Raw genomic sequence first — 72,089 nt, 5'->3', positions numbered from 1 at the left:
TAAGACATACGGTCACTTTTTTAAAAATATTAAACACTACTGAACAGTGACCAAAATTTTACGAAGTCGTAACAAATGCAAGTTACATTTATTCAATTTTTAGTGCAAGGCTGACATATCTGAGTTTGTGTAAATATACGGAATGAGAAGAGCAATCTTCTATTCTGCTCTTACTAATTTATCATTCGTTTCTGTTAATAATTTATCAATCCGTAACCCCTTCTTTAGCGAATAGCGAGTATTAGTATTATCAACGTTGACCATCTTATAGGTTTCTTCTTTATGTATAATGCAGCTTTATATGCTAGTGCAATGCAAGAACGTATATATTTCTTTACAAAAAACAGTAATATTCACCAGGAAAATATACATTGTACATACCTACAAGATGTGGTCCTTTTTAGACGAGCGGATAGGGACAGTATTAACACCTTGGGTAATACATGCTAACAAGACCAAACATGGCCTGCCTAACCTATCCACGTATGTATATAATAGCTTAAATAAACAAATTATAATTTGCCAAACCTATTTACATGCTTATTTATGTTATTATATGCCTACGTGGATAGGTTAGGCAGGCCAGGTTTGGTGTTGTTAGCATGTATTTCCCAAGGTGCTAATGCTGCCCCTAGCCGCTCGTCTTTTTAGGCCAGTTATTTTGAAAAATCAAATACAAGATCATGTGTATTGCATATGAAAATTAAAAAAAAAACAGAAAAACTTGAGTGCACGTTTTATGCATCTTCAGGCATGTAGATTCGTGCAAGGTTTATTACAATGGTGCATTTTCTTTGTATCTACGAAACGTAACACCATTCGGAAATTGTTCCTTGTATATACGTATCAACGCCGTAAAGATACTGCTGTACCTGTCTCTATTATTATTATTCTTTGCCAGTTTTAAAGTTAAAGTACAAAATCTCGCACAATGTAATTAAAAATATGTCACTTCGCATAAAACGTTTCCTCTAAGTAGTAAATACCGATAAAAAACTTTGGCATTTACGTCTTATGCTCTCCCATGAATATTAGGGTAGGGTTGGTTAGGTTAGGTACAAAACCAGTAGGAAATTGTTCCTTGTACATGCATGTCAACATCGTAAGGATGCTTGTTAACAGTAAACTTTTTTTTGCCAATTTTGGAAGTTAACATACAAAATCACACATATACAATGTATACGTTTCTTAAAAGATTGGTTTTACGTCTTATGTACTACTAGGTATGTAGTTTCTTGCAAGGTGTTTGTAAAAAACACACCACCATTCGGAAATTGTTCCTTGTACGTACATATGTATGAACTGGACGGTAAGAGTAGCTACTGCTAAATATTATACGTGCATTCTTTGCCAGTTGTTATTCGGAAACAACACATTACTTGTTTATTTGCAATGTTACATTCACACCAATGGCGACGGAAGTGACTCTAATAATATTACACGTGTTTTAATCTTAAAGATTACAAATTACCAGGATTGCGAAAAAGCAACTGATGCATGGTGTACATTTCGTGTATTGCGTTTGGTTGAAAAAAAATTGTTACAGCAAACACACATTCATTTATTTGGAACGGCATTTTAATACAATTTTGCAAGCATCAAACGCATTACTTTATTTTCTGTACCCGCATGCACTCAAATCCTACATACGAAATTACAGTGAAACTACTAATGCTAATATCAATATACAACATTTTCGGAACACACACGAAAATGACCATCTAATATTCATTTCTACACATATATTTACAAACGTTGCTTTATTTATTGCCGTTCCTGGGATAATTAACAAATCCGCCTTTTTTTGCTGTTATTTGGTAATGCAAAACATGGAGCAAACTTTCGCAATTTGCAACAGCTGATCGAGACTTTGCCATTTTATCAACTATAAAAGTGTAAACACAGATTATACTAGGTGCTGCACGTATCTGTTGGCTGCACAGTGTACTGCTTTTCCATGTTTACCTGGCACTTAACGCGTTAGGCGGAACTCCGACCGCCACTTACGTTACACGGGACTTTAAGTGCTAGGTAACGTTAGGCGGACATTGAACAACCGCAAAATTGTGTTAAGTGGGGGATAAGACGTTAAGCGGAGATGGTGCAACCGGCCCTTAGTCAGAGAATCCTCTCCATCTTCGGATGAGAGATAGCCTCACTCCATCTTCGGATGAGAGAAGTTACGCTCTGTCTTATGACAAGAGAAGTAAACTTTGCACTGTCAAGAACACACTCCACCCTCGGGTGAGAGAAGTGACTAATCAGCTTTCCTTTCCCCCCATGTCCCACTTCATTCATTCTTTTAGAACCCCATCTCTTTAATCAGACTCGAATGTTTACCTCCAGCTTATGAAATTTAGGAAACCTTAATTGAAATATTATTTTAAGAGATAGTAAAGGGTTGGTTTTCAAATGTATTATGGTAATTTGAGTATGGACGAAGTTTATCAATTGTATTGTACTTTTCTTTTGTAACCGTACTTCATAATTTTTCTGTTTGTTTTTAAACCTTGTTGATGAATAAAATTTGATATGTTAAAGCAAACCCTGGTGTACTCACTGTATAGCTCTGGCTTAATCTTTGGTAGGCTTTACAACGAGCAACATACACCCGAACCCTGAGAGCAATTTAGAGTCTCATGCCCCGACTAGTTAAAAGGTTAGCATTATGGGTAATCTTGAGACGAGGTAGTGAGAGAGAGTATACTATGCCTGCCTTCCTAGTGCGGCTGCCTGTTTCAAGAATTTAACGCTTACAACGTGGGGTACGATAGTGCAAAAACTGTTTCCTGCCTGCCGGCGACACCGTTTCAAGTATTTGGCACCCAACGTGGGGCCCGAAAGTGCAAAACCCCGAGAGACATGGACTGTTTCAAGTTATTTGGCCCAATAAGTGCAATAACTGTGTCAGAACGTGGGGCCCGACAGAACTAAACCAGTGTGGACACTTTCCAGGGGCGTGCCATGACCTTTTGTGATAGGCAAGCGATGGGTTAATTTTTCGTCTCAGTTAATTATAACAATTTCAAATATAATATAGGCCTACAAACATATCCCTACTTACAATAATGTGCATAATGGTGAAGTATCAGGCTTGAGTGTGTGAAGTGCATACATATCGTAAAATCAAATCTTTACTGCACGGTTTATAAAGAATAAAAACAGCCTCCCGATATAAACTTGTAAATTTCAACCATGAAAACAATAATGGTTTACTTGATATTTAAGGGCAACTGTAAATTAAATTACATTCTTTTTTAACCCTGAAAATAATAAACATCCTATTAGCATAAAGTTTCAATCTTAAATAAACGGACGGGTTTCGGTTTCTTACTTGGCTAGAATTATGAATCATGACTTGTCTTCAGTTGGATGCAAGCGCAGATGTGATTCTGGGAATGTTCATGTCTTTGCACTGCATTATAAAAATTGCTCAAGTCACTGTAGCTTGTATAGTTACATGTTCCTAAATTTGATTGAACAAAACACATGGCCAACAACATAATTTATTAAGATCATTGCTGCCACATAACCACATAATATTATTGTACTGAGATGTTTTAAACTGCCTAGTTAAAACTTTCCCATCTTTCTTAGTTGGTTTGGTTATGCACAGTTCAGGACACAGTCGCTCATGATTCACAATCACAAGCTCCAACTTTACACCATATGTTCTCGAACTGAATGGTTTTGAAAGAAGGTCCCTAATCAAGGCCTTACTTGCAGCACTGCAAATCGATGGCTCTTCTTGTATGTCAACCATGGCGGAAATTTTCAATGTAGAATCATACTTTTACACTAGGTACAAAAACATGACACAAAGAACAGAAAACAAACAGCACAATATCACAGTAAAAAACAACACGCATCCGCAGCACACACGTTTCTAAATTAACCTTCCTTTTCCCCCTGCCTGCAGTGTTACATACCCTCCATATTTCCGAGTAACTGACCACATGACGAATATGTTCAAGTACCGGCTGTGATTTCATTTCTTATAAATAGCATACGACTGGTGATCACTGGCTAACTTCATAATGTAATTTGTTGATTACTATAGAGTTTCAAACATGAAAATCGTACCGCGTTAGATGGTGCTAAGGATGCACAGAAAATTCTGGAAGTTAGCAACACTTGTGGCCAGTGTGGATTATTTCTTTCCAACACCCTTGCCAAAGACAGATGCGATCTTGGTGTTGCTTGCCCTCAGCCTTTTTTCTTCGTAAACGGGTATGGACAGTGGCCTTGCAAGAACTGCATAAGTCACTCGAAAAGTGGGGAGAAAGGCAAGCAGTCCTCTTCTTCTAACGCGGTCAGTCATGCTGCATCGCCCAGCGTCGTCAAGGGTGTAGCCGGTTTATGTTTCAAGCCAAAAGAACAGAAAATAGAGGAAATGAAAATTCTGCAATGTAAATATCTTATAGTAAATAAATTTCATTCTAATGTGTATAAAGGCATTGAAAAACACGAACTTAAGATATCAAAAGTGTTTTAAAAAACAACGCAAGCGGCGCTTGCCCTGCCTTTACTTACTGCACGCTTCTGACACTTTCAGAGTTTAATGGCTCGATCGACCAAAAGTGCAACGACATGGAAGCCGACAGAACTGTGCATTGTGAATCTTAGAGGGACTGTCCAGTGAAAGTGAATAGTTTATGGCATTTTGCCTTGTAATGAACTTATGGTGTTGAAGGACTGTGAATTTTAGTGCACTCTTATACAGCATAGTTAAGAAAATAGAAAAAGCGAATATACTCATTCTACTGATCTATGAAGAATGGAAAAGAAGAAGCATGGAGGATGAAGTTAAAGAAGAGTAATACTCATGCAGGAAATAAATATTAAGTAAACCTGACCCCGCAAAAAGACTATTGCTATATTTAAAGTATATTGTTGCACCTTAAAGTGGAGAAAGTCGAATTTGTTAACAAAACTTCTGGAAAGTTATTGAACAAAGATACCGACGAAAGGCTTGTGAGCAGTGAGATTACTAGAAAAATGTCTTTAAGTAAGACTTGAGTTAGTGCAGTGGTCTAAGTACCTTCAAGTGCAGTAAGGCCAGAAAGGTCATGCCAGAGCGATAGTCTCCAAAGAAGAAATGAAGCCAAAGATGCTTCCTGGGTATTTAATCCCCAATGTAAGACTTGGGTAGCTTATGAGAAGCCATTAAGAAGTGATGAGTAGCTTATGCTCAACTCGCCAAATATGAATTTCCTTTTTAAAGATGGAAGAGTTATAAACAATAATTAAAAAAGGTAGTTTTGTTAAAATTGTTCTAACTTCAGAGGTGCAATGGCCACACTGTGAAATAAGTGAGTATTACTTTTTCCAGGGATATATATGAAGTTCTAAATAAGATGCCTATAGGTTGTGATAGTGTACTTCACTAGTATTTAGTAAACTACAAGACTGGGTAAGGATCAGTTGAGAGCCGGATTGTGACGTGTTAACTCCGTGGGGCCTGATCAAAAGATGGAAAAAGCTTTGAAGAAATTTCCCGACGTTCAGAAGATGAAAGACAGACTTAAGACAATCCTAGGATCAAATGGTGGAGTCAAACCATACCGAAACCCCAGTGTCACCTCGTCCGAAAAGAGCAACAACCTAGGCAGATCCGGATTATACCTCCTCCCGCCAAGGATCCGGAGACTACCCAAAGAGGAATGAATTGGATGTCACGTCTGAAGGGATCGCTAATCCAGAGCATCGCCATTGAAGATGTCAATCGTGGATACAGTGTCTTACCCTACTCCCCTTCCCATCCAGGAGTAATGGACGTAACCAAAGTAGTGCCTATAGCAAGTAAACCAGTGCAACCCTGTGCAAAATTAGTTGACACCAGTATGCCAGTTCAAGCAAAACCAATGGCACATGTTGGACTGAAACCTAAGGTTGTTGTGGTTCCCAGACTGTTGAGTGTACTTGAAGATACTTCCCCAGCTGAAACAAGAAGCCAGGATAAAAGAACTGAAGAACCAGGAGCCGGTTCGAGTGCTGAACTTCTATTGTGGATCGATAAAGTTCGACAGTTAGAAGCTGAAAACAGAAAACTGCAGTCTACCATGCTAGACCTGACTCATGGGATACCCTGAAACCAATTGCCAAGGAGGGAGAGCTGTCAGTCGTCCCACCCATGAAGGTCACTAAGAAGAAAGACGTCGTACCCCAGATTTATCAAGAAGCCCGAACTGAAACAAACAAATTTAAACCTTCCTATAAGCTGAACTGGAAGGGAGACGAAGCATTGTTGGCAACTCAGTTGAAGACCATTTTAAAAGGCAAACCGAGGCCTTATGTACAAACTATTTCCATCCTCAGGAAGCAGAATATCGGAGTGCCTAGGAGGTTTGCATTCATTAAATTTTTAAAGCAAGATGGAATTTTATTATGAACATTTGAATTAATGTAGAATGAGTCCTTCCAGGTCCCCCTGCAGATGGTTTTGTTTGATGGTGCAGTTGTCCTGTAACATTTGTGAAAGTCCTTGAAAGGATAATTTTCACTCTTCAAAAACTAGATCTGCAGTTTCTTCCATTTTCACTATACTCTTGTCTCAGGAATCTGCGGAGCAATGCTGCACATAACAGAAGATGGAGAAAGCTAGTTGCCAGAGCAAACCAAGCGACTGGTGTATGCCAGGCCCGTAGCCAGGATTTCTTACTAGGGGGGCAAAATCAATCCTAGAGGGGGCAAATTTTTAATATATTGCATTGCATTGGCAGATATAGCAGGGTACAGAGGGGCGCTTGCCCCCCTCCTCCAAAAGTGATAAGTAACAGCATAGACTAGTTAGGTTAGGTTAGGTTAGGTTAGGTTATAACTATTCTATGGTAACAGGAAAGGGATGATATCTTGAAAATCCAACGAACAAGAAAAGTTCGAGCAACATCAAATAACAATATTTCGATAATGACCTTTCGGACTAACAAAGAATACAAAGATGAAGTTTAACATATATAGGCTAATTGGGATTTTATCTACTTATATTTACATGTCAATAATGTTAATAGACGATTAATATGTAACTTTGGGCTTCTCTGCAGAACTGATTAAGGAAGTCCTTTATAAATTGTGCTTCATAATGTACTCTAATTTCCAGTATGCAATATTTTTACACACAAAGGAATCTAACGAGAATCCAACACCACCATTATGTTGTGTTATGCAAGAAAAATCGAATTAATTAAATAATAATGGTTACATGTTATCTATACTTTGATGAATTGTGTAAAAATTTGTAAAATTTTTTGTAGGCCTACTTGCTAAAACATGGCTCCTATTTGCTTCAAAGGGGAGAGACTTGCATCACTACAGACAATGTTTGTCTACTGGTTACGTTAACCATTTTGCAAAATATTGTGTCATTGAAATACATGTTTTGACACCCGACAAACAAATAAGAATCCTTTGATTGATCAATGACTTCTTGGATTACAGTGTCATCATTCATATTTCATATCAAGTTTTATAGAGGGAAATGTTGTATCCTCTTTACGTTATGAAAAAATACCTTCCTTAATGACTATGGTGCGAAACCAAATGATCTAAGGAGCCTCCTTCGCCTTACCCCATTTCCGAAAAAGCAAGGTCTCTGGGCCACTTATCGCCACCACTTTTTGAGCAGAAGCATACAAACCCAAAATATCAGGGTTTTTTATGCTGATACTGATTTCTGCCAGTCACAGAATGGCTTAAGATATATGAACAAAATTAGGAGAATCCACTCCATAGCAGAAGAGTTGACATAATTATTTGTCAAAAAATTAGGTTGTGCATGAGGTACTTTAACAGACAACGTCTACTACAGACACAATGTAATATTATAAATATAAGAAAATAAATAGAAAATAATTTGAGAGATTTTCAATCGTATTTATTTCACTGCAGCTTTTTTCTACTTGTCATTTTCTTGACCCTATATTCATAGGGTGCCGCCTGATAACATCGAAAATTTTCACAGTGTGTACAGGACATCAAGGAAGGCAACTTTTATCAATTACTATTTACTCATCTAATTCTTATTTCGATGTTACGAGCAATCGAAATATGGCATCTTATGACCTTAATGTATGCAATCCCATTGTAAGCTTCGCAGTTGCAAATGTAATTTATTTTTACTGCCGTTTAAAATTCTTGAGAGCAATATATATAACATGCTATGGAAACGATATCATGCAAACAGTCAGGGTTAAAACTTAACTTTCCCTTTATAAAATGGATATCATGACACACACCTATGTTGCTTATCATATTTAATGCGTTTGCATAGAGAAATGATTCATAAGATTTGAAATTCACATTTATATTTCATAAGATGCTTAGTGTAACCCGTTTCACACTTCAAATTTTATCGCTTTCTAACCGAAATAATAAATGTGAAACACTATCACATTTTCATCGTGTTTGATAATAATTTGAACCATTAAGCTGTCCTACATCTTTCACTAGCCGACCTCCATGGTGGGATGGTTACATAACACACTACGAAGCCAGGGGTTCCAGGTTAGAGCCTGGGCATGAATGTTCTTTGTGAGCAGAGGCAAAACCACAAATCTTTATATGGAGAGGGGTCAAGTACCAGGACAAACATGCCAATTATAATAATAGTAATATAGTGGTGGTAGTGGTAGTAACAATAGTAGCATTAAAAGGACGTTATTATTGTCGTAAATCATGCAAAAGGGGGTACAAGTCGATGCTAAAGCATTTGTGTTTGAATAAATAATTTGAAATATTAACTAATAATGGAAAACAAGCACACAAACTGTATTTTTGAAAGACAGAATATGCATGACGAACATTATTCTTTTTGCACATATGACACGTATAACTTTCATGTACAACATATTTTTTACACATATGCAACATGGAGCGACATAAAATAAGAAAATACATATGCAACATGTTAACTCTAAATTGTGTACGTATTCAAAGTTTCTTTAATATATATATATATATATGTATATATATATATATATGTATATATATATATATATATATTATTTAAATACATTACATGATCAATTCATCCACCAAATTGTCTCTCAAATGTGCGACAACTATCTGAAGTATATATCTGGCCTTACTTCTCTCTCAGGTAATTTAGAATGTATTACAGAAAATAATCATATTGGGATCGAAGAAAGCAGGAAAATCTTTAGATCCAAATATTTGCAAACTGAAAACAATATTGATTTAATTGGGCGCAAATAATTTCACTGGGCGCCATGGGAATCTCTCTAACATTTTTTTTTCATTTAGATCGTTTTGGCCCAGGGTTGACTCCTGCTGACCCCTAGCTGCGGCTCTGCACTACGGACTATAAGAATAGTAGATATTATGCTTGCGAGCGAAGCGATCAAGAAAATTTTACGAAATGTACTTTTATTTGTATAAAATTTGAAATTGGGGGGGCAATTGCCACTCCGTGCCCCCTGTAAGTGCCCTTAGCCATCTGGAAGAAAAATGCAAGAAACACTTGAAAACTTATTCCATCTTGAGTTTCCATTTGTCCTGTTATTCTTAGATCCTGCTAGTCATGTTTCTTTACTTCAATGTTTGCCCCCTTAGATTGGACTTCCCTCCAAGATTGGGGGGGGAGGGACAATGCCCCTGCCCCCTTGTGGTTGCAGCACTGTTTGTGAGTGTCTCTTCATCAATTTCACGTCATCACTCATCTCCACGATTAGCTGGATGTGGCAGAAAAGCAATGCTAAGTAACAAAAATCAAATATCCACGCCCTCTCTCTCGCTATTACCAAAAGATAGACTTGGGAAACAAAAAAATATGAAATTATGCAGTTCAAACTTCAAAGCAACACATTCGAGAAAAAAAAACAACATCCAAATACATTAGACACTTTTAATACAAGACTATTCAAAGTGTCACAACTGTTCTAGATACTGAAAATTGCGAAATCATTTTCCGAAATCTGAATCTGGAAGGGAATCCCCCCCAATCCTGATACGACATTATACGGAATCCGACACACCTTCGTGTTGCTAGAGTAATACAGGATATAATTGTAAAGATTAGTGAGAATTCCAGGTAGGAATGTGTTCTGTATTTTTCACAGGGGGGGGGGAAAGCATGCCCCCCCTGCCCCCCCTCTAGCTACGGGCCTGGTGTATGCACTCGCTTCCCCTCTTGAGTCGCTACTTGCACAGATACTTGTTTTCGCTTGCTCGCTCCAGAGATTCCAGGGACAGAGTATACCTAGGTAGTTGACCTCTTCCATCACAAATAAAAATGTTCTAATCAGGGTCTCTCTCACAAAGGATGAAATGACAGAGCTCCCTAGACATGAAATGTATTCCCAAATAGCAAATAAGTTCTTCAGTGGAATAAATGTGATCTTCAACATGTGACATCGATATCTCTAAAATGGCAAATTTTTCCTTTGATTCTTAGGTACTATTTTTATGTCTGTATACTTTTGCTCTCTGCATTAACAAGATGATACCTGGGTTATGTTAGTTAAAATTTTATTAATAGGAACATGGTGGGGTGGTAGTACTGTTATTTTAGAATAGAGAAGCAGCCCCTCTCATCTTCAATAGTCAGCTCTGCACCATAACCCAAATCTAGTGTGAACAATTAACATCAAAGTGTTTGGAAAAAATAAAAATAAAACACTAGTCCCAGTACACAAGATTCTTTTTTAAGAAAATATTTCGTAAAGTTCTTTTTTAAGAAAATATTTCGTAAAGTTCATAAAAGAACTGAAATGTCTGTAGTGTTGTGTTGTCAACAACAACACAACTAAACACCTGGCTAAACAACAACAAGCTTTCCCTGAATGTTAATAAAACATTTCTAATAAATTTTAATCCAGCAAAACAAATAAAGAACTTAAATGTGATTATTAACAATGTAGTTGTCAAAGAATGCAATGCAATAAAATTCTTAGGAGTATGGATAGACACAAACCTGTCTTGGGACATGCATATTACTAATTTAACTCAAAAGTTAAGCAGGCTCTGCTACATGATGAGAATTTTGAGAAATGTTTTAACTTTGAATGATTTAAGGACAGTATATTTTGGACAGATTCAACCTGTACTCACATATGGTATCTCTTTCTGGGGCAGTTCACCCAAAATGCAGAAAATTTTTATTTGGCAAAAACGCATATTAAAAATTATGAAGAATGTATCCCTCTCAAACCCAACAAAACAAATTTTCAATGAATTTCAAATATTACCTCTTCCATATTTGTACATATTAGAAACGTTGTACTTTATTCATACAAATTCTAAAATCTTCTCAAAAAATCTGGACATACACAAGTACAGCACTCGTATGCATAACTCCCTTCACCTTTCTACTGTCCGCACATCCAAAACACATAGTGGTCTAGGATTTCAAGGTGTAAAACTCTATAACAAGCTGCCAGAGGAATTCAAGAATCATAATCCAACCAAATTTAAAATAACAGTAGAAAGCTTGCTTATGAAGTATTTGTTTTATAGCACAGAGGAGTACTTAGATCATATTTTTCATTAATAGACATAACCTTTGACTTTTCTTGTATTTTTATGTTCACTAATAGTCATAACCTTTGATTTTTCTTCTATTTTCTATGTTATTCCATACTCTCTTATACTTTTTAATATGCATAAGTATGTGTTAATTCCTTTGTACTCAAAATCATACATGTAATTTTATTTTATACTCTTTATACTTTTTAATATGCTTAAGTATGTGTTAATTCCTTTGTACTCAAAATTATACATGTAATTGACGTATCTCATATCATAGTGCTATTTGTACTCATATGATCAAGTGGATGGAAATAAATCTTATCTTATCTTATCTAAATGAGATTTTACTTGCTCTCAAATAGAACAGCAGGATATATGAGTATTACCGTGCAAATTGTCCATTAGCATGTTCGTGTACTTTATTTGACCCAATAACAGCTTCAAGAATTAAGAGCTCAAAACAAGCTGTTGACAACTTCTGCACCAGTATATATTAAAATTCATCGCTGAAAAATAAATAGGATGTAAGAGAAAAATTAATGAAAATAGTCTATACCAGTATATGTATATGTATTGGCCATCCACTAAAGGTTAGTGTAAAAGACACATAACTGACAAATTGTAACCTCTGACCTCTGTCTGTGAGCAACCATGTAATTTACAGCTGCTAATTTTCCACTTGTTTTTTTGGTAATTATGCAATATTGCCCAAACACCTCTCACTCTTTTATTTAGTTAATTTTAGCATTGATACTTACCTATTCTGCATTGCGGAAGATTCTTTAAGGTGAAGTTATGCCTTTTTCCATAAAATAGTGTCTACTTTTCATATTACGAGTCATTACTTGTATTCCTTGTTCACTTGGGTAACAGACTATATGGCGTGCACTCGTCATGGATCATCGCGTGTCGTGCTTGTGTTCTGTTGATTTGGAGTGGGTATGCAGTGTTTCAACCTTCTTCACCGAAAAATACCTACTTTCGTGTTCATTATGTCATCACAAACCATTGACGGATAGCCCCAAAAAAACCATTCACGATAGCCCCACAAACCATCGACAGATAGCCCCAAAAATTATTCACGATAGCCCCACGAACCATTGATGGATAGCCCGAAAACCATTCACGATAACCCCAAAAACCATTCATGATAGCCCCACGAACCATTGACGGATAGCCCCAAAAACCATTCATGACAGCCGCATGGACCATTTCCAGCAAGGTTAGGTTAGGTTGGGTTAGGTTAAGTAAGCATAATTAAAAAAGAGAAAAAAATTCTCGTAAAAAAAAGGCACGTTTGGAAACACTGGCGAGACCGCGTGACTTTTGATGCTCGCGCCATCTGCAGGTACATAATGGAAACAACAGCATAATGTCGCTTTACACAAAAAGGAAGTTCCTTACATAAAAAGTGATTATTTCTTGTTCTGCAGCATTCTATGGTGAAGTTTTCAGTTTCCGTGAAAGAAAATACCGCGAAGAACTTCGACAATGCTACAGAAACTGATTTCAGTAAGTAGTTTCTCCTGTAAATTTGAAGAAATCCATTCGGGCGATATCGCATATTTACCGAAGTTAAAAACAGATTGTAAATTAGAGTAAAATATAATAAAAGGGTAAAAAGAATGGTAAATATGCGATATCGCCCGAACGGATTTCTTCAAATTTACAGGAGAAACTACTTACTGAAATCAGTTTCTATCGCATAATTACCTTAATTTCTTTTCCCACTCCTGAGGGAAGAAACATAGCTTTTGAACATTTGAGGCTACAATTTATTAGGTGTGTGTCTGTTTAGTTCAAGAATGGATGGATGATACTCAACTTGATGTCATCATGCAGTGCAATGTGGGAAGAAGTATGCATGATATTCAGCAGATTCACAGAGAGAAATTTGCAATATTTTATACGTGCACGGTCCTCATATGATCATGATAATCATACCTTCAGTCACTTCTGCAAAGACCACATCTTTGCATCATTAGAGGATTTAGTGCACATTCTATCCTTTTGTTCTTATATAATTATGTTTAATACGATATTTTTTTTTTGCTAAACCTTGAATTAAATATACCTTGTCTAAGTATTATGAGAATGATTAACATAGACATGTAAAATTCTTTGGAGCTAAAAATGTATTTTGGATTTAGGTAGAAATCCTTTGTTTCTTCCATTTACAGGAGCAATGTGCCTTTTGAAAAGAGGTTATAGTTATCCATCACAAAAAACACATGTGGCAACCTGTCCTCATGTCCCAAGGATGATTTTCATTTAGTAACCAAGGACTATAAGTAAGCATTCAGTTGCCTTGCATTCTAATTGCAAATATCATTATTTGAGGTCAACTGTTTAAAGTTATGTAATGGTTGTTTGATAAATAAGTGGACTGGGCCTGTGGTTTCGGTGTATGTAGAAATAAGGAAAAAAACTATTGTGTTTATTCCGCATGTTACATGCACATTGTTAGTCATCCGTTTTATTCAAAGGTAGACATTCGACCCTCAAACATGAATGAGTGCAAGGATGGATTCCTCCAGATATACGGTGCGTGATTCAGTTACTGTGTGCTGAAGGTGTGTATGGAGATGAAGCTTTGCTCTGTTACAGGCCAACCATACTGGAACACTCCTACATAAACTAGCTGACACTTCTGTAGATGCAAAGATGAAAGAATAGGTAAGGTTTGATTTGAAAATCAAACATACGGTGAGTCACATAATGATTCAGTCAGATAAGATTTCTGCATATTTACTGACGTAGTCGTGATATAATACGATGATAAATGTTTAATATTTATTTAACAAACAAAACATAATATGAGCACACTGTTAATTATCTTCAATTATGTTTAATATAATATATTAGTAAAATATTTTTTATATATATATATATTATTTTTGATAATATTATTACATAACAAATCTTTTGTCACACTGACATTCTGTGCATCTGCTTGAGAAGTAAAATAATATTTTTGCCTTTTTGAATTTTCCGTATGTGGATTGTGCTCATTGGATTTGACACTTCTTTATTATGTGAGTATTTTCTATATTTATATTTAATACACAAAATGTTGGTTTTGTTCCCAGTATTGTCTTCATATTTTAGCTCTAATATTGTTTTCCTCTGTCCCCACAAATTTCTCTATCCAGTCCTGAGTATCGAAAAAATCTCGATAAAACAATTTAAAAAGAGAAAAGAATGAATATTTAATAACAAATACATGAAACATATCTAAAAATAATCAGACAGGAGGGTTGGACCCTGTAATGTCATTTTAAGTGTTCAACATATTCTTCTTAAATGTGCATATTTCGCTTTCCTCAGGCAGACTTTTAACCTTTCCAACTGTTTATCATCCCTGTTGGGAGGTGACATTGTTTTAGCAAATGTTTTTTTTTTTTAGCTTTTTTAGAAGGGCTGATCTCTTCCACTGTCTGTGAGGCAGTTTTTAGTGAATTCTTATCTTTTTAATGTGTAGTGTTTGTCTTGCGCAGGTCCCTTTATATCCTTGCACTTTTAACTCTTTCCAAGGGGCTTTTTACACCCCTTTTTTAATTCTTAGGTAAGAATTTTAGATAAGGGGCCATTTCCACATATACATGAAGGCTGCAAAATGGCCATATATGCTGACGCATCCAAAAATTTGAACTCATTCATTCAGTAGTCCCACAGTGAAATTTTATTCCTTGTGGCCATTTTCTATTACAGCACAAATTGAATTTTCCATCTTTCCTTGTAAATTTTTAAAAAATATACAGGGTGTGGCTACTGAACCTGACAGTTTTTACAGAAGGTTGTTCGGGATCTCTGGTGACGATTTTGAAAGCCGCTGGCGGCACTGTTATCAACGTCAGTCTGTCCAAACGGTGCATGCTTAGTCACGTCAGTACCGAGAACGCGTGTGCAGAGTGTTGTGCCATTTACCTACAACGATGCCGAAGAAAATTGAACCATACTGGGAAGGCTACATAACAGCCCTTTCCGATGCTAAATATAGCTATTCGGCAATCAAAGGAATGTGCAAGAAGCATGGTTTTGTGATTTCGAAGAACGGGATTGGTGCGGTATTGAACAAAAAAGGCAAAGGCCGACTGGGCCTAATTCCACAGGGGAAGAAACAGGCAAATCCACGAGCAGCTACGAGTTGTTCACCGGACATAGTGAGAAAAGTGAAGGCCCTTGTGTCAGGTGGTAACCCTGCCCCCCAAAGGAGTATCGCACGTAAGTTGGGAATGTCTGTGTCAACAGTGAACACCATAATCAAGAAGGACCTGCAACTAGAAATGCGGCATAAGCGGCGAGTTCACAAGCTGTTGCCTCGTCACATTGCGGAACGTCGCACGAACGCTAGAAAGCTCTATGAGACATATCTTGCAGGGGAGAGATGGAAAAATGTGATGACATTAGACGAAGCATATGTCTACCTTAGTGACTGTCACAAAGCCCGCGCAATTTACTACCGCCCTTACGACAAAAACAATTATCAAACATTGTATCGAGAATGACAGGAAAGTTTTCCACGGGGTTTCATGATCATCGCTGGATACTGCTATAATGGCAAGCTAGCAATTCGCTGTGTAGCTAATAATGTGAAGGTGAACTCCACGTACTATCAGGATGAGGTTTTAACACCCATTTATAACATAGATATCCCGGCACTGTATGGGGGGGCCAAAAACCAGGTCTGGGTGCACCAAGATAAAGCATCCAGCCATACCTCCCGTTCGATTCGTCTGTTCTTACAGCGAATGGAGGTGGAAACTGGCATCCGTGCAATTCCTTACAGCGACATTCTGGTCAAGGCGCCAGATGGGTCAGCCATGGACTTCTGTGCATTTGGACTCCTAAAATGGGCCTTAGGAAAGAGACGTCCACGCACTCTCAATGGCCTCTGGAAAGCCTGTCAGGAGGAGTGGGAAAAGTTGGACATGATAACTCTTCGGAAAAGTCTGTTGCAATGGAAATTACGTTGTCGGGCTATAGCGCGGTATGCTGGTTTTCCAATTGAGCATGATCGTTGGTGGCGACATGGGTTTTCATGAACTTATCACTCTTCCAACATTGTCCTCAGAGATCCCGAACGACCTTCTGTAATTACAAATAAAAACAAGACACTTTTGTGCAACAAAGTCAACTTAATACATGTGGTACTACATCACAAAGCATTTTAGGAAAATAGCATGAGTGGCAGTTTATTAACAAAGGACAGTTCATTATTTGAATAGCACACCTGTGAGTGTGGTAAATGAATCTGATGGTCAAAGAGCCATCAAACTGTCCTTGGAACATCAACATTGGCACGTTGATGAACAACATCCAGATTGCAGCAGCTTGGATGCCTCAGGCAACTCTGGGTCGAATTATGCTAAACTTGTCTGTGGCCCCCTCTGGAAAGTGGATGTTACCGTACACTTATATATTACACACATACATATTTCATTTCAGTCACAGTAATTAATGTCCATTATTGGAAGAGTGTTGCAGGGACATGATAACTTTAATCTGAAGAAGTGTTCTTTGAGGGGGCAATAGTATTACTCCCTCCTCCCTGGAAAAAAAATACCTTGCTTGCTCCTTCCTGGAAAAAATCCTGCGTATGTCCATGCGTCTACATAAATATGTTCTCAATAATGGCAGCCACCTCACAGGTGTGCTATTCAAAGAATGAACTGTCCTTGTCAAGAAAATGCATGAAACTGCCATTCATGCTATTTTCCTAAAATGCTTTGAGATGTAGTACAACATGTAATAAGTTGATTTCATTCCACAAAAGAGTCTTGTTTTCATTTGTAATTAAAAACTGTTAGGTTCAGATGCTGCACCCTGTGTCATTCATACATGTATTTAAATTTCAGATGCAGTGGTGTATGCAAGGGTGGGGTCCCGGGTTAAAACCCCCGTTGAGCTTTTGAAATATTATGAAAAATGCTGTTGAAAAAAAATTAAAATGGCCAATTTATCACAGCCAAAGATCTCCAACAATACTACTACTACTACTAATAATAATCATTTGAATTATTATTCCCATGCAACACAGAGAAAAGCACAGCATTCCAAACACACTCGCCTTTAAGAGTGAATGCCTTGAAAATAAACAAGAATTGCTGAAAATAAAATATGAAGGCAACTAGGATTTAAAAGAAAAATAATAAGTTTTGTACCTCAGCTGCAACAATGTTCAATAAGCATGTTTTTTTTTTTTCGAACAATGAGAATTAAATAAAGAAAATTCTTTTTTGGAACATTTGAATTCCTGAATTCAAACGACAATAAGCTGAACTATTGTAAAATGTTTTGTTGGTAAGAACAGCAAGAAAAATCCAGATGTGAATTATCGTGCATATGCATGGTAGATTTTGAGGGCGGTATTGGCGTGTTTCTCATAAATCTATACAGTGTCGTTTGGGATTCGTCGATATGTCAAAACAATCTAAGCGACCGCAAAGTTCGATTTTGCAAATTTTTTGGCAAAAATTCCCGCTGTGACTCTCTCGAGAATTGTGAAAATTCCTTGCTTTGTCGCTGTGTGTCGACGTTATTGTGATATATTGATTTCGCATCCCCTTGTGAACTCTTCTAGTGATGCTGAATCTACATCCACATCACAAAATAATGTGGAAGGGCTTTGTGAATCACTTAGAAGTGATAAATGTGTTGGAATGTCTTTTAACTTACTTTTGTATGCAAGAATAGACTCAGTGGAATTTAGCAACATGTATTCTCGTACATCGTGCCTCATCATCATCCTGGGTCAGTTCCATAGGTAAAGGTAATGTAAATTTCCTCCTGCATATAGCACCGTGCCATGAAGGCACATGTAGAGCCACGCATTCTCAATCTCGGCCATTTTGGAGGTAATGTGATCAGCACCACACTCTGGCAGCCTTTAACCCCCAGGGTTGCTAACAGGTACTCATTGATATGAGGCTGGGTGAGCCCTGGAGCCCCAGAAAAAATCCAATCAATTCCGGGAATCGAAGCCGGATCTCCTGCGTGGTTGTCAGATGCCCTATCGACTAGACCACCTCGGCACCTTGGATGAGTTCCATACTTTGATCATTTAAATTTATTTTAACATATTTTCTTGCTTTTATGGATTTTCTTCACACTTAAAATGTCTCACCTCGTTCACTAGACAAGTATTCCGTAACAAAGAAACAAAAAAATACACCTAGCATTTGTTAAAAATCGAATGACTAGAAAGTAATTTTGTTCTATTACTTTCATAAATATATTAATGTAGATCTCTACTACTTAATAGTAGTAGTGGTATTATTAGTAGTAATTAAATTAATTAATTATAAGTAGGCATGTTATTAATTAATTAATTATTAATCAATTAAAGTATAATAAAACAATGGCAATGTGAATTTGGAGAAAGTTTTAGAAATACCCCCCCTCCCCCCCGTGATGAAATCCTTCTTACGCTACTGATCAGATGTGTATGTTTCGTTGATGCACAATGTTCAATAAGTTTTATTTGTATCTATAATAAGTTGTAAAGGGTGATTTATATAAAACTAACACATTTCTTTGCCGTTTTATTGAAACAAGAATACCTCGTAATTCTCCAAGTTCGTTTCACATGACGCAGGACATCTGGGAGATTCATACATCCTCAAGAGAGTATGCAGCTGTGCAGAATTTGGTAGCTTTTGTCGCTTAAACTGGCACAGTCATTGCATGGATACAGTACGTGCTTCATATTTTCATGGTGTTTGTTGAGCAACTGAATGACACAGAGCTGCTTAAAGGCTAGAGCTGAGTTAAGGATATTTTCAACAATATGACACCACATGCCATACATCGAACAAATCCATGGAGTTCAATTAAAGTTATTTTGACGACCGGATAATTTTGAAGAACCTGTGGCCACCGAGATCTCAGGATTTGACAACCTCTGACTTCTTCCTATGGGGTTACTTAAAAGACAGAGTTTACGCCACACACCCCCAGACTTTGGACGATTTGAAGCAGAACATTGTACACGAGATCAATGGTATTGACAACAGCGTTCTCCAACGAGCGGCCAGTAACATGGAACGACGTGTTGCATTTTGCTTGGAGCAGCAGGGAGGACATGTTCAGCATTGTTGAAATAAATTAGGCAAGAATGTGTTAGTTTTCTGTGAATCACCCTTTACAACACATACATAGGGCCTTTCCGGTCGTCACCTTGTAATATAGTGGTCCTGGCTTCGATACCCCATGGAGGCACATGTTGGTTCACATTTCACATTAAACTGTTGGTTCAGTCCCAATTAACCTTCCTGTGCATAACGTGAATGTGAGAGTAAATTTAGAGCCAAAATGACCATAAATTTGCCTTTGCAGTGATGTGGATGGGAATGTTGGGTGTGTGTGTGATAAGCCACTATGTGGTGGAGTTCTTTCTTACTTTGATTTTTACAACTGTGATCTCATTTTCAGTACTATTCTTAGGCAATGAAAACGTTGATTTTAGTAGGGAGGCAAAAATATCCTAATGTGACATTTTGCATGCAGTAAAAACATATACATATAATATTGTGATTTTGAGACGATTTTTAATGTTTATTCTCATTATTTTATGATGTGCTTGTTTGAAATTTATTCAATGATCGTGTCTCTGTTTCAGATTCTTGAGCATGTACCACATATCTCATCAGTTTAGTGCAATTCCAAACAGATAAGAGGCATGCTGAAATGTCTACAACACCATCCTAATGATGGACCAACTCAGGATATCATCTCGGCTGTGACCATCGAGGACAAAAGGAGCAAGCGAGATCATCTTCTTGGATGTCACAGAGGGTTGTTGGGTACTAGAGAAATTAATGCCCAACGCCAGAAGAGATAACAGAAATAGAGAGCTTGCTCCCCCCCCTTCCCCCGTGGAAAACGATAGATAGATTTGGTTTGACTTAATTTTTCTGTCACTTTTGGCTAATTGCGAAGATGAGGATGAGTCATGATATGATGATGAAGGAACACTCACAAAGAACACCTATGCCCAGGCCAGGATTCAAACCTGGAGCCCACCCTGGAAAACGAATGGTGAAAATTTTCATTCTCTTCATTGTGCTTTTTAAGTAAAATAAATGTTATTCCCATTTCAAAATAGAGTGCTGCCCTTCTCATGAAAGTGTTGGTTTCTCCCCATGAAAAAAGTGTGGGTACATCCATGCCTTACACACCTCTAAATATGAACTTATATACCACATGTAGAACCATGGGTGTGTGGTTTGTAGGTGATGAACAGGACATACCTGTGCTTAAATGAAAAAAACAATGATTCAAATCACAATTGTAGTCTTTTTTTAGCATACTGGAAGTGAAATGACAAATGATCTTTGAAAAAAAAAAAAGACAACAGTATCAAGTTTTCACATTCACAATTTTACTATCTCTACTTAGAATATACATCTCTGCTTGAAGTGTGAATATTGATTGATTAGTGATATGCTTTATTTTACTTCTCTGTTTGTGTCACTTTTGGCTAATTTGTGAAGATGGGGGATGAGTGATGGATGATATGATGAAATTGATGAATGGACACTCACAAACATCCATGCCCAGGCCAGAATTCGAACCCACGACCAATGGCCTCATAGCACAATATTCTAACCACTTCACCACAGGGGCCGGCTTCAAGTGTGAACAGTTCAGGCAACACTGCAGTGGTATCTTAGGAATATTGACATTAAAATAGTAAGTTGATTGCATTAACAAATTATCACTATGGTGATATTTTTTTCAGCACAAGAACAAGCTTTTCCCCTATGGGTGCACATAAGCAGAATTAAAAAAATGTAGTTCTCACTATGTGGAATTGACACTATGTAAATAGTATGTATGTACAACTACTCTACTTTGAAACTTTTGTTTATTGATTTTATAAACATTTTTAATGTAAAACTCTTCATGATGTGTATGGTTGGAGCAACAAAGTTACATTCATGGAGGTCTTATATTTGAAATGTTTAGATTTTAATACTCATATCTGTTTCTAAGTTCTGCAGTTTGTGCATAATCCTATTTATATTGATAAGAACAATTCCACATAGTGAGATACTATATATTTTTTTTAGCCATCAGTAATTGGCAACATAAGTAGAAGTTCCGAAATTCTTACATCTGTGCTCTCAAGTAGCTCAGTCAGTTAAGGCGTTGTCCCGGAATGCCAGAGGTCCCAGGTTCAAATCCCGGCGCAGTTGGAGTTTTTGGTTGCTTCCAATAGCTCACCTCTTCAAGCCCATCCTATACCCTTACCTTCTAAGTCCTTTCCAGGTTCTCCGATCAGTGCAGAAGCCAACCACCATTGCCTGTCCTAGGGGGCCGGCGGGAGGTGGATGCAAGATCACAAAGTCCAAAGACCTACATACCTGCACCAAGCAAAGGGCTTGGGCCATGGCCTCAAAAGGCAGGATGATCCCCTTAACTGACTGAGCTACGGGAGAGCCATTTTGCTTTTTGCTCTACTGGAGTTAGTTCAGAGCCCCACCAATAGATGTCAGGCCATCTAGTGGGGAGGCTCTGAATTACAAGCTTTAAACTTCTGTCCATAGATGGCAGTACATGTCTGTACACTAGTTAGTTCAGTTTCACTAATAGGTGTCAGGCCATTAATGGTGGGGTTGTTTATTACAGGCTTCAGACTCTTTCTCATAGATGGCAGCACTATACTTATTTGTGCTGCCATTTGCTGAACTACATTCATTATTACTTTGTATCTTGCATACACCTGATCTTCATATGGTCACATGAACCACACCTATGTGCACTCATATTTAATTTCTTCACAGCATACAAGTCATTACTTGCATGTGGTAGTGACTTGTTTTGTTTAATACTTATTTTTATTATTAACAGTAATATATTAACTAGTACCTGCAATTAGCCATTTGCATGTAATTGATTTTTTCCCCCTTTTTACCACTTTTACATTTTTTTCTAAATATCAGCTTATTTGTTCATTAGAATTCTAAATGAAAAACAGGAAAAGCTTTAAAATCAAATACACACAATACATCATTTATACATTTATTTTTAAATAAATTACAGGAGCAATACAAAAAAACAAACAAATAACCTACCATTCTCTTTGAAACAATTTTTTTTTTTGTGACAAAAACAAGAAATATATGTACAAAAAAGTTTACATTTCAATGTGTAGCGTACAATGCAATCATTATAATAGCTCTAAATGATAATATACCTTTTTTTTTAAAGATATAAAACATTTATATTCACACTGAAGTATTTCTTTTAATTCTTAATATACTTTTTTTTTTAAAATCCTCCAAATAAACATATAGATTTATAAACAATGATCACAACTAAAATTTTGCTGTCTTGTACATTGTCATATCTTACAACTTTTTCTCTGTGTGTATTATACAGTATCGGGTTACAATTACCATGAAAAACCTAAACAAACAATATATAATGAATAAAAATACTTTAAACACTCATTCCTGACTGGTACTGTTGATTTAAAAAAAAATTGCATGCACAAGAAATTTAATATCGACCTGGCAATACATGGCTTGTGCAACAATAACTACTTTTAAAACCACTATTGAGCATGAAGAGATTCAGGATATCAGCTAGGCCAGTTCCGGATAATGCTTCCAAACTTTTGAGAGCTGACGCCACTCTTATCTTCAGTGATTGAAGTGGAGATATGGGTGACATTAGCTCATGGAAGCATATCCGGAACTCACCTAGCAAACATCCCAAGAAAGCTTCAAGAATTATTTCATTATTGATTATATTTTAAGAATGTGGAAGTTGAAGCTAAGACAGTTAAAATGTAACTTATGACTATTAAATGTGCACAATTTATTTCTTTTTACACAAAATTTGGTTTAAAACACATTCATTTAGTAAACACTGCTACTGTAAATAAATATATATCAGAAATTAACCAATATGAAATTGTTATCTATGCCAATAAAGTACCGATATTATACTCATATAACATAAAAGTGTAAATGTTCCTTGAAAACTATGAATGGTTCATTAATCTTCTTGATTTTTATATATGTAACAAAGTAATTACACGTGAGTTTTGTTATATGTAAAAAAAACTGTATTTGGACATTTATTTCATAAAACCAGAGCATGTGAATTACCGGGTGGGCCATAAGTCAGTTGTGAACTTGACTAGTGCGTATTACCCAATATAAGAATGCTGGGTAATACACATTAGTCAAGTTTACAACTGACTTCCACTACACTAGGCAAAACAAAGTCTAACGATTGCTAGTGACAACTGACTTTTGGTCCACCCTGTATATGATTATGAACATAAAAATAACAAAATTGTGAAATTTTGTACTAAATTTCAGGTTGTTTATAGATATATCAGCTTTCTATTATTGGTTGTGCGCTGAGGTAATCTTTCTTCTTCACATCTATCAGAAATGACAGCTGCTACTGGTTTCCACAATTGACAAGCCCCCAGCATTCCAATCACTACCTTACTGCAAAAACATGCAAATGCAAATATGGATCAATGAACAGAATAGTAAGAAAATTGGTACATTTGTATACTAAACTGATGATTATACATACGAGGGGAGAGTAAAAAGTTTTGAGCCTCGCAGGGAAGGGGTGTTTGAGCTACAGTTTCTCATTATGATTTCTCAACATAATCTCTCTAATCACCCCCCAGATCAATGCACTTATGCATTCTGTGCTGCAATTTGTTTACAGTCATCTGGTAGAATGGTTTGTCCTGAGTCTCTCACCACTGAATGACCGCCTTCGTCTGTGTGGAAGTGACGTCCTCGAAGTGAATTCTTCATAGCAGGGAAAAGATGAAAATGTGACCTGGAAGGTTGGGGGAATAAGGTGAATGGGGAAGTTCAGTGAAGCCACACTCGACCAAAGCAGTCTGTGCAGTGAGGCCTTGCCGACAGAGGTACCGAATCACAGCCCTGTCGGTCACTCTCTTCTCTGACACTTTATTCATTTTCAATCTGACAAAAAAATAGACGGAAATGTGTGAATTTCATAAAAGTTCACACAGTGTCTCCTAAAACTCAAACCTTACATCCTCCAAAATATAAACTACCTAGCATCACTCCTTCCATGTGAGGCTCAAAACTTTTCACTCTCCCCTCGTACTTAAACATGAAAGTCTCTGTACTACAGTTGTACTCATATATGATATTTGTATACCAATGTGTAAATACTAGCAACATAAAATTTACGAACACAGGTAAATGTTAGTGTACCGATCCCATGAAATGTGTCAAACTCACAGTGGTGAATCTGAATGAAATATTTATCTTAAAAATATATCTCTGGCCTAGTTCTAAATAGCAGCATGTCATATAACAGTACTTGACTACGTACCATTACAAAAGAATAATAGAATTTGCATAAAGACACTTAGTAAATATCTAGTGTTCAGAGAACATGAAACATAAATTTTAACTTTCTAACTTAGTATAGATAGGTGTACTTTCCTGATTGAATTTTTGTGTACTGTTAAGCATCATAAAAGATGTATTTTCCCAAATGTTCCCGTTCCTCCCCCAGTAGCTCTCCCCCCCTTCCCCCCCCCCCCGCTCCCCTGAACATTCATTATCCAGTGTTTCAGGCATATCTCTGAAACTAAAGCTGCCGCAAAATTAGTTTGGTATTGAGAGCTGAAGGAACACGCATCACGGTGTTGCCATATCGTGCGGTACGGTACGGTACGCAGTGCAGCCGTCTGACGCTGTGTCGAGGAAAACGTGTTATGAAAAGGAACAACAATGATGAAATGTGTTATTGTTTTTCGAGGAAAACGGAATAACAATGATGAATGTGTTATTGTTTTCTCTCTTCATTTCCATCTCCCTTACAACATGAACGAATTAACGAAACGAGCATTGTTTACAGGTTACCTTTTCAATCCATTCTGAAAATACTGAATATATACACTTTCAATAATCATTTCTTTCCGAAGTCGCCGTTAAAGTCTGCCAGTCTTTCAATTAGACCGCAACTGAATTGCACAAAGTCCAGTTGGTGGGGCGTCTGACTTTCACGTGTGAGACCCACGGTGCTTTGTGGAACTTTTTCAAATATCCCGAGCGGCTCCGGGGTCGACTCAGCCCAAGTGAGTACCTGGGGCAAACCTGCGGTAAAGTAGGTTGGTGAACCACATCACCGCATCACCTCCATAATATGGCCTAGGTCGAGAATGTGTGGAGCTCTACCTCCACATCCCCATATGCCTCCATACTTTACTTTATTTTGCGTCCATTAATTTTTTTTTGTATGAGAATCCCAGATATTTTATGACTGTCTTTAAAGATGTTTCCCCGCCTTGAAAAAATGTCGAATCTTTCAACGAAACGTGCAGTTTCCCAACAGTGGGATGATCTTTCCTCCTATAATAAGATTAAATATGGCGATGAATAGGATCTTGCTGAAAAGTATCTAAATTTGTCACGCGTTTACTGATATTCCTCTTCTTTCCTGGGGTTTCCAATTTTGAAGCCTCGCATTTATTTATTTCTACCACATTATATTTTTCTTTTCCTATGGTAACAATAGTGTTCTTAGACACGCCGAAAGCAGCAGCAGTCCTGTCCAGAACTTTATTTACAGAAATGATTGGACCCCCATTGTTTTTCTCTTGCTCACATTATTTGCGCTCAGAACAAACCATCTCCCGCGTTCCTCCTTTGAGAAGAATTCATTTTTCTTTTAGTGCATGGCCTCTTTGGTACATTGTCATCTCGAGTATTGCCTCCTGTGCTTGACATTCTTCACACAAGCTCACGACACACTCAAGCAGAACACAGAAAATTATGTACCAAAAAACACACTAAAACAACACGCTATATACAACAAAGAACTAAACAAACGGACCGGTTAAAATATCACAGCAACGCAACAAACAAACAACACGTCCTCTCCCAACAACATGAAATCTGATCGCAGGAAGTATCACCCGATAAGCGGCAACACCGAGATAAACGTTTTCTGTTGCTAGGTAACCAGGGCTTGGGTGAAGCACTGGGAAGATTTTGATTGGCTCGCATGCCAGCAACCCACCCTCCCGCAGTGACGTAGACCCGATTTCAACACATGCTTCACAAGCGTCAATACCAAACTAATTTTGCGGCAGGTATAGTTAACATATTGCGAGGTGCTATTTTCAATTTCAGTGCTAAAATTACTCTCTACAAATTTGGTCCTCTTTCGGATTTAAATATTATCAATGGTTTTTGAGTAATTTTAAGACAAAGTGAAAAACATTTACATTTTTATATATACTTGTTTTCTTTTTGGCATCATATTTTCGTTACAAATGATAATATTGGAAAATTATCCCAACAAAAGTTGTAGAGTATTAAATTATCTTTCATTAGATATCAATAATGACAAACTTGCTAGTAAAATTTGCCGTGTAGCGAATAAAGTTTGAACATGCGCGTGCGCTTTCACTCACTATGTGTGCTCCCCTACTCTCGCAGCCTCCTGCAAAAAATTGAGTTACTTACTATCTGAATACACACCTTTTGATATATTTTTGTTCATGTGCGCTACATTTAAACAATATTTTTAATATTTTGTAACATTTCAAAGTAGTCCATGTTCTGTAGATAGGTAGAATATACAATTTTAATTGTCTTATTTTGAAAATATTAAAAATGACCTATATGCAAATATTTTTATTACTTATCTCAGAAAATATCATTCTTGTCTGTCAAATTGTTGAACGTTACACATGATTGTTCCAAGTACTTTTTCGTAGCCTAGTTACACTCTGTATCGGGAATCTTTGGAGCAGCACTGTGCACAACGGTGGACAAGGGGAGAGACCAAGTGGACATAAAAAGTGCACGCTGCTGCGAACAGCTGGTAACTGCAGCTGTGATTCCCCTCCACGCACTCACACACTAATTGGTTGAACCCTCTCGAGTCCTACTACTTGCACAGACAGAGGACTTTCTTTTCGTTTCCTTGCTCCAGATCTTCCCGGGACAGAGTGTAGCATATCTAGCCATATTCTTCACATTATGTACAGCCGGATGCATATGTGCATAAGTATTACAAAGCAAATTGTCCATGACCAAGTTTATTCTCTTTGTTTCATTCAATGAGAGCTTCTGGAATTGAAACAAACCACTACACAAGCTCCTTACAACGTCTGCATCAGCATACGTAAAAATCCTTTTCTTAAAAACATGGAGGGTGCAAGAGATGAATTAATGAAAATAGTCACGGACAATTTGCCGAGCAATACTTGTGCATCCCACTGTACACATACGCACACTATTTAGAGGGGTCAATGATATTCTATAATTAACGTTGTAAATTTAGTTAATTTTCGTCAGCAAACACTAGAGAATTGTGGCAGGAAAGTCTGATGCAGTGCTCGCACATAGATCTCCGGCAACCACAGAAGTCTCCACTAGCTGCCCTGCATCAGAAGGTACAGATTGGGTGGTTGTCCTTGGTTTCAAATCTTGGCCAATTTTTTTCCATCCCTAGTCATTATGTTTTAGTTTCTTTCCAAACCATGTCTGGATGTGTAAGTGAGCCCTGAAAATATGTTGAAATGTTGCTGAGGCAGTTCAAGGGAGCTTATCTAAATCAGAATGACCTTTTTAATCTGATTTGCTAGTTTCAATTATGAAGCTAAAGTTACAAACTTCATCTAGATGTTTGGATTTACTCAATCCAAACAAGACAAGCATAAACTTCTTTCCTATTGTAATCAATTCTTCTTGAAAGCATCCTCCATGTCTGAAGAATGCTGCCTCATCTTTTGCATCAGATGATACATTTTACTGCTTTTGTCTTCTTCAACTGCACTTCCCCTTACAAAAGAAGCCCTTTAATGTACTGCAAAAGACAGGGGACTTCGGGGTCAGTGCAATTGCAGGACCAGCAAATCTACATCTGATCATTGTAACATTTAACTAATCCTCAATTGTTGTATGCCCACCTAAATTATGTCAACATCAGCAATCGCTAGTTCAAGAACTACTCCTAAAACAGATTTCTGAGCAGCAGCATTAGCTAGTCTCCTTTTGTTGGATGCATAGCGTGGTTGTTCTTTCAAACCTCTTGGCCATAAAAAAAATAGTGACGGCACAATTGATGTTATTTTTGAAAGAGCCCTGAAGCAATGCTCAAAGTGAGACCGAATGAGATTGGATGTTATCCCTAAGCTAGCAAGATTTTCGAAAGCATCCTCCCAGCTCTCTTAATTGTTACCATATTAAATCATAGAGCACCCCCCACACACACCGTACCAGTTAACCCTATGGCTTGTCCAAACATCCCGCAGATAACGTGCTTACTTTCTTGGATTTGGTTTTAAGACTGCTTATACTCAGAAAGGCTACTTGGGACTGAACCTACAGTTTCAAGTGGAAACCTAACCATTATGTGCCTCCACCAAGTACCAATCCCTAGACCTCTTGGTAATAACTCGATGACATTACCACTACGCCATCCAACCATCCATACAGCCAATGTAATAGAAATGTTGGTGAAATTTTAATTAGTGACTGAAATGACCATTGCCTGACAGCTGATATTATCGCATTTGTATTCCTATTAATCTGTACAGAATCACAACCAATTTTCCTTGCTCTCTTTGTAAAAGCTTTAAGAGTTTCAGCCTCTAGTCCTTCTCCTCCAAGACTTATTTCTAGAGAGAGAGTAGAGGGAAGGACCTGGGAAGATAACCTATGGCCTATGGACCATCTTTTGGACGACTTCGATTATTACTAACAACAGTGGCCGATACAATCCACAACCGTTCTACAGTAGGTCATCCCTTCTATCATTTTATCACTAATGCACTAGTTTGAGTTTTGAGTGACAGACAGACAAAATGAAAACAAGTCCTCTGCGCAAGTAGGACTGAGAGAGGATTTGACCAGTGAGTGCATGGAGGGAAACAGAAGGAATGAGTACTACAATTTTGTGAATATATATATATATATATATATATATATATATATATATATATATATATATATATATATATATATATATATATATATAGACAATTAATGAACTATATGAAATAAAACGGAAATTAGTGACAAACTACGTAGTACACAAACTGTATTGCACATGTAAACAGCATTACAGACATTCGGATTTAGGTTATGACATGTTCGATATGTCTGCCATCTCTGGCGATGATGTGGGGCACACGAACAGCAAAATTCTGCATGACCCGCTGAAGTGTCGAAACATCGATAGCTGTCGATGACCTCCTGAATGGCAGTTTTCAGCTTGGCAATGGTTTTGGGGTTATTTCTGTACACCTTGTCCTTAACATAGCCCCACAAAAATGAGTCACATGTGTTCAGATCCGGGGAATATGGCGGCCAAGTGAGTCCCCTTCCAGTGGCCTCTGGGTACTCCAGAGCCAGAATGCGGTCCCCAAAATACTCCTGACCGTGACATTTACACTTGCAAATGACCGACATCAACACGTTGCGTGTGCATACGTATTCCCATCATGCCCTGTGGTCAGCCACGCAGTTTGGTCGTCATCACGCGAACCGTTCAGAAATTATGACGGTTTTATTTCATATAGTTCATTAATTGTCACCCTGTATATGAATTTAGATGACCTACCTAGTGATTGTAGTTCCTAGATGAAACCCAACGAACTTGCTAGCATACCTGTCAATGAAAAAGATAATATAAAAGTTTGTATGAAAGTAATATAATGTTCATTGTTTTAGCAATACATGCGTAATGCAAAAATAATTTTGGAAAACACTTGCAAGTATTTTTTTTTTTAAAAAAAATCTCATTCATAAGCCTAACAGTTGGAGAAGATATGTTTTATATTTTGATGGAGTAATAACAAACATACTTTTAGTCAACGCCTGGGGCATGTTTGGTCGAGTCTTGGGGATAGCTGGGGGGGATGGTCCTATAGTTTAACATGGTGACAATGAGAACAGGAGTAGGATGTTTTTCGAAAATTTTGCTAGGAGGAGATACCACTCCTCTGCATCCCCCCTCACTTCGAACATTGCTTTTAGTAATTCTAAGGCGGTAATGTTTTATATATTGAGAAAGCTGGAAATAACATTGTGGAAGGTTATAGATTTCTTTTGAATATTTTTGATCACCAATATGTGTAGAATTTTACTAGTAACAGGTTATGAAATACAACTTTCACTTTTACCCCTTAAAAATAAAACAAGTGATAAATAATTTTATCAAGTGAAAACTTACCCCTGAATATCTTTAATACTAAGCAATTTCATATTGCGGCTCAGCAAATTCAGTAATACTTTTTTTTCAGTAAAAAAAAATTTAAAAAGTTTGAAAATATTTTAATCTTTATTTATTATGATTAAATGTTTTGATTGTCATAATTTTTTTAAGTTTTTTCTTCACACTATATTTTCACATTGAAATACATGAGATTTATTATAATTTAGTGAAATTTAAATTAAGCTTAATTTTAAATGGCCATGAGTAAAAAAGAATGATCAGCTTGCAGTACATGCAAATATTGAGTTCTATTTGCGATTAAAATTACCACCTGAGTGCCAGTGTCGTTTCCAATATGGTTGCTGTATGTATGGTATATCCCTTGTTTTCATTCAGTTAGTAGTAGTAGTATGCCACCTGTTGAGATTTTCAGGAACTACCGTATAAAGGATACTATGCCGTGTTGAAGTCATTTACAAGCATGGGGAATGTGCGAAAGAGTATGGAATAAATGTTGAACTTTAGCGATATTTTTAAATACTGCGAAAATGATTTGAATACCAGAAACTATAACAAAGGTGAAGATGTTCTGAGAACAAAGCATTTAATTATGATAGGCAAAAATAACACAGAAAATGCATAAGAAACTAATATGTATGCACTGGTCCTTCAAAGCAGTGCTGTATCACCTGCAACTCATGTTGTAACTAGCGCACTCGGAAATTATTTGAAAATAAAGCAACTGACCTGTACTTGAAAAGATGGGGTAGGAGAAAATTGCAAACACACAGTTGCAGTTCTTCCTCCAAAGAGGGAGGCTGGTTTAATAATAATAGAATTCACAATTTCACGACCAGGCTATATTCACTGAAAATGAGCATTGTACTGAATAAAACAGCAATACGTATTAGCATATCCATCTTCCTTTTCTGGTTACATTTAAGACATTAATTCATTCTCAAACAATTTTCATCTTCACACTTAATTAACTTGCATTGTTTATCTGGATGCATTAGGCAAGACGCTTCATGACTTTTCACAGTGCAATTTAAAACTTTACTTTCATGGTAATCCATAATGATCTTTTGAAAAATAAAGTAAGCAGAGTCATGCGTTCTTCGTAACTTCCTTGATGTATTTCAGTGTTATCCTCCAAGCCAGTCTTCTGTCAATTAATTGTTTTCCCTCATTTATTTACAAATTACATTTTGTTGATGCCACGGGGTGGAACCACACGAAAACTTTTCTGACCCATAAAAATATTTAGAGCCAAAAACTGGACAGTAGACATTACCCTTTCTCACATTCCCCATGCTTGTGAACGACTTCAACACGGCATAGTATCCTACATACAGTTGTTCCTGAAAATCTCACCAGGTGGCATATTGCATAATTTTAATCAGGAACAGGATTTTTTTTGAGGGGGGCCAAGCCGAAACCTTATATCATTAATTTATATTTATATATATATTTTTAAACATATAAAGAAATTAATTTGCTACATTCATAAACTGGCAAATTAATTCCTTTGACGACTCGTTCAAAATGTCAACAAATTAGATGATAAGTGAAATGTTTCTAATAAATGTTAGATATTATTTAACTATTGCATTTTATTAAATATAATTAAATTTTCATACTTTTATTCCGTTATGTTTTATAATGGTGTAAATCTATTAATGGTCTTGAAAGGAAATATTTCCTTATCTGAGTTATAGCTAGAGATATCAGTGCCCAGAACGAGAATGATTTTCGCACCCCCCTACTTAGACATGGTTGAAATTTTATGTACTTATTCTTTTCCGCTGAATCCGATGAAAAGAAGACTTAGCATTCAAGAAATGTGGCTAATAAAAGTACAGTCGGTTGTGCATCCCATGCCATCTTCATTGAAGCAGTGTGTGTTATTGTTCACATCTGCAAAGTCGATTGCAAACTGAAGATAATTAGGTGGAGGGACAAAAAATGAAAAACTTTAAGAAGATATTAGTTTCCTATTAAATTAACATGTAAGTGCTATGTTTTATTCCCGATGAAAGGAGGTGAGAAATGGAGGAGAAATGACATGTCTGTCTAATTTCTATGTTCCAGGGGCCTAGGGTGACAATGACAACCACCTTCGCAGCTATGGCTCCATTTCTTACTAGTCCAATCTGATATAATTTTAAAATCTTATCTATGACTGTAGAAGTACGATTTTACACCATGCTGTTAACAGCCCTAAAGACAGAGGGAGAGAGAGAGAGAACAAGATATGTGTGCAACATTCACACACAGGCTGACATTCTTTGATATTCCTTCTTTGTATATGTTTATGATGTTATTCTTAGTAAAATATGTTTGAGGTCCAAACTAATTACCCTCGGAAAATATTTTAATAGAACAAGATCCTTGGTGGGAAGGTGGGAGATCCCTCTTCCGCCAGGAAATTCGTACCCTGAATGTGACCACCATTGTGTAACCGTACATATTACCACTAATATACATTATTACTAATTATGTTAAGTATGTGTATGCGCATATTCATGTTGTTTATTTTTAAGATGCATATTGCTCATATCCCCATTTAAGGAAACTCTACTTCTTGTGGGAACGAAGCAGATTCTTGTCTCCCAGCTCTGACCTAAATTCCACATCTTCCTTCTAAAAGGGTGAATCTTCTGCCCGTCATCTCCCACCTTTTCAGAACCATAGTAGTGGCCTTTTTCGGCCCAAACTTTCATCACCACCTTCCGTGCTTGGTTTCAGCCGCTTGCTGTTTTTCAGCCAAAATAGATTTCTCTTCTCAGATAACGTAAATCAGGTTGGGTATGTCGGTAGCCGGCAGTTTCTTGAACCTTGGCCAGCATGACCCCGTGGCTCAAATGGAAAGGACCAATCAGAGCTTGCCCAATTATGTGGATATTTTGGGAAGATAGGAAGCCCGCGAGAGGAGAGAATAACAACAGTTTGGTGGACAATAAAGAACAGGATAGTTGTGGACAAGTGTTGGTAGAGAAAAGTTCATTGGAAGAGTTCGGGCACGAAAGTTCATTGGAAATGCTTTACAAGACTTCGTGCATGACAGTTCACAGTGCATTATTTCGGTGCAGCAGTACTCGAACGCTAAGGGATGCTGAGTGTGATCTCAGATTCTCACAAGAGACAATTTTGATTGGAGAAATATTATACGTTGGCCGAGTGATGTTCGAGTTGCCCGGAGGGACAGTGCTAGTCAGTCGTCGTGCGAGACAAGCGACAGTGGACAAGAATACTAGTGTGCCAGGTTCGAGTTCCGGAAGTCGACACCGCAGGTAAGTGGAAGCAACAGACTTGCAACAAACAGTTCATCAGATGTTTTCGAACAGTAGTTGTGTCGTAAGTTGGCCGCAGGTAAGCGGAACAGAACTAAATGTGCGCCATACTCAAAGAGGAGCAGTGAACAATGTAAAAAAAAATGTGAATAAATTGTATATAGTGCATACGTCTCTACATAAGAGCCCCTTGATTCTTTCCCCGAGATCTGTGGGATTTTGTAGTGTTTTTTTGATTCCTGAGTCGGCCACGTCGGTGAGAATTATTGTATGTCAGCAACTTTCTCGCTCGGTGTGGTCTGGCTACATTGTGGCTTCCAAAGGCTTACAAATGTTATGGAATTATTCTTATAATGAAGAACATGTATGAATGTGAATTAACAACAAGAGGAGGACATTTTCTCATCAAGACTGCAGTTCGAAAAGTCAAAACAGGGAGTAAATATGGTGAAATGTTCCGACCAAATTGGAACATTTAGTAGCTTCGCATAAATGGTTATAAAACTAAAATTACTAAATATAGTAGACTGCAGACTTCAGGGAGCTTATTATTGAAAGTCAACACCTAGCTCACGAGTGAGTTTTCTCGTTCGGTAGCCAAGTCGGTCGCCAGCCGAAAAGCGAATTATTGAAACTAAACGAGTTGAGCAGCTAACGGATTCGGGGTCTCGAGTTGCATGCGAGTGAAATGTTGGCTGGCAAGAGAGGCTACTGTACCATCAGCCAATGGCGTTGCGACTTTTTCCATCTCGGTCATGCACAGCTGATCGCGGACAATTTTGTTTCGTCTGCAATGAAATACAGAATGAGATGTATCGATACTCTTTTTCACATATGATCTTAATGCACGGATGTGTTAAGTGTAAAATGTGGGTGACATCGCATACAATTAATGACCGTGCTGTGCCATCTGGAAATAGCAGTAAAACTCTTCCACGGTTGACAAAGATATGAAGAATAAGTGAAGTTCTGTTGCTGCGTAAAGGCAAGTATCCATTCTATTTTTAATATAAAAATAATTACTGTATTTGTTGAATGGAAATACAGTTATGAGTTTATTAAAACCGTATGCACCATTCATAAGCAAGGATGTCTTCGATCTAAACTAATTTAAATTGTTGCGAACATGCGAAATTGTGCAAAGACGCACAATCTAATAAAACGGTGCCTAGTGGTGAAAAAGTTTAGTTTGGTACACAAAAGTTATTCAGGTCTGGATGTTGTGTTACTCACAGACCTCATTTCTATTATTGCTCGACACAAAAATACTCCAAGCAGAAAGTAACCACAAAAAAATACAACTTGTGCTTGTGTGTGTCTGTATTTTGCTTCTTTTCTATTTTAAGCCACTTTTCTTCATTTTTAGCCTAATTTTGTTATTCTACTGTGAAAGCTTGTATTACGTACTTTGAATCTCCACCTGTATTTAAGAATGATTTTCAATATTGTTACTGTGTTTTTCCAATTTTCCAATTCCATTGTTATAATGATACACATTATTTTCTACTTGAATCGAATTCCGTACATCACTATAAGCACATGTTGAACATGTTTCATTATTATTTAACTCGTTTTTATGTGCAGATCGATTTTTCAACATGTTTCTGTAGGCTTACATCAGTAGGTTAGGGTTGGTGCCCTTAGCGTTATAATTATACTCCTATGTGCATACACATACAGTATTACTAATTTTACATTTTAAGTGGGTTTGGATACTTTAACATTTCCACATGTTCCTTGATGTGCTACACAAATATAGAACATTTTTCATACATCAGTGATTTGTGGCAGAATAGCCTGCACAAGCTACTTTTCACAACAATTCCTCATGAATTAATGCATTCTTCATATTTAAAATGTACAAATTAGTTTCTCGGTAAGAGTTTAGTATATTGGAGACACATTTAAATCAAATATTTTGTTTCGAATGGTTCGTACTTACCAATTGTGTATTGCGGAACATAGTTCAGGGTGCCATTATGCTTTTTACACGAAAAGAAAAAAAAATTCACATACAGAGTACTTCTTTTGATTCATTTCTTCGCTTTCGTAACACACAATATGGCGGGCTGAGGTTGACTACCGTAGTGGGTATACAGTGTTTCCAACCTTCTTCACCAAAAATACCTACTGTCATGTTTGTCACTTGTGCAAATTGTACATTATGCACGGGTAGCTGACGGATAGCCCCACAAACCATTTCCTATAAGGTTAGGTTTGGTTAGGTTAGGCAAGCATATTTAAAAAAAAAGGGATTGGAAACACTGACAGGGGCTTACGTTATCAAACGTACGCAGCATCCGGTTGTCGTAGGGCAAGCAAATGAAAGCAATGGCAATTGTGCGTTGGTGAGATATTTATCTTAAAAAAATACACGATTTCTTGCTCAAATATATTCCACGATGAAAGAAAATACCTTGACGAACATTGTAAACCTTGGAAAAACTCATTTCCGTAAGTAGTTTCTTCTGTAAAATTGAAGAAATGTGTCTCCGATATACTAAACTGTTACCAGTTTCTCTAAATTTACTTTCAGTATTCTAAATGTATTTCTTATCTTTCTGTACAACTTGCAAATTTCATTACACAATCTGAATCATTACCATGTTGTCTAGTGTATTACTTCAGATAGTTATGTATATATTTTTCATTCTAATTCGTTTCATTTTTCTTTCAGCGTTTCAGATTAAGCATTCCCAGAACTCCAATTGAAAGAGGATGGGGAAGTAACATATGGCTTGTGTTTGTGTATGGCTGGTATTGGAGAGGTCTCATCTTGCTGCAATCATCTTCATGCTTGAACCTGATGTACAATAAAGGGATAATTTATCATGCATTGAAAAAGAAAATGCATGGCTGCTTCCTCATATGTAAACACTACTAACCATTTCAATAAGTATCATGGACTTCGTTGCTTCCGTGCAGAAGAAAAGAAGGTTGGACATGACAAGTGATACCGAAATCACCGATGAAATATCAGTCTCTTGTAAACATTCCGAAACCTACAAAAGACTAGTGAGATGTATTTCTTCAAAATTATGTTATTCAATTTAGGCACCTGGCCAAAATTTAGTGATCAAAAGTGCTTTAATATGCCAGGTTGCACTCAAACTATCTGTATTTGTGCTCAGACTTGGAAAATAAATTTAGTTATATTTTGTGGTCAAGCAGGAAGTTCAAAGTGATTTCAGTACAAATCAGGGATGAACACTGTATCAAACAACTGGTAGTTTCACCATCTGTTTCGCTATTTTTTTAAGCTACTGAGACCAAGTTCTTCCTTTCTCCTGAAGTTTGTAACTAAGGTATAACCCATGAGAGAGTATGAACACAGTCAAAGGTCTTACTACTAATGTCTACATGTCTGTTATTCCTAAACAAAAATTGTCCTTGCATGGGCGCAATACTAGATGGAATGGTTAATAGTATTTGCTGATGCTGTGGGAAGGGAGTATATGGAATAAAGTGCCCATAGTTTGAGAAACTTTACTGTGAATGAGATTTGCTCTGTGAAATCATCTTGCTGAACTAAAGACAATGGTCTCATCAAGTTGAAACTAGATTATCCCTATTACTTTCAGGTACAAAGACAAATTTACAGAGAAGAAAATGTTCATATGTAGGATTCTGGGGGATGTTGAAATGTGTACTGTACTAAAAGACCAGGCATTCCAAATCAAACATGCATAGATATTGTCTGGTCAGCAAGGGTGCTGTGACACTACCATTAATAAGTATAGTGCTCGTTTTCGTTATATATGTGATTGATTGGTTTGGTTTATATTACTTCGCTTTTCTGTCAATTTTGGCTAATTGCAAAGGTGAGGATGAATGGTAATGAGATTAAATTGATGAAGGGATTTTCAAAAAAGAGCACCAATGCCTTGACTGGGATTCAAATCCGACAACCCTAGCATTGTAGCTTGCTGTGCTAACCACTCCGCCACTGAGACTGGCTGTTATAAATGTGAGTTTACATAGTTTTCGGTAATGTAGAAAATTAGAGCATCTACTTAATGCAGCATGTGCTCCAGTTTTGTTCTGGGATTTCAAGTGGAATGATGTGAATTTATTCAGTTGCTTTGTTTATCACAAGAATGTTCTTGAGCTGTTAACATGTTCACTTTAGCTGATGATGTTTTAAAAATGAAAACTGGTTTTAAAATTAAGTTTGTTGCTGCAACCATTCAATCAAATTTTCAACAGTGCTATTGATACATAAGGTGTTTTATGTGACCATCACATTCATTGAAACAAAATAAAATAAATACAATTGATACCTGTCTACCCACAAAAATAAACTAAAGTGCAGAAACGTGCATAACTAAAACAGTAAATTTTTCAAAAAAAAATCTTTTCTACTTAGTTTATTACGTACAATAAAAGTGTTTGCTAAAGTAGAAATTTTGTTTGGGTATTTTCATCCTTCATTTGAAGTATGTTTGGTACCCTTAACCCTCTGTACCTGTGAAATGTTTTGCTGTGAACATTTTCAGTTGTTTTTAGCTCTCGGAAACATGTTTTTGTGAAGTAAAGTACATTTGATACCTTAACGTGTTACTTTACTGTGAAGGAGCACAGCCCAAAGACTTCCCGGCAGTGAATATAGCACCCAATAAGACATTCCACAACTATGTTGGGGGCCTTAGGTTTGGAGCTTATAGAAAGTTCCATGTTTTTCATTATTTTAGTGTGCATACAAGCATTTTTTACTAATAAAAAGCAGCAAAAGTATTCGGAGATGGCAGGTTTCTACTTGTGCTGGCCATAATTTGGGTTCAAATATCTGTTATTTGTGTTTTCTGCATGCAATAATCAATTATATATTTCGTAAAGCATCAAAATTGGTTGATTAAAAAGGAAAACATTAACTCTCGAAGTGGTACAATGGTTTAAAAGTACATTTCTTCTTATTTTCTGGTGACAATGGTTTCTGTAACAAAGCTACCTTCATTCATTTGTTGGAACTTGAAAGGACAAATTATGTGGACTGTTCCTTTCAATTATACGAAATGTTTCTATTTGTGCTTGAAAGTGTTCTCAATTTCCTTTCAAACATACAATAATTCACAAGCAAAATATATTTCAAAGCTTCCTGCAATCCTTTGGCTGACATCCTATGGGTGCGGATGAAAATCTGCTTGGATGTCTTTGTGCTGCTGGCATGAGAAGCGAGACATTCGTGAATGGCTTTTCTGAAAGATCTCTGGTGGTGATTGTTGTGTGCATCAAAAGGAAGGAAATGTACTTTACAATTAAGGTGCTGACATTTATCATAGATGAGGTTGACATACATGGTGAACCTTTCTTTTGGTAGCTCTGATAGAGTCCTGGTCGTGCCTGTATTTTTTGCTTAAAATTTTACTTGGTGAACCATCGTCTATGTGAAATGAAATTTCATCCTAACTTGGCTAGCAAAAGTTAATTCTGTCACCATTTCCCACCCCCTGATACTTTATCAGTTTAGCAAAAGTTAATTCTGTCACCATTTCCCTCCCCCTGATACTTTATCAGTTAGCGTTGTTTACACAGCCACCCTTCAGTCTTAATGGTTGTGGAAAGCACCATAGAAGCTGAAGGGCTCTTATTTGGTTGTGAACAACTAAACGTAACATATTCATTTGGTCTACTGAGAGGAAATGAAGGTTCTTTAGTATATGTACTTGAAATTTAATTGCATGAGGTGAATTGGTCACACAATGAATGCTGTATTCAGCAAAAACCCAATGCCACAGAAACAGCACAACAATCACCCATGTTGATATCCCAAGAAAACCAATTATCACCCATGTTGTTTTATGTTATACATTTTACCTCAAACAGGAAGTTCCATGGCTCCGAAAACTTTTCCATCTCTTCATAAAATGTGCCACTACTATATTCTGGAAAATAATTTTTCTTGTATGTACGCATTGCTTGCATTGTAGAATTATTTCTCTTGTAGTCTACAGTCATTACATTGTGACATTTCAGCAGATCATATGCTCCCTTAATCAGACTGTTATTTTTAGTTTTATTTACATTTATTCAAAAATAAATGTCTGATGAAGGGAGCATTCGTGTAACCGGTTCAGTTATTGCAGGATTCACCAAATCAAAACTGACAAGCAATTAAGCTAAACCTGCTGTACCTTTTTTTCATTGTAGGCAGCACTTTGGTCAATATTTTAACAAGCACTACAGCAGAGCCGCTCTTGGTCACACACAACTAAACCTTGACATTGACTGCCATGCTGGGGGCATATTTAAATATATTTTACAGAAAAAAATAACTTACATTAGTGTGCAGAGATACCAATCACACTGCCAACCTCAACTTTCATTAGAGCAGTTATACTCTCAAGTAAAATTAGATATTTTTACCAATCCAATATTTCTCTAAACAGTCTGTAATTTACTGCAATTATATTAATTTTGTGAACCTATATAAATTAAGTCCTCCTCTGTGCCCGTGCCTTCTAAGGCACCTTGCTTTGGATGGCAGCTGCGGGACGGTATGGGTTCGATCCCAAGTTCAGTCTCCAGGAATTTTCGGCCGGTGGCAATCCACCATCATGAGGAAATTGGGGAGCTCCGAATGAGTAAGCGTAATCCGGTCACGAAGACCTACTACAATGGTTGGGGATACGTCACGCTGACCCCCCGACTATTCCAATCCTGGTTGAAGATCTCCACACTTAGTGGTGATGAAGGAAAGCATAGGAGGGAGGCCGATAGGTAAGCCAAGGCCCTTCGTGGGCTGTTACGCACAGGATTGTTATTTTTATATAAATTAATAAATCCTACTTTTCTATAATAGTACTTTATTTGTATCCAAAAATATTTCGTATGGAGAGACATACACACTTTCCTGAGAAAAAAAATTACAATTATTAGAAATATTTATGCATATGGGTTGATCTGTGAATAACCAAACTGCACCATACACAATAGTATATTTAGAGAATAGATTAGTTTGAATTCATTGCATGGGTTTAGCAATTCCACTGTTGTCAAAACAACATTCGTAGCTATTCATTGACAAACAAAAAATTGTTAAAGCACAACACACTTGAAAAATTTTGTTTGTGTTACATCACCTGGTTTAGCACTGACAAATTGGGCAGGTATTGTTGATATCAGGATACTATATTTTCTGTAATCAAACAAACATATCCAATCACCTGCTCGACTTGTTTTCTGAAATTTGCCAGTTTCCTAGTGTATTGCAGATAGAAAGTCATATATACACGACATTTGACCACTTGTCTACTATTCAGGATGCTGAACAACTCCCATGTGCACTCAACACAGGGAAACCGCCATTAAAATGGTTAACTTGCTGGGACCACTATAAAACTGCACACTCATTGAAAGTCTTCAGTAAAATTTGCTTTTTGACACTTGAAATACTTTGCAAGTTTCTGTAATCTGACATCACAGTGTCAATATGTTCCAGGGTCATGTCTGTCTGCCATGCAGTATATTCAAATCCTAAAAAATAAAAGAGTATAAATAGTACATGTATCACAAAGAGAAAAATGAAAAAAATATATATATATGGTTGGGGTGGACCAATGTGATATGCTCACGTTGGCTGCTACTAATGCTTAACCGTTAGGGCTGTCCCATTCGTAACAAACTGTGATTATAAAAATATATATCGTACACATAAATGGAAAAAAGTTTAATCTGCACTGTGTCATGCATTTGGCTCCGACTATGGGATATGCATAGGTTTGGGTCTCCTGGGGGAAGCATAACAAATTTTCCCAAGATTTCAGCCTGTGTATGGAACCCATGGCCCCCAGCCATCGTGAGGAAATTGGGGAGCTAAGAAAGAGTAGTGTAACCTGGTCATGGAAACCCACGACAATGATCAGGGGTTCGTCATGACCCGTCATGCCATGGGAAAAAGAAACTTTCCCACTGATCTCTGGATTTTTCATTTTTGTTTACACAGGATTATTAAAAAAAAGAAACACACACACCAGCTTGATAACAGCAGCATGTGAAATGCTAGCATGGTTTTACAGCAATAATGTCCTATGAATAGTATTCTGGTTTCGTTAGCAAAAAAAGTCATTTCACTCAATACATTACAGAGGTAAGGAAATTCTAAATCTAATGAATTACATTTCAATATGATGAAAATAACAACTTAGTTTGTTACATTTATTGTTACTTTTCCCTACAAAATTCATACATGCTTTTCGTAGTTTGGATTTCATACATTTATAACAGATATTAGAAACTATTACTAGTATATGTAGAAATACTGTGTGTCTGAAAACACTCCCATTAATGGTTGCATGGATCCCTATTGTGCTCCACTGAAATGTGAGCTTTATAACAAGTCAACAATGGATATATTTCACATAATGGATGAACAGACTTTCTGCACTCTTCCACGAAGGTACAGTGGGATCCACGAGTATTACCATGCAAATTGTCCATCGCCATGTTTGTTCACTTTCTTTGACCCAATGAGAGCTTCAAGAATTAAAAGAAAAGTCAAAACAAGCTGTTGACAACTTCTGCACCAGCATACATGAAAATACATCGCTTAAAAACACTTAGGATTAAGAGAAAAATTAATTAAAATAGTTATGGACAATTTTCATGGTAATACTCATGGATCCCACTGTACACTGGGAGTCAAAGTGATTAGTGTTGCCAAACTACAGAAGCATGTGAAAATAAACGAGTGGATCAATACCGTAATCCCACAACCGTGTTAAAAAATTGATTTTTTCAAACATTTACTGGAATCATTTATGGCATAAGTGTGTCATTATGTACTAGAACAAGAATTGTGGCCTTCTAAATCCATGAAACTTGACATTATAAAATATATATTAACTGTGGTTACATGCGCAGTAAATACAAATTGGATGATATTATTAAGGCAAGGGGAGTTTAGGTGTGCATCAAGTTCATATGAACATAAAATCTTAAGATTGAATATAACTTAAGGACCTCAAAAGGGAAGTTACTTCCACAGAGCCATTTTCTAAATACTTTCTAAAATAATGTCATGCATTTCATCTCCGATATTGTAAATCAGCAAGAAATTTGTTATTTAGAAGCTGATTTTTTTTAGCAGCAAAGTATTGTGAGTATTGTCAGTTATAAACACAGCAAATCTCAATCAGTGGTTATTCACTAACTTGTTATGTAGCTACATTAACCATCCAACTTTCATGTTAGTTCTAGTGTTGCCCACGAGACGAGACTTTGGCCTGTCTCGCCTCAAAAATATTCATTTGTCTCGGGACACATGATCAATCTCGTCTCGTCTCAAATTTTTAAAAGCCTGTCCTGCGGGCAACACTAGTTAGTTCAGTCTCATAGTCATAGAAGAGAGGATTCTCAGTATCTTCCAGTCAACCATGTTCTTAACTGCTTAGAATAAGTTCAGACATTGACGTTACCTTATCTCTTGTTTATTTTGTTTCAGTTTTTAAAGTCTAGTGAATACTGGTGTCATGATTTATGTAATACATTCAATTGTAACTGTTAGAGGTCTTTAGTTTGAGATTGAGTTTTGTTTTAAGTCCACTTTTATGCACAGATAGACTAATTGGGACTGGACCTACAGTTTAAAGTGGAATCTGGAACACTATATGCCTCCAACCAGGTATCGAGCCTGGGATGCTTTCATTACAAGGTGACTGCATTACCGCTATGCCATCGGGGAGGCTGCTATGGGTTTTAGTGATGATGACATGGAAGGTTTTGTTAATACAAGGTATATGTGTCAGACACAGAGGAATAAGTTGATGTTCCAATGTTTTGTTTGCTACATATTTTTAAAAATGCAGATTATATTAGTACTTACATTACTGATGTGTATATATTAATTTTTAATTTTGTTGGCCTCTGAAATTGTCAGTATTGGACCAATGGTTATAAATTAGTGGAACACCTCTAAATGTAAATTTTACCACATATCAATGAAAAATAGAATGCCTACATTTGCTTTCATGTGTGGTAAATAAGTTTTTTCTACATTTCTTTTTCAAAAATAACATTTCTTAAATTTTGGAAATCATGAATAAATGTGTTTAAAAAGACACTCACCCTCTCCACTGTATTCTGCCCTTCTTGGGAGAAAGTCTTGCTTGATGCAATTCCTGACTCTGGCCTAGGAAATGGAAATTCTGCAATCTCTTGCCACTGCCAACTAGTAGCTGCCTGTTGCAAAAAAGCAAATATAAACATCACTAAACATTCTAAAAATGTTCGAATTTAGTTCTACATTATCAGTACTCAGTAGTAAGTGTGTATACATTTGCATTTTATATCCATTCCATTATTTCAAAATTTCTCTATACATTTTGTAACTCTGATCAACACGAAACGTGTTCTTGTAGTTAAACATAATTCAGGTTAGCTGCTAGTGTTCTATTTCTCAATAATGACCTTTAAAGTGCTTCTGTATTTTCAATTTAATTTTTGTTGCACCGCTTTTCTATCATATGGATCAATCGCGACAATAACTGCGAACTTATGACATATATATGATGAGACAATCATATATTAACGCCTTACCCCATGAGCATTAAAGTGCTTTTATATTATTTTTTACACAAGAAAAGGGCAAAGGCAATGTTTTTCGTGGATATAGCACCGTGTCATGAAGGCAACTTAGAAGAACATTGGAAAAACCTATTGTATTTTTTTAAATATATTTTTATTTACACCTTGTACTACTGCAATACAATATACATTGACAAATATGTCTTCAACAAAGTCAAGCATGCGTACGCGGAAACCAATATTTCCTTAAGAAATCGAAAAAAATGCATTGACTAACAATGGCATATTTACATCGCTGATTACTGTTATTTTAATGTGCAAGTTTATAATAATAATAATACAAATCGTAACATACTCACCCTAAGATGGCCCGGAATGTAAGTATTCTCTTGCATCTCACATTATCCTTGTCTCAAGTACCAAAAGCAAACATATATATACATCCATCTTCGACAATTTTGGTAACGACTCGACCGAACGACTGATCTCGGTTGGGTATGAGCAACCGAGTGCTAGCGAACGGAACGACTCGAGAGCCAGCGAACGAGTGAGTTTCAATAATACGGTATATTCGATGTCGTTTGTCTTGCAACCGACTTCAGCCACCAACTCGTCAGCTAGCTACCGTAACGAGTTTCAATAATAAGCTCCCTGGAGTCAGTCTCTTTCCAGAGACAACTCATTCATTTATGCAAGATGAAAATCTAAATTCTTGCAAAATCTTAAAAATTATCCATGTTATTTTTGTAGGTTTGTAACAAAATATTTCATGGCTCGAGGGGAGGGGGCATGGCCCCTTGCCCCCCCCCCCCCCCTGGGTACGGGCCGGATCAGGAATATGAGTTACATAATCTAGTTACTTTCTAAAGATTATGTACTACAATGTATCATATTTTGTACATGAGTTGTTGAATACAAGAATACCTTATTTCACAGCATATCACCACACCCTGATTTTTCAGTACAAAAAAGTAACTTTTCATCGCGAAACCATCAAGCAACGATGGCAGCACAGAATCTTCAGACACAGTAGATTAAATATGTAATACAGAGCATTCACAACACTGTAGCAAATTTTATCAAGTGTAATATTTCGACTATAATCCACAAATAAACTGGAAAAGTGTTCGCTAAACTGTCAAATTATGTGCATCGATTTGGACTATTCAATTTTAACGTACATTCGCAAGTATTCAGCACATCCTAATCTTACACCAAAGACAAATTAGTGTTAAATTATTTTTTTAAGTACCGGCAATGCTGACACAATTTTTTAAAAAAAATTCAAATAAGATCGCACCTCACTCTTTTGCAAAAAAAAAAAAAAAAAATTGTACCTATTATGCGGTGAAATACAGTACTCCATGTAATTTACCTGGTGATGTAACGTGCTCCTTTTTAGAAATTAGAGGTGACAGCATGTATCTGCCAGGATCATCACCACCGCTCACAAATTCCAGTCTCTGATGGGTCAGCATGGAAGTCAAGCCTCTCCATTTCCCATCAATCCTCTGTCCCCACTGTGTTCCAACCCTGCCTCCTTTTTACACTCTCCATTATCTCTTCTTCCCTCTTGGCTACTTTCCCACTCATGATCCTTTTTCCAGTTCCATCCTCTTCTTTCATCCAAACCACCTCAATACAATCTGGAAGGAAAATAAATCAAAATTAATTACTTGGCAGCATCTAAACTTTGATTGATATGAATTTTTCACTAGAAAGAGACAGTACTACAGTAGACGTTTGAAGGTTCAGTTTGCTATAAATTTGACAAGTTTGGTAATCATTCCTGATGTTGGACTGAGATATAGTAGTTTGTTAAAATTCATAAGAGGGGCTTCCACATCAAATCAACGCAAAAAACAAGGATTTTGTTCTGACAAATCTCTGCCTTACACACCTTACCTCCATTTTTTGTAACATTTATTTAATCGCCCGTTGCTTAATTAAGAAAAATATATTTTTATTCAATGAAAAACCCCTACCACAAGGCCAGTTAAGATGAAAACTGAAGCTGTACTTACAAGAGATTTAGACTTGTTTTAATTATTAAGGCATGTAAAAATTAATGCTTCAGACTTCATCCTGAATGGGGAATGGCCACATTACTTTAATATTTTTACAAAAATTTACACATACAAGAATGTAATTAAGAAACAGAGTGAACAAATCTTAACCTCAAGTCAATACAATTTTAGATTACTAAATATTCAAATCCCAGTACTAGTATACTGCGTGAGGCACCTAAAAGTACCACCTGAAATAGCGAAGAAACCAGAAACAGTAGCGATGTGAGGTTTGCGGGAAACAATAATATCAAATGGGGCTCGTAAATCGGAGGTATGGGGTGGGTCGAAAAATATCAACAATTGGGGCATCTGGAGCAAAGTCACATTCTTTTAAATGGAACGATATACAATAACATGCATAATATAAAAGAGCACACGCAGAGAAACACAACGCCGTTGGTCTCATGCATCTACTGCACATAGGAACGAAGATATGGCCATGTGAAAATATGTAAACAAACTAACAAGTGGCCCACTTGACCGTCAGTACCACGGCATGTACAAGTATGAGATGTCGGAAGCCATTGGACAAGATGAAGACAGAACGTGTTAAAGGAAGAAAAAATACAGTAGACATCGTCAGCACCATGTATTTGACAGTGTTACAGCATAATGAAAATGACCATGACAGTATGTCGAAGAACCACTGCGTAGGAAGCGAAAACCTGTCAAAGTGTGTGTTCAAAGTGGTGGCCGTCAGCTGCGATACAGGCAACGAGGCGCCCATGCAAAGATCGTTGCACAGAATGTAGCATCTCGTAGGGAATGTCCCTACAGGCCGCAGTAATGCGGTGTTGCATATCCTCTGGAGTTGTTGGCACATCCCGGTAGACAATGTCCTTCAGCTTTCCCCACAGGAAAAAGTCTAACTGTGACAAATCTGGGGAACGAGCCGGCCATTTGAAAGGCCCTCCACGTCCAATCCAACGATTTGGAAATATATTTTCCACACATGTTGTAGCACGTCTTGCACTGTGAGCTGGGCACCCGTCATGTTGGTACCACATGTCCCTCCTTGTCTGAAGTGGTATGTCCTCCAATAGTACAGGCAGTTCATGTTGTAAAAACTGTATGTATCGGTCAGCATTCAGTGTCTCTTGTATAAAAAAAGGGCCAATGAGATGTTCACCCACTATACCACACCACACGTTCACACTCCATGGGCGCTGGCGTTCCACTTGGCGAAGCCAATGTGGATTTGTCACCGACCAATAGTGCATGTTCCTTAGGTTGACATTTCCATGATTGGTAAAAGTTGCCTCGTCAGTGAAGAGGATACGTGACAAATCGGGTGTGTCGTGTCGTAACAACCATGTGCAAAACCGAACACGGTCCACAAAATCATTCCCGTGAAGTTCCTGATGGAGGGAGATATGATATGGGTGAAACTTGTGTGTGTGCAGAATGCGCAATACACTTCACTGACTCATCCCAGCATCCCTGGCAATTTCACGGGAGCTAACGTGCGGATTCACAGCAACAGCGGCGAGAACATTTGTTGCACCTGCCTCACCTGTAGTTGGCTTGTTCCGCACACGTGCTCGTGGTGTTACACTTCCGGTGTCTCTTAATTTAATAAATAACTTACCAAACAGACGTCGAGATGGCTGTCGTCTGTCCGGATATCTCTCTGCGTACACACGTTAGGCTTCTGAGGCATTCTTTCGGCATTCCCCATAAATCAGGATCATGTCCACTTTTTCTATGTTTGTGAACACCATAATCTTCGCTCTTACCACTACGACTGCTTGCTATGAACTAACACGATCTCGTGGACCTGCTATCAAAACTTGCTCTGCGTAAACGCAGTTCTGTCAGGCACCTGAGAAGTCTTACATGCCGTGGTTCTGACGGTCAAGCGGGCCACTTGTTAGTTTGTTTACATATTTTCACAAGGCCATATCTTCGTTCCTATGTGCAGTAGATGCATGAGACCAACGGTGTTGTGTTTCTCTGCGTGTGCTCTTTTATATTATGCATGTTATTGTATATCGTTCCATTTAAAAAAATATGACTGCTCCAGATGCCCCATTTGTCGATATTTTTCGACCCACCCCATACCTCCGATTTACGAGCCCCATTTGATATTATTGTTTCCCGCAAACCTCACATCGCTACTGTTTCTGGTTTCTTCGCTATTTCAGGTGGTACTTTCAGGTGCCTCACGCGGTATAACAATGTAAATTTAATATACTGTAAAAAAAATAGCAAAAATTCTTGACCACAAGCATAATTTTTTACTTTCTTGACCTACCTATTAATTCTTTGATTTTCTTAACTGGTAGACACCCTGATATTGTTGCTAATCGTAGGCTATTTGATATGATTCAAAAAAAATAATTAAGTTTTGTAAGAGAGATTTAAAATACACAAGATTCCTGTAGTCTATCCCTAATCCCTACCATACTACAACTTTTGAAAGGTTGAAACACCGCATACCCATTCCAAATCGACAAAACACAAGCACGACGCGTGCACGCCATATTGTTTATTACAGAAGCGGAAGAAGTAAGACAAATAATCAATCGTAATATGAAAAGTTGACACTATTTTATGGAAAAAGGCATAACTTCACCTTAAAGAACGTCCCGCAAGGCAAAATAGGTATGTACCAGTGGTAAAATTAAGGAAATAAATGAGTGAAAGGTGTCCGGGTGTTATCGCATATTTACCAAAAAAAAAATTAAAAATACTCGACACGTCAGGTCCTAGTGATAACACTGCGAGTTTGAAACACTGACTACGGGGTTACGTCATCTAACTCACGGAACATTGTGCTCTCGTGCAGGAAGCAAATGGCGGCAGCAGAAACAGCATGACGGACAGAGATTCTCCCAGAAAACAACATGTATTCGCATTAAAATGGATCAAAACTACATTCACGAACTTTAACAACGCTACAGAAAATGATTTCCGTGAGTACTTTCTCCTGTAAATTTGAAGAAATCCGTCACCCCTATACTATAATGTTACTACAATGGGTACTCGTAAATTTTAAAAAAGTACATTATTCTCGTTAGAAATTCATTATTACACCGGTAAGAATTTACAATATAGAGAAAGTCTCCAATTTCGTTAATTTTCGGTATACTAACTAATTTTGACCTCCTAATCATGATGAATCTGTTGTAAAAAACCGGGGGTCACGTCTGGAAATTGTACAAAAATTGTTGGTTAGCGCCAAAAGTCATCCACGTGTAGCCCCACAAACCATTGACGTTAGCCCCAAAAACCATCCACGGGTAGCCCCACAAACCATTGACATTAGCCCCACAAACCATTGACATTAGCCCCAAAAACCATCCACGGGTAGCCCCACGAACCATTCACACGAGGTTAGGTTAGGTCTGTTAGGTTAGGTTCCATTAGCACTCATTTCACCCCTAAATTCATCGAAAAAATAGGGATCGTACTAGAATTGAACATCATAATTCATTTTCTTGTAAAACAACGGCTTGGTTGGACACAATGACAGGGTGAGTCATATAATTATTCGGACACACAGTAAATTTCTAACGTTTAAGAGCGGGAATGGAGTGAAATCTGTGTACAGCGTTGAAGTTGATTTTCGTTTAAAAAATGTCATGTTTAGCACAAAATTGGACGATGAAAAGTTAAAAAACCGAACATCAGCAACAATATAACGAAGGATGAATCCCTACCGTTGCAAAAATAGTGCCACAAAATTATTCGGACACATAGTAAATGTTAACGTAAGTTTGCGATACAGTGACAATTTCGATTTACGGATTGATTGATACTCTGTTCATATATATTACCTCTAGTTTCCTGTAGGTTTCTATAGCAATTACGATCGCGTTTTGTTTAACGAAGTTGTGATATAAGAACATTTTCTATGTAGAAATGGGGCGAAGAGGAAAGGAAAGTTCATTTGAACAACGTCAGTTAGTGATATGGCACCACGCTAAGGGTAAAACTTACCATGCAATTGCCTCAATGTTGAAAATGAAAAAAAGTACAGTTGCAGATATTATTAAGCGATTTAAAGATGAAGACAGGATCGAGTCCCACGGTCATACAGGGAGACCAAGAATTTTTTCCCCCAGAGAAGAGACAGTAATCGTGAGGAAAATTAAAAAAAAACAACAAAGATGAGTGCTCCAATGGTGTGTGCTGAGGTAGCTGAGGAGTGTGGAAAGCATAGTCATCCTGAAACTATACGAAGAGTGCTCAGAAGGGCAAACTATCATGGCCGTGTAGCCAGGAGAAAGCCATTTGTAAGTAAGCCAAACAGGACAAAAAGACTGGTGTTCGCAAAGGAACATTTAGGAAAGGATCAGACATGGTGGAATCGGGTAATTTTCACTGACGAGAGTAAATTCAATATTTGTGAGTCAGATGGGAGTGTAACATTGTGGCGTAAACCAAATGAGGAGCTCCGAGGGAAAAATTTGCAAGCAACAGTGAAGCACGGGGGTGGTCACGTAATGGTTTGGGGCTGCATGTCGGCCCAAGGCGTTGGTAACTTGGCTTTCATTGAACAGACAATGGACAGGCACCGTTACCTTGACATTCTGAAGTCAAATCTAAAGACTAGTGCTGAAATGATGGGCATTCTTTGTAACTTTATGTTTTATCAAGATAATGACCCGAAGCACACTTCCCACGTAGTACAAGAATGGTTATTGTACAACTGCCCAAAAGTGCTCCATCCTCCACCGCAGTCTCCAGACTTGAACGTCATTGAGCACCTCTGGTGTAATTTGGAAAAAGAAGTGAGAAAAACACCTATAACCTCGAAGGCAGACCTCAAGGAGAGACTTCAACATGAATGGGCCAACATATCGCCAGTGTACACCAGAAAATTGATAGAAAGTATGCCAAATCGTTTATCCGAGGTGTTAAAAATGAAAGGGATGCCTACCAGATACTGACATTTCTGTTCGTTGCTTTTCAAACGTGTTTTCCTGTTTCTCCTACCATGTGTCCGAATAATTTTGGGAGCGATTTTACAATACCGGGAATTTCTCCATTTTGTTTGAAATTCGGCATACTCACTAATTTTGGCCCCCTAATCACGAATCTGCAGTCAAAATTTGGCGCTCACACGTGGAAATAGCAAAATAATCGAAATTAAGTTCTTATTTCCACACCCTCGATTTCCAAATTTCCCGCCGGTTCCGGGCTCCGCCCCTGGGGTAATCGACCTACCGCCCCCAACCGCTATCGCGGCCCCGCCTATATCTATAGACTCCCTGTTAAGGGCATGTTAGAAATTGGCCGGATTCACCTGCCCCCAAATAAGCGCCAAATTTTAAGTGCAGATTCGTGATTAGGAGACCCAAATTAGTAAGTAACCGAAAATTCAAACAAATTGGAGAAATTCCCTGTATTGTTAAATTATACCTAATTTTGTTTAACCCACAAAAAATGTTTGTTTTGTTTAATGAAAATATTTTACTAATATATTATATTAAACATAATTGAAGATAATTAACAGTGTGCTCATATTGTGTTTTGTTTGTTAAATAAACATTAAACATTTATCATCGTATTATATCACGACTACGTCAGTAAATATTCAGAAATCTTATCTGTCCGAATAATTATGTGACTCACCGTATATAAAAAAAATTCAATCGGCTTTTTTTCAAATTTTCAGACGTGACCCCCGGTTTTTTTCAACAGATTCGTGATTAGGTCAAAATTAGTTAGTATACCGAAAATTAACAAAATTGGAGACTTTCTCTACATTGTAAATTCGCTCCATTACACCTAAAGAAATGTTCCGCAATGTAGAATTGTACGTTAGTAATGTAAAAAGTGCGAAAGAAATTATTTCTAGGTGTTGCCACTATACGGAAGTAGTACCAAGTTATGTTACACAGACTAGTAAATAAATATTAGAATATTCAGACATTTGGTTACAGCCTATTATAATTATTATTAGTTATAGTGAAACCACAGAGCATAAATTTATATAAAATTATCTTCTCTGTGATGAAACTGTGTAAAATTATTTTACAGAGGTGTGTGATTTATAAGCTCACCAAAACACCAGTAAACACAAAACGTGTGTTCGAAGTGCTGCATCTTCGTCGAAAGTTGACAACTTGATGCAATCCAAAAATTCATCATTTTTTAAAGTTTATCTGATAACACGCACTGATGATGAGGAGGGGAACTTTTTCCTGAATCGACTCGCGTGACAAGGGCCTTCCTCTTCGCACAACAGTTTTGCTACCTTGTGATCTGACCTCAGACGAGAAACGGCTACGAGGTTAGGTTAGGTTCCATTAGCATAAATACAATGAGAAATTATTATTTAGGCTAAGGGAACTAAACCTAGCTAGTCTAACTTGACAATGTAGGCATCTAGCCTAAAATTAAAAAGCTCTTTCTCGCGACGTCAGAACACAACGTTGCTCAAATGTTGTGCAATAAGTGACCCTCGCATGCACGTCATTAAGCAGTGTGGGCAGAACAAAATTTTAAATTTTCCTTTGTCACCCCTGTTGTGTCCCCACGCTTTTGATGGGCAATTGTTCTCCCATTTAAATACATGGGGGAATTTGATGCTTAACCTGCTGCTATTACATTAAATTGCAAGTTTAATTTCATCTCAACTTCAGAAATGATGTCGGAACATGATAGTCAAATAATCAATGATGTGAAACTAACAATTTTTATAAGACGATCGTCAACAACTGAAAAGATATCGGAACTCAAAAAAGCCTTAAAATTTGCACAACGCTTGTTTACGTTACTTGCAATTTTCACAATTTAAGTGCTTTATTCTTGTGAATCTGGTAAAGAATAATACATAATAATTCCACGCGACTGTACATTTATTTTTATAGTTGTTATTAATAACTGACTCCTTTTTTACGTGATATCATACTTTTCCTCACGGTTATTAAATACGGTTCTCTATTTTATACATACACATTTATCGAGAAGAATAGTTATTACAAAAAATATTTTATATTCTGTTTTATGTCTCGCATCGCAACCTCTAGGGCTTTCTTATTTACAGGAATTATAATTTTAAAATTGTTATAACCCAAAACAAGGAGGACGAAAATACGGGGGGGGGGGGGGGATGTCTGCTTAATGCAAAGAAAACATATGGTAATGGGCGCTATTCACCGGATGTTTACATTGCTGTGCTTCCTTGGTGCTGGCGGGGACTGCACTTCCGGTTTTGATAACATTGAATTCAAATGTGTAAAGGCAGTGTCTTCGGAAAAGGCGACAATATTTGTGTGGCTTTTGGTTTCAACATGAGATAGGGAATAAACTATTGTTCTCAGGTATCTATGCATCGTTTTCAGACAGATCCGATATGGAAAAATCCGTGGATGTAAGCAGTAAAGCGAAAAGATTGGACACAAACACAAGGGAGTAGACTCTGCAGTCGGCACTTCATCAGATCAAATTAAAATATTTTACGTGTTTTGAAAATTATAATTGTCTACTCTGACGCTCTAACGCACATGTGTGGATTAAATTTAAAAGTTGGAACTATTTGTAATCATATTATAACGCAGTTGTCTTCTGGTTGTTGATAAGCGCTCTCAACATGGGCGTCGGTAGGTCAGTCGCAGAGACGGCGCTACAGGGGGCTGGAGGGGGGGGGGTGAAGCCCCCCAAAACCGGTCTCAGACATTCCCTGTAGCCCTCCTAGATTTTTGTAGTACCGTGTACGCATTTCGACCGAAAACTTAAAATGTAGTTTACATTTTCCATTATAAAACTTCCATTGGACCAAGTACATTTTCTGGTTCGGTTAGATCGTAAGGCAACTTTATTACGATGTGTTCTAAAATGAAGGGGGAGAAGGGGCAACTGCAGATATGTCTGGACAACAGTGGCCACTGATCATTTGATACTAGTAATTGGCCAATCATGCAGGCACGTAGCCAAAGGGAGGGGTCGGGGGCTGCAGCCCCTCTCAAAATCCTACAAATAAATAGCGTATGGTGGTAATTAATTTGACTTCCTTAGCAGAATTGAACATCCTGTACAATAAGTTGAAATATACTGAGAAATTCATCTTCAGGGCTTCTACCTCTCCACTTTTTCGCCTTTAGATGGCAGCTTTCGATAAGAGATGAGGCCCTCCCAAAATATAATTCTGGCTACGGGCTTGCAATCATATGAGTCGCCAAACTTGTTACGAAATCTTCAGCCTGCCTGGTAGGTGGACGTATTCAGTGACTGTGAGATTGTTATTTGATTGTTGGCATGTACAGATAAGTTCTTGCAATTAATTATTAACCTCCATAAATCGTATATCACTATATTTCGGAATAGATCTAACAGGTGTGACAAATTATCAGTGGTCAGAAGTAGCGAGCTACTTGTAGCGTCGCTACTGTAGCTAGCTACAAAATTTGTAGCTGTAACTGTAGCGACGCTACATTTTGAAAATTGTAGTTGTAGCGGTAGCGAAGCTACAAAATTCCTGTAGTTGTAGCGAAAATTTCTACAAATTCTGCTAAGGAAGTCAAATTTCGCTACAACTACATTTTCCTCAGCATTTTGAGATGAATTTTGAATGTGGCAACAGCGTCAGAAAAAATTGACAATAACCCTTAATTTTGCAGGAGGTTCATAAAGACAGTCTATTACATGGAGATAAAGATTATCTAGACTGTAGATTATAGATATCTGCGTAATTTATTTAATTAGTATCTGAATAATTCAGATATCCAGATAACTAACTGACATATATGAATATATTCCTGCTAACAGCTACGTTTTTTTAGCTGCATCGCTATTTTGCGGAGAAACATGCCTCGTTTGCTGCACCACTGGAAAAAAGTGCCTCGTTTGCCTTACCCCCGGAACAAATCCTGTAGATATCCATGGTGTAAGAGACACCAAAATGTCATTAATTGCTGTGTAAGACGCAACTTGCAGTGCAGAAATGAGCGATGGATTTTCCACTGCACTGACAAGGGAATAGTGCCAGCAATAAATGGCTCAGTACGTTAACAGCATTGATCATCGTCAGTATATAGGATCTCGCCAGCAATAAATTATTGTTACAAGAATGATAAGAGTTTCTGGAATTACAATTATTTTCGCGATAGTATTTGTTCACAAATTTTAAAATTACAATACGTTTAGAACACTCAGGTTTACACGACAGTTTCCTCAATAATTTTATCATATTGCAAAAAGTATGTATGTTTCCTGCAGAAACAACAATTTTCTTTAGTTAATTGATTGCTTGATTGATTTTGTGTTTTAAGTCCACTTTATGCACGGTAAGGTTAATCGGACTGCACCTACAGTTTAAAGTAGGATCCGAACCACTATGTGCCTCCACCGGGTATCGAAACCAGGACCCCTTGAATACAAGGCGATGACGCTACCACTGCTCCATCGGGGAGGTCTTTCTTTAGTTAATATACATAGTTTTCAAATTTATATATTTCTCCCACTTTTGCGTCACTTTTCTGTAAATTTTGCTAATCATGACATCATCATCCTTCGCCGTTTCCTGCCTCTGGCTGGGTCGGCATAGAAGTCAAGCCTCTTCATTTTTCTGGTCTCCCACCATTCCTCTCTTTCCATGGTGTTCCAATCTTGTCCTCTTCTCCTAACACTCTCCACTGTCTGCTCTTTCCACCGACATCTTGGTCTTCCCCTTGGTCTTATTCCCACTCCTTGTGCATTGTAAGCTTTTACTGGTAGTCCTTCTGCATCCATCCTCTTCATGTGTCCGAACCATCTCATCTGTGCATGATCTATCCTGTCATGAAGCTTCACCACACCAACTGTCTGTCGGATCTCCTCATTCCTTATTCTATTCCTTCTAGTCTTCCTCAATATACTCCTTAAAAATTTAATCTTCACTGCCTGCATCTTTTCTTTGTCTCTCTATGGCATTGTCCAAGTCTCTGCTCCATATGTAATTATTGGCACATAGTATGTGTTATATATTACCTTCTTGCATTTCATAGGTACATCCCTGTTCCATATTAATCTTCGAACGGTTTGATATAGTCCACCATCCATTTATCCTCTTCTGTTTAGCTCCTCATCTATTCTTCCACTTCTCTCAATTATGACAATGAAGGAAGAATGGTTTATTTAATTACTCTCTTATCTATAGTCGCTTTCTGCCACTTTCGGCTAATTGTGAGAACGAGGAAGAATGATGAATGATGAGCAGTGTGGGGAATGGAGAATCTCATCCTCCCAACTTGGCGTTTTTCCTAGTTTTTGTTTTGAGTCCATTTTATGCATAGATAAGCTGATCGAGACTGGATCCTAACCACTATGTGCCTCCGCTGGGTATCGAACCTGGGGCCCTTTTGTAGTCAAAGGGCTCCAGGTACTTTTCATTCAAAATGCTGACTTCATATCAGTCTATAAAAAATGAAATATTTATTCTAAAGAAAAATATGTTGATGTGAACATAAATACGTAATCCTACCAAATGTTATTTGTGTATAGTTGTAATCATTAATTTGGGTAACACCCTAATTGCAATATTCATATATCAAATTTGAATTGTTATGCCACTTGCATAGGTATGGTATTCTCAAAAACTATAGTAAAAATAAGTAACTGAAGTAACACTGCTATCAAAATTATCGAATGACTGGAATCATGATAATAAATAACAGAATCTTATAATAGGGGATTTTTTTAATACCCATATGGTTGTTTTCATTTTTTTTATGCAGAAGTAGCGCAAAAAGTAGCGAAGTAGCGAGTAGCGAACAGGAGTAGCGTAGCGAGCTACTTTTTGGAAGAGTAGCTGTAGCTGTAGCGAAGCTACTTTTAAAATGTAGCGTTCTGATCACTGCAAATTATTTTTATAAAGACGACGACAATAAAACTCTTAAGAAGCGTTATGCTTCTTTTCTGTTTGTTAATTTCTCATTGGAGGACCGACAATTGCATGAGTGTTAGCAATCCTATCTCATTGGTTTCAGAGCCCGACCCTGTGGCCGAGTGGTTAGCATATCGCGCTGCAACGCCAAGGGTCCCGGGTTCGAATCCCGGTCGGGCATGGTTGTTTGTAAATGTCCATTCATCAATTTCATAATTTCATCACTCATCCCCATCTTCGCAAATTAGCCAAGAGGCACAAAACGCGAAGTAAAATAAACTAAATCAAATCAAATCATTGGTTTCATTGTTATATCTATTCTTATCGCTGCAAACACTCGAGAGAAAGAAATACGATGTTAGAAAATCAAAGTGTACGAAATACGAATTCTTAAATGCTAAGAATTGGAAACATTAAAATTGGGCTTCCAGCCCCAATAGTCTATCGATAAAACTGCTGCTTTGATATCAAGGGGACCTGGGTTCGATTCCCGGTGGAGGTAACATTTCATTAAGTGGTTCAAATTCCACTAGAAACTGTAGCTCTCGTCCAGATTAGCCTCTGTGCATATAGTGGACCTTAATACAAATCCAATCAAGTAATCATTGCAATACGGTGCGAAAATCAGAAAGATTGAGCTATTTAATTGCTCGCAGTCCTAGTCCTATATGTTAATTAATTATAATTTGTGATGTTAGAAAATAATTTCCGCAGTACCGTCATGGTCAAATTTGATTCCGTGCAGGAGAATCCAATCTTTGATGCACATCTAAAATTATTTATTGAATTCTGGTCAGTATTGATGAACAATAGGATAATCTAAAATATAATTATAATCCGCATGAGTTATTTTACTAATCAAAATGCCCAGTCAAAGAGTTGCAACTATAGTCATTGCTTTTATATCAATGTATTTGTCTCCCAATGGAGATGCATTTGTAGTGAAAATATGTTTGTTCCTTGAGAGTGGCACCTCCTAAGTGATTGGTATTTCTCACATCCTACCCATTTCAGCCCTAAGTTCTGAATTCCATTCATAAGACATTTCATCATGGAAGAGAATATGGTATCATTAACACACTTTCTATCCAAGGGCGGTATTGTTTATTTGATATCTACTTTATTAAGTTAGTGCCTCTTTTCTGAAGCACGAAAAGCTACAATCTTTTGCCGCTCCCTGTTGTTGGGATTTGCACAATTTAGAGTTATGGCACACCATGAGGTAGAAATGAACTAAAAATAAAGACCTCTAAGCAGCTGCTTGCAATAGTTGAAACATTCAAAATTGCCTTTTACGAACTTTACAAACTTTGTGTTATTGAAATGGGCTGCTTGCGGAAAATCAAGTGTTACCTTCGTAATCGAATTGGTAACGAGAGGTTGAGTGCTATATCTATTCTGTCTTTTGAGAAAGAGCTTGCAAAATCTTTGGATTTAAACAAGGTTATACCTGCTCATAAAATCATTTGTATCTTATCGTAGTTTCTTGCTATGGTTCATTTTCTCATTATAGCCACAAAAAAGTACTCACACTCTTTCCAGCTATTTGGGTTTTTGTAACACCAAAATATTATATTATAGTTACGTGTAGTATTTATACACATATTCAGCGAGTTGATAATAAGTGTAGTTTTTATGGTGTATTTTGTACTATTCATATAAATAGCAAGTCTGTGATATTATTCCACTCAATAATGGCTTAGTACAATAAAACAATATAATTATTGCATTTTATTTGACATAAAAAGATTCGTGCTCAAAAGTAGTTTTGTATATGATGGAACATAATGCAACATCTCAATGATTTATCTTTCGATATGATTGTAAAATATGTCACTGGTAACATTACACCGCAGTAAAGTAGTAAGTAAATACCTTTTAGCCGGTATTAGTTAGCCCCTCGAGAATTTGACTTCAAAATCTGTAGCCCCCCCCCCCCCACTTATTTCAGGTTGGCGCTGTCACTAGTCAGTCGACCCCTCCTCCCCCTCTGGAAATTTGCATCCTTCATTTCAAGTTGCAAATAAGCAGGAAGTTTGTTATTTTTATTGTTAATAACATAAATATTGTTCACTTGGTTAGTATTCGAACAGAATAATCAATGTAAAATATGCATTAGATCGAAAGAAATAGTGAAAAATACGAGAGGAACCAGGATATTTTTTTCATATTCTACCATTTAATTCAAATAATAAATGGTTCCACAGTTTTCAGAATTCGAAAAATTATAATTTTAGATGAGGTCACACAATATAAACTTTGTGAGTATTTTTTTCTAACTTCAGTTAATAACAAAATACAATAACTTTGCATTTCAGTATAGTAACTAAGAAGAGTAAAAGTATTAATGGAAAATAAAATAGTTGTGCTGGATATTAACTCGGCTTGTGGATCGAATAGCATGATAATAATGAACAACAACAATAATAATAAAATGCGAATACCATTTATTTAATTAGGTAGTTAGGTAGATTATTAATGTATAATAATAATTTTAACCGTAGTAATTATTATTATTTCTTTTACTATTGTGATCGAAGTATTTCAATGTTTATAATTAATATAAGCTTCATTTCAACCTTGAGAAGTCTTTTCAAAAACGAAACTGTTGGTAGAAGATCAACATTGCCTTGGAAAATATTAGTCTTGTCCCTTATATCTTCATCCAAAGGATCCGGGAAACTGCCAATCTTTTCTAGGTACCTTTGTTTCTCTATATCACTCAAAAATTTCAAGTGATCCATTTTGTTTCAGATCTTTTATAAGAAAATAAGCCCGGTGACTATCTGTATTCTACTTGTTTACATTGGAAAATTCGCCAAACCGGAAGTTCTTTCCCCGCCATCAATAATCGAATTGTCTGATCGATCATTTTTTGTTTACTCAGGAATAACCCCCATATTAAGTTATCGGATAGGGCATAGTGTATAATAATAAATATCATGCACTTACTAACTTAATATATTTTTTTGTTTGTAATATGGTGAGTTTTTCCGATTCCTACTCCCGCCGTTGAATTACACATACTCGCAAGTCGAAACAAGAGGGAACATAAAAAAACGTAGTGTAAAAATCTAAAGTTTTGTATTATAGACCCATGGCAGCTAGGGACGGCCAAAATTACGTCAAGTTTAGTGCTCTTTGTGCATAAACATACTATACGTAGCCCGTCTGAGCTACCCTGCCGTTGCGCTTTAATATATTAATTGTTAGACGGAAAGTTATGACTTGCTACATAATCTTAAAGGTTTGCTAAACACATTTTTGTTATCGATTTACACGAGAAATTCTTACCTTCGTTGAAAATAACGTTTGAATAGCCATCCCATCGCGCTTCAATGTAAAGCTTCGGGCAACCAGATGACGAACGAAATTCTTTAGGGACACTACAGGGTGGCACCTCTAGCGGAAAAGTTTGGCAGTGAACAACAGCCCCCTTATTGGGAGGAAAAGGAGCCTGCACATTTGAAAGACAATTTATATAATTTTGTTGTTGGTTTGTTATGAGGTGGATGAATTGATTATGTAATGAATATAAATAATAGACCTATATGCTGTATATACAGTACACAATTTAGTGTTGGCATGAATTTTCATATTTTACATCACTCCATTTTAAATATGAGTAAAACGTATGTTGTACATGAAAGTTATACTGGGTGGGCCAAGACAAACCGAACCCGACATGGGAGAGGATATTCGATCTAGCAACATTGACGACATCTTCGAGTCCTTCGCACATCAATTGACGCCGCACGAACGACGACGTTTCGCGTATTTCCAGCAGGACGGCGCAACAGCACACACAGCATACGTCTCCTTGGAAGCAGTGCATTCTGTTTTCACACCTCACGGAACAGTCTCAAAAGATCTATGCCCTCCACGGTTCCCTGATCTATCCAGTTGTGATTTTTATTTGTGAGATAATCTGAAGGGCAATCTGTACCACAACAATCCACGAACTATTGACGCACCGAAATAAAGCATACGCAAAGCCATCGCTGACATCCAAAAGGAACGCGTTACAGCAAGTCGCACTGAACGTGATCCATCGGGCCACCCAGTACCTCGACCATGGTGGTCCACATTTCCAGCAGTACCTGTAGAGACGGAGAAATGCATGTGAGTAGGCGTCTGTCTGTGATCTAATTGTTAAAAAATATACAATAAAATAGACTAATAGTTCATATGTTCATTTTTTGGTTGGGTTGGGTTTATCTTGGCCCACCCCGTACATGTTATATGAACAAAAAGAATAATATTCGGAATGCATTTATCATGCATTTTCTGCCATTCAAAAATACAGTTTGTGTACTTGTTTTCCATTATTAATTAATGTGAAATTGAACGTTTTTTTTTTAAAAAAAAAATGTTTAAAATCGTTTGTTCCAACACAAATGTTTTAACACCAACTTCTACCCCTTTCTGTGTAATTTACGAGGATGATAACGTCTTTGACACTACCACTACCAATTTGTCTGTGGCTTTGCATTGGAGCGGGATGGGATGGCTATTCAAACGTTATTTTCAACGGAGGTACCTAAGACTTTCTCGTGTAAACCGATAATAAAATGGGTTTAGTAAAGCTTTAATATTATGTAGCAAGTCATAAGTTTCCCAATATTATATTATAATTAGTAGACTCTTCACTCAACAATCAACAAATAAAATATTCGCCCCAACCATTTATATAGCTGTATTGGTCCATTACCTTTCTTCTTCTTCTACTTCCTACTTCAGCTGCAAGTGTGCCCCTCAATTCTGATTGGTAGTTCTATAGTATTAATGATGGATTTAGAGACGGTTTCTAATTCTGTCGGGAACTGAATAAGAGAAAACTCTCACACGATCGTTAAGTAACGATTGTGCCGTAGACTATAAGTTTACGTCTACATGCGTTATCTACGTGTAATATACACGAAGATTACACTGGCTTATAGTTTACATAGTCTACTGTAGACAATGCAAACAACAGGGAAGAGGGAAATCCCAGTGGTCTTTGAAAGAGAAAGTGTGTTTTCTTCAAACATGTCGATAATCTGGGCCTATAACCAACTTAAGACCATCCGACGTTATCGAATTTTCACTAACGAGGGGAGAAGGGACTACCGAAAGAAAAACAAATGACAGCCATAATAACTGACATTATTTTTTTACACTGACAAAAGGGAAGGTTAAAAATAGCTTTTTGTCTTATTACTGTATAGGAAAGTGCATGTGTCTTTAAAGCAGATCTTTCCACGTGTGAAATGAAGTAAAACAAATCTTGTCATTCTACGGACATCACATTTTTTGGGTATGTCGCGAAAATGTTATTTTGCAGTTCAATTAATACGTAGTGAATTGGTTAAACGTAAATAAATACTTAAAATACTTATTTCTGGACAGTGGAATACTTCATGCTCTCCATGTCCACCTGCTGATGCTGGTTGTTGCTTCTAGAACGATGCGCGTGCCTTGCACGGAGAACGCCGAGCGCCATGTTGTCTATGTTGATTATGTAGATGACATAGTTTAATTATTCTACATTGTCTACACGTAGAATGTAGACAATCGTTGTTTACGCGTAGACGCGCTAGAAGTCGATGGCGAAGTGAGGACGTAACTAACTGCCGTGTGAGACTAGCTTTACGTATATTTAACCTGTATTGCTGGCTTTCTACCTCCGTGATTTTAAACAAATGAACAACGAGTGCGGAAATCACGTGACCTAGTCAGCAACCATCTGTAGTGCGAACTGTGTACTTGCGTACTTCTGTTCTTGGCGCTTTCGAACTGAACTAGGTGACGTCACTTCCGCCAAGACCATACTTCAAGTCTGTACTTTGTACCTTTCGGACAGAGCCTAAACTAGACGTCATTTGGGTGGTCCCTAGTTGCCACGGGTCGAAAATACAAAAAAAATCAGATTTTTACTCTACGCTTTATGTTCCTTCTGGTTGCGCGTATGTGTAATTCAATGCCGGGAGTTGGAATCGGAGAAACCATGACAAACTCCCAAAATTTATTATTATACACTATGACTGTGGGCTCGTTCCGAAAGTCGAACGAGTTTAACACGTTAAATGAGTTATGGTAACTGGCCGCCCCATAAGTGCTTCCTGTCCCAAAATCGCATTCCGTGCGTTTCGTGCAAGAACGAGATTCACCAAACGCACCGACCAGAAGGCTGGTTTGTTCGGTGAGAATCGTCTGCTGCTTGCAGACAACGCGCGTGCCTTCAAACTGCACTATAGTTCGAAAATGTATTATAATTTTAACAGAGAGCGATATGAAACAACATGCACAAGATGAGTGTGCCACAACTGTTCTTACTTACAATGTGATTTAAATTAGGAACAGTATCAGCAGTAGAGGTTATTTCTGCCAGAAGGACGAGGCTTCCGCTGGATGCCATGCGGAAAATTTCTATAAAGAAAACGCTCCGCCTGCGCTTTCGCCTAGAGCGTCCCATAAGTCTGTAAAATTGATTTCACCAGGTTCACGAGCCCAGTTATCTTCGTGGAATTCATTCGTTTCGCTAAGACTTTCTGAACGCACTCACTATGTCCTATCCGATAACTTAATAAACTAACGTATGTTTTCATTGTATTACGCAAGCAGATATTTTGCCCTCGTATTTTCGTCCCTTCTTTGGTAACAACAATTTTAAAATTCTAATTCCTGTAAATAAGAAAGGCCTAGAGGTTGCGAGACATGAAACAGAAGATATTATTTTTTTTTAATAACTAGCCTTCTCGATAAATATGTATATATAAAACAGAGGACCATATTTACTAGCCATGAGGAAAAGTATGATATCACGTAAAAATAGGAGTCAGTTATTAATAACAACTATAAAAATCAAAGTACAGTCGCGCGGAATTATTATGTATTATTCCTTACCTGATTCATAACAATAAAGCACTTAAATTGTGAAAATTGCAAGTGACATAAACAAGTCCTGTGCAAATATTAAGGCTTTTTTTGAGTACCGACATCCTTTCTGTTGTTGACGATCGTATTTTCAAAAATCTTACTTTTGCAGCAATGATTATTCAACTATCATGTTCAGACATAATTTCTGGGGTTAAGATGAAATTAAACGTTCAGCATCAAATTCCCAATGTATTTAAAAAAGAGAACAGTTGCCTGCCTCAAGAAAACGGACACATCTATGATGCTGCCATCTGCAACTCGCTTAGCCTGACAAGCCCCATTTTAACCATTAACTAAATTGATATGTCGGCTGACAACCTTGCCGCCAAAGACTCCAACATCAAAGTTTATCTCTCCTAGACAAAATAAATAAATAAATTAGTTTGACAAAATTTGTTTGAAGTCAACTTTTATGCCCAGAGACTCTACTGAACCTACTGGTTAGAGCGAAATCCGAACCACTGTGCAATTACCGTAATCACAAGACAACTTTATTGGGTCTCGCCCTCGATTCCAACTATTCAGTGTCCAGTGATGGAGGCAATTGTTTTATTCTATGTATGTTCAGAGCAGGCTGCATTAATCTTGGTTGGTTTTTAAGTTATTCCATTGTAATGAATTCATGTAGTAAGAGTTCGAGGTTCATATTTGGCCTTATTTATCTCTCTGCAGTAATCTGAGTACAATTATTATTCTATACAGAGAACCGTCGATACAACCGATGCAATACTATTATTAGTATAACATGGTGCGTGTGCTTTATTTAAATTACTCGACATCGGCTATGACTTAGGCCTAGTATAGGGGTCGACAACATCTCTACTTAATTCCTAGCCCTGACCAAACCATAATGTTCATATTAGTGTGACTTAACACTTAAGTTTGAAGCTAACTTACACTATGTTCTGTCACTATTTCTCTACGAGGAGGAATTCTACAACTGCAAGAACTTCTTCGATTTTTCTATGTATACGAGGTGTGTTTAAAATTAATGTGTTTCGAACATGCACATTTAGCCACTTGATTATGTCTGACATCCGATTCAACAAAGGTGACATCTGGTGTTTAACTTTATTATCAGTTTTGCCCTCCTCCTCTAGTTCACTCTTTCTGCAAAAAAACAAGTGATTATAACAGATCGGTTCTCTTCGTCCTGCTTTTCGTTCATTTAAGCAGATAATGTCTTAGTGGTTGGTAACAGCACTAAACAGTGAATATCGCTCAAGCAGCTTACTTGCAGAACAACACTTGGCCCTTCTGCCGTGACGTGGATATGACGGCAACATAACATCAGCTGCCCGAAAAAGGCCGAGGGCTTACGGAAACGTCCGAATTGCTCCGAGTTAAAGTGCATACAGCGTATAGATCGCGGAGAAATTCAGCGGAATTTTTCTGCCAACTGCAGCTATGCGACAATGCAATTGATAAACACCCATGTCAGCTCGAATCAAATAAGGAACCTTCGGAACGCGGTCGCCCACAGAGAAGGCGACTTCTTAAAATAAGTTAGGAAGCTGGGAACCTGCAAATCCGACATTGCGAAGAGAAACAGTCGATTCAGCTCCGAGGCGGAGGGAATAGGATCAAGGCCAGGACGTTGCAAGGGAAGGTGAACCCGTTTCGAGCAACAATCAATCACCCGATCTGCTGGGGAAATCAACTCTTCCTGGCAGCCTCCAGTCGGATTTATTGGTCCAAATGCATCTGATAAGCATCTGCCTCCTTGTCTCTCGCCAGTCAAGGAATTCTCCTTCTCAGGAAAACTGAAAACTGCCATGGGCACTGCACTGAGACGAGATGAGGAAATGTATCTCTAGCTAACTCGGAAAATGTGCCAGTAATTACAAAAAGCCATTTTCCATTAAGGAATTATACCGAGACCGAGATCGAAACACGCCCCTGTAAAACCGAGAAGAAACCGAGAATTTAAAAAAATCAAATTAACTTTACCATGCGACATATTTAAACACACCAATCGGACATGTGTTTGTGACAGATCATTTATCTTGTTTATAGTAAGTGCACTGTCAATTATTATTGGCAAGTTTTACCCTTTGCTTCATAGTTGCAGGCATTCAGGATAAAGTTCAGTTCTTCGAGGGCTCGTAACTTCACAACGAGACGTCCAATGGAAATACTTTATTCAGAAAGCTGTGAAAGCTTCTGCAGTGGCACACTGTACAGTCACGTACAGTTCTGGGTTGTAACGATTGTACTTTCAATGGAATAATTACATCCCAGAAGTATCTATGACTGTTCATGTTGTTTACATCATATATTTCGAGATTCGAGACGAGACCGAGACCGAGGAGTGTAAATTGAGACGAGACCGACGTATAGTACTGTAAACAGAAACTAAGCTGATGTCATGTTCTAGAGATTGGAGCATTGTCTTGAAAAATAGGGGTCCAGGCCTGGATAAATGGTTATTACTGTATGTCGTTATCACAATTCCTCCCGTTGCCACGATCAGCTATGAATAGTAAAGTGATTAAATATAGAAACCAAAAACCTATTCTCTCAAGGGGTCTTGGTCTCGAAGCTATTAAACTTGTAATAAGTAACTATTAACTTGATCTAAATAATTAGTATAACGTTTTGGAACATTCGAACAGAAGTGTGCATTGCTGATCTTGCTATACTTGCAGTCACTCTTAAAAATAATCACAAGACCCTTTGTGTGTGTTACTTTCGATGTCGTCCAGATATTTGCATTAGAACATGGGTTTATCCATTTCAAACATTAAAAGCGCCAACAGTGGCTATAGCCGCCAATTTAAAAGTTGCTTTGCCCAACCTATCAAATTAAAATATTAAAATAATGTATTCTTAGGTAATTAAGTATATTTTAGTCTGAACGTTATGCATAGTTTCTTGTGAAATTGTGCACAAACTATCAGGCTACGGTTTTAACACTATCTAAGCACCATCCCATCTCATCGAAACGTACATTTCCAGTCTATAATTCATGGGTTCTCGACAATAACATAGTGGATAACGCTGGGCATCTTGTGATTAAGATATCCCGGGTTCGCTTCCTCGTAGGCCTATTCCACATTGGTTCGAATACCACCTTTGACTGTATTAAGTCCTGCTTAGCCATTTAAACATAAAGTGGGTTAAAAACAAACTTTTGATAGTGTGGACTTAAAATTATCGTTTTGTAATGAAGGGCTCCATTTCAGTTCTACCAATTCTGTTTTAAACTAAGTTTATTGTGCAAGTCTTTCGCTGTGGTGTGATTATTGTACCATTTGATTCCACAATCGTGTTGCAATCAAAGGGTCCGCATTCCATACCCGGTGGAGGCACATTACACGGTGGTTCAGATCCCACGTTAAGCTGTAGTTCCCGTCCCGATTAGTCTATACCCTGTCCCAGTTATCTCTGGAGCAGAAGAACAAAAACAAGTCTCTGCGCAAGTAGTGACGCGATACGGCTCTACCAATGAACATGTGAGAGCCAACTGGATTTCTTGATGGTGGGGGAGAAACCTGCAGTTATAGTTGTCCGCTTCTGAACGCCACTTTATTTCAGAGAAAGTTCCGAAAGATCCGTTTTCCCTCTAAGAACCATGTGTCAAGTCCACGTGGAGTCCAGTAAATCGTCCCCTCAAACGTTTCCCGCCAATAGCGTCCGTCCAAGAAATGACAGAACTTGTCAAGTCCACGTGGAGTAAATCAGATGTTGCAAATTCAGTTTCTTCAGAGATTTCATAACGTGAGGTTGCGATTGCGTTATCTTTGCTAGATTGTGTTGTGCTAATTTTTTTATACGATACACATACCTTAGGAGTATAACGTTGCAGTGAATAAATGGATGTCTAGACACTGCAGGCAAAAGTGACAACATCGCTTTACAGAAAAACAGGTGGTGGCTCGAAACCAGATACGGGTCCGGGCGGCTTCCTCTGGGGTTGAGTCAAAGATACCGAATAGGCGCTGCGTCGAAGACTTCAGCTTCGCTCTGCCCACTCGATTTCCTCCCCTTCTCTGGCGTTATGCGCGGCCTTGCTCCAGAGATTACTGGACCAGGGTATATCTGAGCATGAACTGGACTTTCAACGAACATTCAAGAATTTCCAGCACAGTGACAACCATGATGCTTCGGCCTAGTCTGGGAATAATTCCAAACAAGCCTCGATGCATCGACTCCTTCGTCTTCTGCGAGCCGGGACTTTTGTCCGGACACTGTCTAAATTCCTGAGCATCGAAGAGGTTCCCGAGGGCACGCGATGCATTGTAATGCATTACGCGACCACCCTTCGTAGAGTCTGCGACAAATGAGATTGAGCCGCCTCTCTGCGGCAACGAACGGCGCTCGTCGGCTCATCCATAACGAGTTATCGGTCGCCGGTGCTCGGGCAGACACATTCACGGCGCGCTGTAAATCTCGCACGCACATCCACGTACGCCGCGGTGATGGCTCCTTATGCATGCAGCATTTCGGAGTGTGGCCCGGAGGCTTCTCAGAATTCCGGCGGTACCATTTAGGAATGCATCTCACATACCAGTGGTGCTAACCCTTTGTCTCGCTTCTCCTCTAAAAAGAAACTGGATCATGGTTTGGTTAAGTAATCGGCTAATTTTCTGTTACGTTTAACACTTATCTCAAGGTGACGGTGTTCATTGAGTTTGAGTTTGTGTTTTAAGTCAACTTTATGAACCGATAGGCCAATCGGGACTGGACCTACAATGTAAAGTGGGATCCGAATCACTATGTGCCTCCACCGGGTATGGAACCCTTGATTACAAGGCGACGACGTTACCACTACGCCATCGCGGAGGCCGATGGTGCTTATTCTAAACACCAGTAAAAAAAAGTCATATCACAGATAAGGAATACCCTCATTTACCTCTTTGCCGCCCCTAGGCCAAATAGGCTCTGCGGCTCCCCATACCATTTATCAAGAATGAAAAATAAAATCATTATTTTCTGTATTACTATTTTTAATATTAACGGCATGTATTATTAATTAAATTATAGTTACATACAAAAAATGTAACAAAGCGATATGACATAAATTATACGTATAAATTACATTTTAACATTTACGAAAACTTTTATTTTTAATTTATTTAAGTGATAAGTACATACGCCGGCCCTCGTGGCGGAGTGATTAACACATCGCGCTACGACGACAGGGGTCCCGGGTTCGAATCCCGGCTTGGGTATGGGTGTTTGTGAGTGTCCATTCATCAATTTCATCATATCATCCTTCATCCCCATCTTCGCAAATGAGCCAAAAGTGGCGCAAAAAGCGAAGTAAAATCAAGCAAATCAATCAATCAATCAATCAATGATAGGTACATATCATCAATATCATCATACAGAAAATGTAACAAAGCGGTATGACATGAATTATATAGATTACATTTTAACATTTACCTTCTTTTTCAGAGCAGACCTTCTTTCTTGCTTTACAAGGCCCGGCTCAGCACAATACTGTACATTCGAGACAACAACGTCGGTAATTAAAAAAAACAAATTAGTAAACTAGTTCCGAGCCCTGTTAGCCTATCTCTCTTAAGAAATATTCTTCATTAACTTATATTTACAATACAACTACATTAAGTCATTCCATTCGTGTGTCCGGAGAAAAAAAGAGGCAATCCGAGAATTAGGTATTCCTTATAAATTTAAAACAAACAATCGTGCCGCTCTAGGCCCGGGCCTATGAGGCCTATTGAGAAATCCGGGCCTGCCCTTATCTGTGGTCATATACTTCCCTAATGAAGGGGTACTCCAAGGGCATAAGATGCATATTTACTTCAATTCTGCCAAAGTGCACTTGATTTTTCCCTTTTTTTAAAATCCTACGATGTATATACTAGCGCCAAGGTTTCTGAAACCTCGGAAGATATGTGAACTACAGGCTTCCCCATACGAGCGGCTGGCGACACCCTTAGCAACTTGGAAATACATGCTAACAGCACCAAACCTGACCTGCCTAACCTATCCACGTAGGTATATAATGGCAGAAATAAGCACGTAAATAGGTTAGGCATGTTAAGTTTTGTTTATTTAAGCTATTACATGCACACGTGGTTAAGCAGTTCAGGTTTGATGCTGTTAGCATGTATTTTCAAGCTGCTGAGGCTGTCGCTTAGCCGCTCGTATACGAGACAGTGGCGACACTGCTTCCAAGCGAGCGTTTCAAATATTGTAGTAGATCTATAGTGAATTTTGTACAGTCTCCGGTAATAAAACTGGAATACCTAGATCCTGAAATACTTTTTTTTTTTTTTTTGCAGTGCGTTATGGGTGTTGCCTAACTCTACGGCTATAGCAGAGCTTGTCTTTCAAAAGGTGCCATTGAAGGCTGCTCGTCGCCGTAGAGTTAGGCAACACATGTGACGCATTGGAAGCCAGTATTTCAGGATCTAGGTGTTCCATTTTTTTATCTCATCATGCCAGCAGCTCTTTATGCTGATTATTAAGCTACGCAGTAGCTATTAATTAATAATTAATTAATAACTGCATCAACAAATGTATCATATAACGGTAGAAAAGGAGAGAAAGCGATTGAACGGAGCAAAGCAGCGAGCGCTGCTGCAGATGGTTGGCAGTTGCGGTCGCGTTGCCCCCTCCATACAGTCTGTCTCCCTCTGGTCGACCCCTTTCGGGTCACTACTTGCGCAGAAAACTTGTTTTCATTCGCTTGCTCCACAGACTCCTGGAACAGAGTATAATCGACGCTATTCCCAGGTGTTTTTCCTAGGCCCAGTGCGGATTAATTTCATGAATTGGAATAAAAATAATGCAATTTTACCACTATGTATATTGTCACCGGCAAGAGGAAAGCGAACATCTTTTACACAGTCCGTCGGAAAGGTGACTAATGAGAAATGAAAGACAAGACGTTGTGGACTGGTAGTTTACGATAACGTTTATTCAAAATAGACACCTTGTGAGTCAATACATGCACTGAAGCGGTTGTAGAACTTTGTGAAGCAGTCTTGGTACTCCTGTTTCGGAATTGCCTTCAAAATCGCGGTCGAAGCCTTTTGGATGTCTGGAATGGTGTGGAAATGCATTCCTTTCAACGCCAATTTCAGTTTTGGAAATAGCCAGAAGTTGCATGGAGCTAAATCTGGAGAATATGGGGGTGACTGAGCTCCACTATCCCCTTTTTGGCCAAAAACTGGCGTACCAACCTGCTCTTGTGCACGGGTGCATTGTCGTGCAACAGAGACCATGAGCCCTGTTCGCGATATTCAGGCCGAACTCTACGAAGCCTGGCCAATAGACGATGCAAAATACCCACGTAATACTCAGCGTTCACGGTGAGACCATCTGGAGTGAATTCCTTGTCGATGATGCCTTTGGAATCGAAGAAAACCGTGAGCAGGGTTTTGATTCGGCTCTTCTGCATGCGCACTTTCTTCGGTTTTGGAGAGCCTGGACCCTGGACCATCACAATCTTGCATACCACTTAAACACGTTCTTACGACTCAATGCCTCACTGCCGTAAACAGTTTGAATAATTTGAAACGTCTCTGTTGCACATCTACCCAATGTGAAACAGAGTTTAATGTTGGCACATTGCTCCGTTTGCGACCGACGTTCAGCAGGTACTGTCAGTCACAAGATCCGTATGCGTCGACCGTTGACGCTAGTGCTTTGCAACTTTGCCGGAAGAAAGTCGAAATGTGTCGCTACGTAGTACATATACTTCTCCATAGATGGCACTGGTGGTTCCGTGGCAAAAAAATCAGTCACCTTTCCTACTGGACGGACTGTGTATATGTAAAAAAGTAAACATAAAATATAACCCTGCACATTGAAAAAAAGCCATGT

General features: G+C 37.8%; 2 long non-coding RNA genes across 4 annotated transcripts; both read right to left on the bottom strand.

Annotated features, from left to right (window-relative positions):
* Nucleotides 1-22,501: 22,501 nt before the first annotated feature.
* LOC145990037 (uncharacterized) lies at nt 22,502-52,719 on the bottom strand. 3 transcript variants are annotated; one of them, XR_014441926.1, is made up of 5 exons: nt 52,570-52,719; nt 45,865-46,135; nt 30,082-30,129; nt 26,924-26,952; nt 22,502-23,954 (listed from the first exon to the last, which is right to left on the bottom strand). It is a non-coding gene; the product is annotated as an uncharacterized LOC145990037 (long non-coding RNA). The 3 variants fall into 3 exon arrangements; XR_014441924.1 differs by lacking the exon at nt 26,924-26,952; XR_014441927.1 differs by lacking the exons at nt 26,924-26,952; nt 30,082-30,129.
* Nucleotides 40,828-44,974, bottom strand: LOC145990029 (uncharacterized). Its single transcript, XR_014441918.1, has 3 exons — nt 44,849-44,974; nt 44,031-44,144; nt 40,828-41,441 (listed from the first exon to the last, which is right to left on the bottom strand). It is a non-coding gene; the product is annotated as an uncharacterized LOC145990029 (long non-coding RNA).
* Nucleotides 52,720-72,089: the final 19,370 nt, after the last annotated feature.

Source organism: Lepisma saccharinum, chromosome 1, assembly GCF_977018435.1.
Source record: "Lepisma saccharinum chromosome 1, izLepSacc3.1, whole genome shotgun sequence".
NCBI classification, from domain to species: Eukaryota; Metazoa; Arthropoda; class Insecta; order Zygentoma; family Lepismatidae; genus Lepisma; species Lepisma saccharinum.
Note: the sequence above shows the minus strand (reverse complement) of the source record. Positions and strands in the feature narration are given on the sequence as shown.